General features: G+C 40.4%; 3 protein-coding genes and 4 long non-coding RNA genes across 10 annotated transcripts; 1 reads left to right on the top strand and 6 right to left on the bottom strand.

Moving 5' to 3' along the window:
- Window positions 1-14,554: 14,554 nt before the first annotated feature.
- On the bottom strand, window positions 14,555-18,469 carry LOC145421839 (uncharacterized). Its single transcript, XR_013903197.1, has 3 exons — window positions 18,390-18,469; window positions 17,737-17,838; window positions 14,555-14,640 (listed from the first exon to the last, which is right to left on the bottom strand). It is a non-coding gene; the product is annotated as an uncharacterized LOC145421839 (long non-coding RNA).
- Window positions 18,470-19,392: 923 nt separating this feature from the next.
- Window positions 19,393-22,619, bottom strand: LOC145421811 (tripartite motif-containing protein 16-like). The gene has a single exon (XM_080292655.1). It carries the CDS (start codon window positions 22,180-22,182, stop codon window positions 20,509-20,511), a length of 1,674 nt encoding a protein of 557 aa, XP_080148781.1. The 5' UTR covers window positions 22,183-22,619; the 3' UTR covers window positions 19,393-20,508.
- Window positions 22,620-23,954: 1,335 nt separating this feature from the next.
- LOC145421834 (uncharacterized) lies at window positions 23,955-34,182 on the bottom strand. 2 transcript variants are annotated; one of them, XR_013903192.1, is made up of 5 exons: window positions 32,602-34,182; window positions 32,405-32,516; window positions 29,609-32,324; window positions 29,326-29,501; window positions 23,955-27,250 (listed from the first exon to the last, which is right to left on the bottom strand). It is a non-coding gene; the product is annotated as an uncharacterized LOC145421834 (long non-coding RNA). The 2 variants fall into 2 exon arrangements; XR_013903191.1 differs by having other exon boundaries at window positions 32,405-34,181.
- Window positions 34,183-43,600: 9,418 nt separating this feature from the next.
- Window positions 43,601-50,057, bottom strand: LOC113010320 (uncharacterized). Of its 3 annotated transcripts, none has more exons than XM_080292683.1 (5): window positions 49,846-50,057; window positions 48,546-48,815; window positions 47,706-47,851; window positions 46,162-46,440; window positions 43,601-45,675 (listed from the first exon to the last, which is right to left on the bottom strand). In XM_080292683.1, the coding sequence occupies exons 4-5, from the start codon at window positions 46,406-46,408 to the stop codon at window positions 45,131-45,133; spliced, it is 792 nt and encodes a 263-aa protein (XP_080148809.1). In that variant the 5' UTR covers window positions 46,409-46,440; window positions 47,706-47,851; window positions 48,546-48,815; window positions 49,846-50,057; the 3' UTR covers window positions 43,601-45,130. The 3 variants fall into 3 exon arrangements, with proteins under 3 accessions (XP_080148809.1, XP_026005140.1, XP_080148810.1); XM_026149355.2 differs by having other exon boundaries at window positions 48,554-48,815; XM_080292684.1 differs by lacking the exons at window positions 47,706-47,851; window positions 48,546-48,815.
- Window positions 50,058-50,482: 425 nt separating this feature from the next.
- LOC145421810 (tripartite motif-containing protein 16-like) lies at window positions 50,483-53,571 on the bottom strand. Its single transcript, XM_080292653.1, has one exon. The coding sequence runs from the start codon at window positions 53,270-53,272 to the stop codon at window positions 51,599-51,601; it is 1,674 nt and encodes a 557-aa protein (XP_080148779.1). The 5' UTR covers window positions 53,273-53,571; the 3' UTR covers window positions 50,483-51,598.
- An 8,427-nt stretch (window positions 53,572-61,998) lies between these two features.
- On the top strand, window positions 61,999-62,427 carry LOC145421838 (uncharacterized). Its single transcript, XR_013903196.1, has 3 exons — window positions 61,999-62,125; window positions 62,209-62,268; window positions 62,351-62,427. It is a non-coding gene; the product is annotated as an uncharacterized LOC145421838 (long non-coding RNA).
- A 649-nt stretch (window positions 62,428-63,076) lies between these two features.
- LOC145421844 (uncharacterized) lies at window positions 63,077-65,848 on the bottom strand. The gene is made up of 2 exons (XR_013903202.1): window positions 63,304-65,848; window positions 63,077-63,218 (listed from the first exon to the last, which is right to left on the bottom strand). It is a non-coding gene; the product is annotated as an uncharacterized LOC145421844 (long non-coding RNA).
- Between the last annotated feature and the right edge of the window lie 6,241 nt (window positions 65,849-72,089).

Raw genomic sequence — 72,089 nt, 5'->3', positions numbered from 1 at the left:
TTGGGGGGGGCCAGGTAGGGGCACAGATTTGGAGAAGGGTGGCAGATTTAATTGGCAGATAATGTTTTAAAAAAAAAATTCTACCAACCCTTAACTATAATTCAATAATCCTATAAACCTAATAACCAAATGCACTTTTAACTCTTATTAGAATGAGATTTTAACCACTACGGTGCAAAGTTTTTAGATACTGCGTTGATAAAGTACAAGAGATACAATCAGTGCTTTGTCAGTGCTTACTCAGCATTCAAGGACAGCAATATTTGCATAGTATTTTTACTGACATGTAGTGCACATATGTTTTGGGCAAAAACATTTTTGAAAATTAAAATACGAACATTTGTAACAAACAATTGACAAATTAGCCAATGCAAAACTTTATCTGCCTGTTAAAAAAAGAAGATAATCTTCTCACAAACTGGTGTTTGATTTTGAAACAGGAAAAAAGTGGGGAAACAACTGAAAAGACTAACATTTGAATGAAACCTGAAAGCAAGTAAATACTTTCTATGCTGCCTTATGGTAAACTTTGGTAATATTGATAAAGAACAACACTGGCTGATGATAAAATACAGTCAGCTGGCATGGTGACACTGCCAGTATTAACCTGCAGGGCTGGACTGGGACAAAAAAATTGGGCATTTTCACTACAGACCGACCCACCAGGTAGTAAAGCCATAAAGCCTTTGAATGAAAACAAATGCTGTTGTGACAGTGATGTACAGTCTTGTTGGTATATGTATGATTTCTATACATTTTACGTCAGATAAAAACTTTGGTTGTAAGATTTAGATAATTATTTAATAAAAACTAGGTATTTTAAATGAGAATAAGAAAGAAAAGTATTTCTTTGTGCCCCACCTTTCCCTGTTAATGCCCTACCTGGCCCCCTGGCAAAACTTTGCTAGACCCGTCCCTGCACAGTTACCAGCTGTCAGCTACATAAAAAAGGATCCTGGTGTTATTTGTCTCTCAGAAACAGTTGATAACTTCAACTCATTCATGTCACCTAAAAGGTAAACCTGTTTCTCCATCACCTGTTCAGCTCTGATGGTTCAGTAAGGACATCTCCTGGTTTCATCTTCATGTTTCCCTCTCACCACATATCTAAACAGACATCATGACCAGCAGCTTTACAGCTGTGGCTCCAGCAAACATCAGCTGATACTAGAAATTAATATTAAATAAATTCTAACAACAGCTGATCAAGCTTAAACGTGCTGCTGTTGTTTAGCGCAACATCTGCTGGTTTCCTCTTTCTGGCGCAAAGTGGGCGATAAACAAACAAGAGAGACGATCAGCTGATCATTGATCAGTTTCATGATTGAAGTAGCAACAGGAGAGGGAGGGGGAGAGAATGAGAGAAGAGGCAGCTGTGCAGCGTAAAGACAGAATAACTCCAGCTTTGTGTCTTTTTCCATTCTAGCTAAAGTCCGGGACAAACTGCATCTCTTCTCAGCTCAATACGAAACGTGTAATATTTGCTCTGAATGAGGGACCATTCCATTTTTTTAAGGAGCCGTTGGCAACTCTACTAACTAACCTTATGAATAAAATAAAGTTCACTATCAGTAACATCATAGCAACCGAACAGCTGTATAAAAACTCCGTCAAACTGGCTAGAACGCAGTATGAGTTATTGCAACTGACAGTAAAAAGTCAGCACAACGAAAATAAACTCCACCTAAACTTGGTTTATATCTGACCCAGACAGACTGCAGGTCATAACTTCTTACCTGAAGTTCAGTTCACCTGACACTCGGACTGGCGGCTGCTTCGGGTCTCTCCTCCTGCCTCCCCTTCCCTCATCCACCTGTTGCCTCTGTGGAAGCCCCGTCATAGCCACCACCAAACAACGGAGTTATTTCTACACATCGACCTGCATCTGGCCAATCCACCACCTCTCATTGTTCATGCCGTTACAAAAAAAAATAAAAAATAAGTCACTGGGGATATGCCCGGTATGCCCGATGGCCAGTCCAGCTATGTTAACCTGCAACCAAATCTGCAGCTCCATACAGCAATGTTACGACTTAGATTATATCTTATAACTCATAACTCTTATGTTAGCTGCCCTCAGTAGCATACTGTCTGAAATATTCCACAGCTGCAATAATTCTTTAAGTGTTATTTTTTCCTTGGTATTCTAATTTCACCGAAGTTTACTAAACTCAACAAACTTGATATTACTTACCGGGACATTTATTCTGTCCTCATTTTCTTTCACCGAAAAATTGTTTCCTGCAGTGCCATCTTTCGCGCTTGGCTCTCCTACCTTTGCTAACGTGATGCGCATAGCGCAGAAGCGATGCTGCATTCACTTACACTCGGATATCTGAGCGTCACCGTGAAAACATAATCGGACATTTGATATTTGATTGAATTTTATTGTTTTGCCTTTGGGGTGGCACCTGGGGTGGCCAGTCTGGTTTGGGGGGTGGCCTGTGCCCCCCCAGGCCACCCCGCTGGACACGCCATTGCCTCTTCCCCTTTTCTTTCTTTCTTTCTTTCTTTCTTTTCCCCCAGTCATGTCTGTCCTATCTGTAACAGCTGAAAATAAATTAAAATAAATAAATAATAACAAAGGTTGATCAAATAGACCAATATGGCAAGGCCGTGATGGTCCATTTGGTAAATTAAGTTAGTTGGGCATCTTTTTTGGCCTTCAGACAATAATTCTGATGGCTAAAAAACAAGAAAGAAAGAAAGAGAAAAAAGTAATAAAAATGTCTCTAAAACATCTTTTAAGATGAATCTTTTTATGATTGAGTAAAAAAAAAAATGCTAAAATTAGAGTGCAGTGTTGAGTAAAATGGGTATGAATTTCCGGTACCAGCCTACTAGACCCAGAAAACCTCTCACCTTCCTTTTTGTTGTCGGAACTGGGAAGGACTGAATTGCTTCAATCTTTCCAACCTGCGGCTTTATCTTCCCAGAGCCAACTACAAAGCCCAAGTACTCCACTTCTCTCTTGGCTATGGAGCACTTCTTGGGATTGATAGTCAGTCCAGCCATTCTGATGGAGTGTAGCACCTTCTGTAGGTGAATGACATGCTCTTCCCAGGACTGGCTGTACACCACCACGTCATCCAGATATGCTGCAGAGAATGCTGACACATCTCTCAGTACATGGTCCATTAATCGCTGGAATGTCGCTGGTGCACCTTGAAGCCCAAATGGCATGACTTTAAATTGGTACATACCAAAAGGAGTTTTGAAGGCTGTCAGCTCTCTCGCTTCTGGTGCCAAAGCCACTTGCCAGTATCCTTTACACAAATCAAGTGTTGTAATGTACGTTGCTGATCCAACTCTCTCCAGCAGGTCATCCACCCTGGGCATTGGGTAGGGATCAAACTTGGATACTGCATTCAAATATCTGAAATCAATACAGAATCTCAGGGTGTCATCTTTCTTTGGTACCAAAACAATCGGGCTGCACCACTCACTACTTGACACCTCAATGATTCCCAGGTCCAACATCAGTTTTATTTCTTTCTGCAGCACTGGCACCAACCGTTCAGGAATTCTGTAACTCTTTTGTCGAACGGGTGCATCCTCCTTCACCCGTATCTTATGCTGAACCAGTGATGTGAAGCCTGGTGTTTCTCGAAAGAGCTGTGGGTCCACGAGTGGTTTTATATCAGCCTGCTCAGTAGGAGACAAATGAGAGAGGTCAACTGAAGCACAAACTTGAATGTTAGTTGGAAAGAACTTCTCAGTCACCTCCTCATCCTTAACTGAACGCACCAGTAACTGATAGACCGGCTCTTGTCGGCTGTGGAATTCCTTCAACAAGTTCACGTGAAATGTCTGATATTTTTTAACTCTTTCTGGCATATTCAGCTCATAAGTGACTTTACTCACTTGTCTGACGATCTCGTATGGTCCATGCCATTTTGTCAGCAACTTGTTATCGCTGGTGGGAAGCAATAACAGTACTTTCTGACCTGGAAGGAAGACCCTATCCCTGGCCTTCTGATCATACCAAGTCTTGTGATGTTTTTGTGCAGCTTTCATGTTGTCTTGCATCAATGATGCCATTTTCTCCAACCTCTCTCTCATGGTGATGACGTAGGCTGCGATGTTTTCGCCCTCTGCTTTGGATTCCTCCCAGCAGTCCTTAAGCAGATCCAGGGGGCCTCTCACTTGGTGACCGTATAAAAGTTCAAAAGGCGAGAAGCCAGTGGAAACCTGCGGGACCTCCCGGTAGGCGAACAGAAGGTATGGCAGCCATTGATCCCAGTCAGCACCTGTGTCAGAGACAAACTTTCGCAGCATACTTTTGAGAGTCTGGTTGTATCTCTCCACTAGCCCGTCCGTTTGGGGGTGATACGGGGTGGTCTTAAGTCCCTTTATCCCTAACAGCTTATAAACCTGCTGCAACAACTTGGATAGAAAGTTCGTTCCACAGTCCGTCAGAATTTCTCTTGGTATGCCTACCCTAGAGAAAAGCTGCAGAAGACAATTAGCAATGTGACGAGCTTTAATTGATCTGAGTGGGAAGGCCTCAGGAAACCGTGTTGCATAGTCACATATGACTAATATGTAGCGATGACCTGTGGAGCTCCTCTCTAAAGGGCCCACAATATCCATGCCTAGCCTCTCAAATGGTGTTTCAATAATTGGCAGTGGTTGCAACTGGGCTCGCGCTACTCCTTTGCCTGAGGTCAACTGACATTTTTCACAGGAACGGCAAAACTCAGAAACTTGGACATACATCCCTGGCCAAACAAAACGGCTGCTGATCCTATTCAGTGTTTTGTGAAAAGCCATATGACCTGCCCATGGAATTGAATGACCCAAATCCGTAACTTTGTCTCTGAACTGTTGTGGGAGTGCCACAGCTTCGCACTTCCCCTGGTACAAGATGCCTCCTTTAATCAAGTAAACAGTGTCTGCAAGACAGCTTACCTGACCTTGACTAGCCCCCTCTACCTCTGTTACCTTCTCAAACCAGGGTTTTAGAGTAGGGTCGCTTCTTTGGAGTGCACCTAAATCTGAGGGAACATCAAACTCAAGTTGGTTATTTGGCTTAGGGAACAATGCTGTACCTTTTTCCCCTGAGCCTTTGAACTTTTCTCTTCTTTTCTGAGCCCTAGACTTCCTAATCTTCCCTGGCTCCGTTTCGAGAGACTCCTCAAAAAAGGGCAGTTCTTGCATCCTTTCCTTTGCACTTTGTGCTCTTGTGACTACATGACAGGGTTTAAATGGTTCAACTGTCATATCTAGAGGAAGTGAGCTTCCAGATTCATCACCTTAGCCTTGAATGTCTTTCTCAGCACTCACTTGAGGGTCATAATCTGACTGGTGTATTAGATCAAAAAGAGTGGGGATGTCATTACCAAGTATCACTGAATATGGCAAACTGGGAACAACAGCTACCACTAACAAGTAGGTTTGACCTCCTACTGTCAGGTAAACCTCAGCAGTGGGGTACCTGTGTTCGTCTCCATGCACACAACTTATTGTAGCCCCAACCCCACTTAGCTTTTCTCCTGAAATTATGCTAGAGTGTACAAGAGTCTGAAAGCACCCAGAGTCAAGCAAAGCTTCCTCTTTACGCCCATTAATTAAAACAGGGACAGTACAAGCTTCCTTTCCTACTGGCTCTGTGGCTGGTCTTGGAACTGCACATAAAAGAGATGGTTTTGACTTAAGTGCAGGGCAAAATTGTTGTGTATGGCCAAAGTTATGACAGTGATAACATTTAATATCCTGAACTGAAGACTTAAAGGATTTCTTCACATTGTGAGGTCTATGGGAAGGGAGCTGCCTAGAACTAGAAAGATTTCTAGCCTGAACTTGACCAGAACCCTGTTCACCCCCAATGGACTTACTTGGTTGGGCGTAGTGGGTCTCCCGGCTGAAGTAGGTGCTCTTGCTTCCTTTTCTGGCTGAAGTGAAAACCTCTGCGAGGCTAGCTGCTTCCTTTGCAGTCTTCGGGTCATGCTCACGTATCCAAATCTCCAGCTCTGGATTAACCATTCTCAAAAACTGCTCCAGAATTATCTGCTCAGATATTTCTTCTACAGTTGATTTTTCAGGTTTAATCCATCTTGAAAACAGGTCTTTCAATCTTACATAAAGTTCACGTGGCGTCTCACCTGGCTCAACTTTCAGAGATCTGAAGCGGCGTCTGTAGGTGTCAGCAGTGATCTCATATTTTGCCAGAATTGCCTCTTTCACCTTATCATAATTCTCAGAGTCTGTTAAAGCCATAAGAATGTAGGCTGTGCGGGCTCTACCTGTCAACAGGGGAACCAGACGAATAGCCCACTCATCTCTGGGCCATCGACACACGTTTGCCATTCTTTCAAACGTAGTCAGAAAATGTTCAATGTCATCTTCTGGTGACAGAGGGAAAAGTTTTGGTTCAATTAAAGACCTGGACCCACTGGCCACTGGAATGTCTTCACCATTGAATCCAAGTTCTTGTTCTTCAGATGTTGTAGGGGGCGCTGGCGCCTCTGGTGGGTCAGGCTTATCAGTTACAGCGTTAACTTGTAGCTGGATTTGCTGAAATTGATGCTGCATGCCTTTCCACCTTTGCTCCTGACGTGACAAATCCTTCTCCTACTTTTGGTCTCTGGCTGCTTGAGACCGCATAAGAGATTTCACCAACCCTGTTAACTCCTCCAATTTGTCCTCAGGGCTTGTTGCTGCCATGGCCTCTAGCTCAGATGAAGCTCCAACTCCTTCATCAGGCTGCTCCTCTTGGCCTGGCTTTCTTCCACCTCTTGTCATCATCTTCTCACTGTGGCATGAGTGACACACTTCTGACACCACTTGTAACAGGGCAGCCCTTAGCGGCTGGAAACACAGTGAGACAGACCAAGGCAAGTGTAGTGGAACAAAGTATTTATTTGCTCTATGGCTCTCCTTACAACAATTAACTTGTCGAGCTTCTTCACAGCACAAAAAATCCATCCTCTAATGACAACTGGCAGCCTTAAATATGTTCAGCTGTCACAGACTTAACCATTATTCCACTCTCAGGTAAATTCTTAAATCCCAACCTTCCACCACAGTATACAATATATCAATAAGAATAAATAAATACATAAATACATCTTCACATTTACATATTAATAAATATTTCACACTTTAATGTTACACCAAACCCAATATTATAAAAACCCAGAAACCCAAGCACAAAAAGATTCACCACACTCTCTTTACCAATGGTCTCTCCCGGAACCTTTAAATGGTGTCTGGACCCCAGGGGAAACATTTGCCCAAACACCTTGAAGAGGACACAGGCAAGAAAGGTGAGTAATCATTAACTTACAAACACTTATTTGCACCACTTTTATCCCTAGATTTCACACACACATTTGCCTTAGTTTTCCTTATTGGTAAACCTTAATCACAATCTCAATCACCATTCTTCTCTCCTGACAGACAACCACCACATTCCTTGACGAGGAGCAGCTGTGCAGGATCTGAAATAAGGCTACCAACTGATTTTAAAATTCCCAATAAATAGACAATAAATATTTAAACTGCTTGTGTGCAAATCCATGCTTAAAGTGCAATGCTCATAAAGTGCTTGATAAGGTGCTTTTAATAAAGTGAAAGGTGTGCTCTAAAGTGCTATACATATAATATAAATAAATGCAGTAAGGGAGTCCTCTTCCTTACAGTGTGCATGAGGGTGGGAATGCATGTTTAGGTCTGTGTGCGCCTATTCGTCTGTGTCTATATGTCAGCTCGGGTCTTACACTCCACCCCCTTGGAACATCTCAGGCCCTCCAAGGTATGGAGGCTTATTTCCCCTCACCACACTCCCTGCTGGTGGCTGATGCCCTCAGACATCGGTGCGTTCTTGGTGTCCAGGGCTGGGCGCTCAGGTCTGTACCAGCTCACTCCCCGGTACGGCTGCTTGGTGGGGCCTGGTGCCCGTGGCTCGGTCGGGCCCCTTGCGGGGGCTCGATTCACTCTGGCACAGCTGACTGCCGGCAGAGCCCGCGTGTACGTCACTGCCGCCCCCTCTGGCTTCTGCTCTGTGGCTGTTGGGTGACCCCTCATCTGGGGTTCTCCTCAGCTCTTCCCAGGAAGGTGGCACGGTTGCCCCTCCGGTGGTCCTCTTTGGGCGCTCGCACTCTGGGGGCCTCTGGATGTCTGGGGCCTGGATCTCCTCCATGCCTGCTTCATGCCCTGGGGGACGGGGCTATGGCTCGCACACCTTCTAGCAGATCGTTACATGGAGAAGCCTTTTGAATAGACGAGCGCTCATCCACACAGGTGTTCACACACACAAGCTACACCTTTCTTGGCTGCTACCTCAAACCACATTGTGCGATGTCAATCTTGCGTGCTGCACAATCACATTCAGTATTTAATATTTACTGTTATTTACACTTAGCTAGATTATTGCAATGGTGTTGTGTTATTATGTTGCTCTCTTTTTTGCTTGTTTTCTCTTATTTTCTTCTCTCAACAGGTGACCTGGGAGATATTTTTTAAGTGCCCTTTCTCACTGTCCCTCTTCCCCTTTTCTTACTTACTTCCTTCCTTCCTATCCCCCAGTCATGTCTGTCCTATCTGTAACAACTGAAAATAAATTAAAATGAATAAATAATAACAAAGGTTGATCAAATGGACCAATATGGCAAGGCCGTGATGGTCCATTTGGTAAATTAAGTTAGTTGGTCATCTTTTTTGGCCTTCAGACAATAATTCTGATGGCTAAAAAACGAAACGGGACAACAACAAGAAAAGAAAGAAAGAAAGAAAAAAGTAATAAAAATGTATCTAAAACATCTTTTAAGATGAATCTTTTTATGACTGAGTAAAAAAAAATGCTAAAATTCGAGTGCAGTGTTGAGTAAAATGGTTTTATTAAAATTTAATTGACCCTTTGAAATTATTTGTTGGAAGTCTTAAATCCCACTGAACAGGGGAAGAGAAAGAGACAGAGACACAAAGATAGCAACACAGAGGTAAATAAACATGGAGACAAGACACTGAGAATAAGACAGAAGGGGAAATGCCCAAAGTCTCATATCTCTGACAAGTTAAGTCACTTTTATTCATAAAAAAACCCAGAACTTAAATATAATTATAAACCACACATAAACATAATCATAGAACAATTAAAACACATCAAATGGAGAGTGAAGCAAATATTATTAATAACAACAAATGCACATATTAATAATATAAACCAAAATCCTTCAATAAAAAGGCTACAAACAGAAACAACAATTTGAAACAGCAATAAGAAAACAGTGAAAGTGACTACAGATATAGACCTTCCTAGGGAGGCCTGAAGTGCAAACATACCCTCTACACTCCCTTCATAAAACAGGGGACCATGATTACCACCATAGTTGGCCGGTCTGAAGGCACTGACCTCAACTTCCATACAATGTTTGAGCAGGACAACCAGGACAGACCCACAACATACAGAGCCTTAAGTGACCGCAGGCAAATCTCATCCACCCCACCACCACAGTGATGGGCAAGTCTCCCTGCCCACTGTACAAAATGTGCTTCACAGACGTTGTTTCATGTTGTAAAGATTGTGCCTTAAAGAAATAGCCACAAGAAGTTTTAAAGAAATCTTTATTTCACTTTTAAGACACATAACCAACACCAACATACGAATCAACAGGATGAGCACATGCTGAAATTCAGTCTTCATGAAAATCAAGATTAAATCACAAAATGTTTGGTCTCATGTGTGTTTCTTTCCAGCTTTGACTCTGTGGAGTAAAACCTCTCCACTAAACAAAAAAATAAAACATCTCAGCAACTTTTTTGTCACCTCCACAGCTCAACACGATACAAATATCACATCAAATGAATGTAAATACGTGTTTCATCTTCATTACAGGTTTTAATGGAATATGCAACAAACAGAATTAGGGCTGTGACATATCATATGATCTGCAATAATACTGGTATAAATGTTTACAAAAAAGTGTGTTTAGAGGAACATCATGTGTTTGCATTCACCCCAATGAGTCAACCCCAGTCATGTCTCACAGCCAGAGCCATATGTCGGGCTCCAGTCACAGTTTGGTAGCTGAATGTTCGCAAAATATGCAAGAAAACTTTTCCCACTGAAAGTGAAAAAAGCAAACCTGTTACAACACTTTAAGCAAAAACACACTTGAGTACAACCGGGCTGTGAAGGCACGTGAGCAGGAGATACTAGCAGCAGTGATGTGCGACCCAAAGGTAAACAAATGATTCAACCATGCATCACTGGAGCACTCGCGAGTTACATTTCATATAACAGCAAGAGCAGTCAGTGGATGGAAATTACTGATGTGCTACACGGTGGAAAAGCAGGAGGTTAAAAAGCTCGACCCAAGATGAAACAAACCAGGTAGAATTTCTTTTCCTTATATGCAGAGGTGGAAAGAGTACTAAAATATTTTACTCAAGTAAAAGTACTATTACTTTGCTGAAATTTTACTCAAGTACAAGTAAAATTACCTGTCTAAAAATGTACTCAAGTAAAAGTAAAAAGTAGCTCATTTAAAATGTACTCAGAGTAAAAGTTACATAGTTACTTTTCTGTCAGCAGGAGGACAGCCGCTTCTGAGTAGTGCAAAAAAGGACAGTGGGATATAAATCTCAAAGTAGTTCTTTTTTAGTGAAAAGAAAAACTTTACAAATTAAAGTGCAGTGGCAGTTAAACTGCAAGTCTATACATGAAAATGGATAATGGTCACCAAACCAATCAACCAAACCAAACCGTCAGGTATCACAGTGTTTTCAATACAAAACCATATCATTCTTTCACATGAGAATGTGTTCTAAACTGTCAAATAAGAGAACAAGTACTGAACTGAACGGCAGCTGCTTTAAAAATGTTTTTGAATTTTTTAAACTTGGCCCTGCCCTACTGTACCTCTAGATTAAAGTTCCTTTGTATCCATCCTAGAGTGTTACTCTCTGAACTTCCTGTTAATTTTGAGGAGCAGTTGATTTTCAGAGTTAGTAGAGTTCATCCTTGCTCACTTTGCAGTGAACAGTAGTCCAGCACAGCTAAAGAGACGCTCGAAGGCAGCTGAGGCAGGCAGGCCAGTGTTAAGTTTGAGAGAAAGTTTTTTGATGTCCCTAATAAGACATCAATGCATTACATAGCTACCGCTGGTAAATTATACCAATATACCTCGTGGGTTTTTTTTATTGGACAGTAACAGGCTAGTTAACGGGAGGTTGCAAGTGCTAATTAACAAGTAACAGAAGTCAGCTGTCTTTGACTAATCTAAGGTAAGTGAGCGCTCTGTTATTCTTTTGCCTGCAGTGTGAACATATGTGGGTTAAGTAAGAAAGTAGCCGCTTCTGTCTTTAATTTAACTATTTTTTTTAAATAAATTCTTATTATTAACAAACAGGAAAAACGTAGGTAAACACATTTTCTTTTGGCAATTTACCAACCCAGTAAAAAAAATGTAAGTTGCGTGGACAACAACGTGCCCGATTACAGCAAGTTGCTAGTACCAACCAACGTTATCTGTGTTCTTCACAGATGTCTTAACTTAATGTGATTAATTTGAACACAGCCTTTTTGCTACCATAACGGTACGAGTTGTATTTAACTTACCTCCACATGCTTGCGCAGGTTTGATGTGGAATTTTTAAAAGCTGCTAACTCGGTCTCTCTGGGCAAACACAGCTTACACTGCATAATAAAGCTGTTGCCTTTCTTGCACTTGAAGCCGAAATGGTCCCTTAAATACGGCCAGGGGTTCACATCCGTTTCTTCGAGTTCAGGGTCAGCAGAATTCGACGGGGCTTCTTTTTTCACTGGATCCATAACACCGATGTCAGACTCCATCTTTAACGTGACCTTAGCGCCAATTTGTTCTACTACCCATCATTCCCTGCAGTATTTCCGAAGTGCAATGGTTTTTTTAATTTACTCAGTAACGGGTGTGATTGAAAACGTAGCGAACTACAATACTTTTTAAAAAATATACTTAAGTAAAAGTAAAATTACAGACTTGAAAAATGACTTTAAAAAGTACAAATACACAAAAAAACTACTCAATTACAGTAACGCAAGTAAATGTAATTCGTTACTTTCCACCTCTGCTTATATGACAGAATTGTGCAGGCTCCGCATTACAAGGTTATTTTGGATATTAAGCTAGAGTGTAAGCACTTGTAATACACTTTTCTTAAAACTTCCAGGAAAAACACCCCTGAGGATACTTATGTGCTCATATTTCATGTATGCCGTGTCACTAACATTGCACTATAATGTTGTTCATAGAGTATTTAAAGGTAGAATGGGAGGCAGAGCCTTCAGCTTTTAAGATTAGACTTAAAACTTTCCTTGTTGCAGATGGGGGTCCCTCCCTGAGCCTGGTTCTGCTGGAGGTTTCTTCCTGTTAAAAAGGAGTTTTTCCTTCCCACTGTCGCCAAAACGCTTGCTAATAGGGGGTCATATGACTGTTTGGGTTTTCTCTGTTTTCATTGTATTATTGTTGGGTCTTTACCTTACAATATCAAGCACCTTGAGGTGGCCACATTTTCACACTTTGAATTAGCTAAGCTGTCATCAGTGACAGCAGCTCACTGGAAGAGAAAGATGGAAAATCCATCATTTACTTACACATATAAATGCTGCTGCCTGCCGAGCTGATAAAATGTACATTATTTTTTTTAAATGTAAGTTTCTTGAAATATTATTTTGAGGCTATATCTCCCACCCCTACATACAATAAACAATACAGAGTTTTTTAAGGAAGGAGGTCATCTGATCTGCTCTGATCTGGCTTCTCAGTGGACTGCTTCATCTGACAGTTCTCCCACTTTTAACTAGTGTGAATCCTCATGTGTCTTTGTAACTGTATCCTCTGAATGAAGCTTTTCACCTGTGTGGATTCTCATGTGAGTTTTCAAGTTTATCATCAGGCTGAATCTTTTTCCGCAGGTGCTGCAAGAATGTGGCTTCTCACCTGTGTGAACCCTCATATGTCTCGTTAGTTTGGATCTGTACTCAAAGGTTTTTCCACAAATCTCACATTTCACAAACTTTTTACTTGTGTCAGTTTTACGCTGACTCTCTGACACAGGAAAGTTGTCTTGCTGATCTCTGCTCTCTGGTTCAGGAGAGCTGGAAGAAAGGAGATGTTCACTGTCCAGCTCTGGCTCACTTTCCTCATAAGTAGGAGCCACCATGAAGATAATAATGCCTTCAGTCTCCTGCTTCACTACAAGCTGATCTACGTCCTGACTGGTGCAAGGTTCCTCCTGTTCCTCTTTGATCTGTGGGGGATCTGTGTCCTCCTGGTCCAGATTGAAGTTCCTCTCCTGCTTCCAGACCTGCTGGCCAGCCAGATCTTCCTCCTCCTTACACTTCATGTTGATGTGGGACTTGAGGAACAAAGTAAAAAGAAAAAGATTAGACAGGTAAAGGTGCAGCCTCAGTCAGCAGGGCTGTACACTGTGAGCATGTTGCTCACATATGTGAGAGAGGTTTGTACAAATGTTTCAGAAGCACCATGTGACTCCCTCTCTTTGTTGGAAAGTCTTATTAATTCACTTTATAACTATTACTTTGAAGATAAATTTCTACCATCACAAAAATATTATGACCTCTTTAAAAACAAACAACGGCAACTACATGACTTAAATTCCATGTTTAGATGAAGGTAATGGTCAATGCCTTTTGACAGGGGAAAAACCTCCACACAGAAGAATCTTACTTGGCTGAATCATAAATTATTCACCATGATTAAAACTGCAGATGAGCAATAATCTGCATTTTATTTTAGCCAAAGAGGAATGTTTCTGTTTGTCTGTGATCTGACTTTTTCTGCTGGCTCCAAATTTCATTTTATCCTGTGTAAGTTTGTTTCTCTTCCTGTTAACTAGCAAAGTCAAAATCACCTTGATTCATTTAACTTTAATTCAATTATAAATGTAATCATTTTATTGAACAATTAATTTCATTTCAATGAAAAACAATTACTTAAAAGAAAGAGATTAAGTTGGAGAGAGACATGTGGCCATCTTTTAGTGAGTTAGACCCTGATTAAGGGCTATTTTTAAAAGTAAAGCCCATCTCTCAAAGTCCCTGCCGGCCTGCCTCCACCTCGGGAAGTCTGTGGGTGCAGACGGAGGTGAGGAGCACCACAGGCGGCAGAGAACTGTCTGTAGCCCCGGAGTGAGGCGTCGTGAACCGAAGCAGACAGCGAACTGTGGCACAGTGCAGAAAACCGAAGGTTTCCCTCCCTGTTTGGTTTTGATGTGTCTCATGAAAGTCTATTGTTAAAAGTTGACCTTTAAAAAAAACGGACGCACTTGTTTGATTAGCTGCTCTCTGATTTTAGCCTGTTAGCTTACAGACTGAGCTCAGATTGTTCCTGTGTTAGTTCATTGAGAACATCACAGTTTTACATACCTGCTACGCAGGGACGTGCAGAGAGGTTTAAATGGGCGGGTGCTCAAAGTTAAAAAAGGGGCAGATAGAACAGGCTGAATAACGACAACTCACATTCATGATGAATCTAATATGGAATTGCATCGTTCTATATGACTGTCATCAGGTGTGGACAATGCAAAGCAAATGTGGCCTTTGTTTTACCTGATGGCGTACAATGTTGCTGTTGAGGGATTACTGCTGTTCCTGCTGCTGATAGTGCTGGAGGGCAGGGCTGTGTTGTTTTGAGACTGTACATATTAAAAAAGCCATAGGTAGCTGATTAAACAAGTGCTTTGAGATAAAAAATAAAATGTAAAAAGATTGGTGACAGCGCTTGGAACCATAAGGCAACAGATTTTAAAAACTGGGAAATAAACTGAAACCAGGATATTAGTAGTACAAAAGACAGGGGTCATGGTAGTGTGAGAATGTATTAAAAAAAATCTATACATACAGTGTTGGTGTCCTGTTAGCACCTTTTAAACATCACAGCATCAACTTTACATGGGAGGGATTAGATTGTAGAACTGTAAAATCTTCTTTCTTTCTTTCTTTCTTTCAAATATTAAAATACAACAGTAAAAAAATAAACCAATAGGAGGATGAATCAAACATTGTGTTAATCAGAAAACAAAAACAACACAGGGTATGTTTTGGAAAGAGCAGGAAGGAATAAGATGCTCTTCATGTCCTGTCCCAAATTATAACAATAACTTTCTGTTTGCCATGTCCCGAAAAATGTCAATGACCTCACTGTGGCTGACTGGAACATCCTTTTCAACTGCCAATAAAAGAAGGTCTGACAACCTCTCCTCTGAGCAAAGGTTACGAATTTTGTTTTTAACTAGTTTTAGTTTTGAGAAAGAACGCTCAACAGTTGCTGTGGACACTGGGAGTGTTCCATATGTCTTCAGCAGCTCAGTCATGTTGGGGAAGATCAGGTGTGCATTGTTTTCTTTGACCACTGAAAGAATGGATGCCACACTGACTGGTGGGGGGCACGAGTATGAAGCATGAAAGACCTTAAGTTCTGTCTGTAATTTGTCTTCCTCCTCAATGTCATAGAACTGGCAGAGTTTCTTCACAGCTTGGTGTGCCTCTGTTGAGATTATTTTCCAGTTCTCTGGGACTGTCAGGGTATGTAAGGCATTCAAGATTTCCCATGTGGAATTATCTCCTCCTTTAAAGCGTCTCAGAAGCTCCTGTGTCATTGTGTCAACAAAAACATAGAACACTTTAACACGGTAGTATTCTTGGGGAGTTGTGAAAGCATGGTCATCAGCAGTAGCTGTTGTGGCAGCAAACTTAAACTTTGCTGGCAATTTCCTCCTCCGAGCTTGTCCAGGGACCTCAGATGGGGGGTCCAGGCCCACTGATGCAGCCTTCTCTCTAGCCTGTTCATAAATTTTCTCAAACTCTTCCTCTGTTCTGATGTGGTCCAGGCTCTGCAAAACACCATCAACAATCTTGTATGCTGCAGCCAGGTCAATATCTGTCTTCTGCAATGCATCAGATGCAGTAGCAGTCACTTGGAAGATGGGACAGGTGATCTCCAGACACAGGATGAATTCAAAATTGATGCTTTTGAGAAGGATCTTTGCATCACCTGCTGAAGAGTCTGGAGGATCTTGCTGTAGTATTTCCTCCAGAAACTGCATGACAGCTGGGAGGATCTTCCTCATTGTCTTGAGGGCAGCTTCTCTGCAGGCCCACCTAGTGTCTGACAGCTTCTGCAGCTCCAGTGGGCACTGCTCGGGGTACAACTTCTCCTGCATTTTAATAAATGCAGAGTGTCGTTTAGATGAATTTGCCACAAAAGTGTAAAGCTTTTCGATTAGGTTGAAAAAGCTGACAAAACACATGTTTGACTTTGCGCTCTCTACTAAAACCAGATTAAGGCAGTGTGCCTGACAGTGGACATATAAGGCCTTTGGATTTTTTTTTGTATTCTTGACTGAAGTCCTTTAAAGCGCCCGCTCATGTTTGCAGCCCCATCATAACCTTGAACCCGGATGTTGTCAATCTTCAGATTATTTTCTTTCAGTAGAGCGATTAGTAGCTTTTCAAGAGCATCTCCAGTTGTTGACTCCACATTACACACCTGAAGGAAGCGCTCCTTGATTTCCATGTTGTGCACATATCTGACAACAAAGGAAACCTGCTCTGTGTGCGACACATCTGTGGTTTCATCCATCATGACACAAAAGGTTTCACATTCTTGAATTTCTGCTTGGATGACACGTCTTACTGATGTGGCCAAAGCTTTAATTATGTCGTTCTGACTTCTGTTTGAGAGGAGCAAGACGAGAGGTCTTTTTCCAGGTCCCTGTCGCTCTTTTATGGCATCAATGTGTAATTTAATTACACTGTCATACTTGCTGAACAACTCAACTAACTCCAAGAAATTTCCTCGATTTTGGCTTGACAAGGTCTCATCATCTCCCCTGAAAGGCATACCCTGTCTTGCCAAGTAAAGAGTGATGTCTATGAAACGAGACAAAATTTCTCTGTTTCTCTCTCTTTCTTTATCTTTTGCAGCTTGTGACACTTGGTCAGCTACTTCAAAAGCTGCCTCCAAGGTTTTTTTTTAAATGAGTTCCACCTCACCATACCACACATGTGAGACTCTGATGCACTGTGCTCTTTAATCCTTTCTAAAGCCCTTCTCCACCGACTGAACCCTTCCGTTTTCCAGATTTTGCGACTTGTGTACTTTTCATCATTTAAGAAAAGACGGCAGCTGAAACAAAACATGGCATCAGCACTTGGAGAATACTCTAGCCATGGATTTTTCTCATACCACTTCTTTTGAAATGATCGTCCCTCTTCATTCTTTGGATATGATGACAGTACTGGTTGGCAGGGTCCAATATTATCACACATTTGAATAAAGGCCTCATCATACTGTATGTGGAATTGTAGGACATGGGCAGGATCAGTTGGGTGTGCAAGTCCAAGTAGGTTTGAGAATGTCCTCTCTATGGCTTCACTAGCTTCACTCTCCTCCTCTCTGGCCTCTGACTCACTCTCTGACTTTCTCACTCCAGGCTCTTTCTCCTGGCTTGTCCTTTCCTCTACATTATCTCTAGGCTCTGCCTGTGACTCAGTCTTTGCCTCACTTCCTCCTTCCATCTCCTCATCTGAACTATCACCCTCCACTTGCTGTTTATCTGAGAACAACAATCTATTATTTAATTATCTACACTTAACAACTTTTGCACCTAGTCCGTGATAAAGTAATGATAGAAAATGTTATAGAACCAAAACATTGCAACTGCTTTAATTACTGTTTTTATCCTTGAATACCTCTACAATGCAACAACTGGTACATGTGTTATTGTTACCTGTGCTCTTTTTAATCCAGCTGGTGAGGGATCCACTGCCTTTAGCAGCCTCACACAGCTCCTTTTGTAGCTGTTTCTTCCTCCTCTCCTTACGAGGCATTTCTGGAATATTTGTTATATTATTAGTAATAATTTTTAGAAATCTATACACATAAAACACACACATGCTGTGCTTATTAAATGTTCAAACTGTAGAGATACAATAATTTTACTACTCTAAAATCAGCATTTTATCTCATTTGAAATATAAACCTAATATCATCTGTTACTTAATATATTTTCTTCAAAAACAAGTGTGTGTGTGTGTGTGTGGGGGGGGGGGGGGGGGGGTGAATATCATACAATATAATAATCCATAATTATGTGGATATCCATATTACATCGTTTTTAGTGAAATAAAAACCCTCCAGAAAAGAAGGGAAAAGTCCTGTAACTTACTTTAAAACAAAACATGTTCCCTAAGACTGTGGACAGAGCTACAGACCCCCTTGTAACACCCTTACCCAGTTAGCTAGCAGTTAATGACCACCACTACTTATGCAGTTAATAAAAGGACATGTAATGTTTGTCGCGCTGTTGCACAAACAGCACGCTCATTTATTTCAATTTATTTGTTGCTATAGACTATAATGTGAGCTGTACACCCTACTTACTGTTTTGTTGCAGTCAGCACCTTCCAATTAATTTGCCTCCTCCAGCTCCGCACCACCTAGCTTGCAGAAAATGCGCGTGCACGTTGCGAGCTCGTACCTGGCTCTTAACGAGCGCGCTCTGTTCTCAAGGGCGACCATTGGTTAATGGTAGTCATGTGACTGATGCAAGCCAGATCCTTTTATTTAGCAAAATTGAGATTAATAGTTACATTTTATTGTTGAGGGGCAAAGGCAGGACTCCATACGCAGATACACATTTAAAAAAAAAAAAAAAAAAAACACAAGAAAGGGGCACTTGAGGCATCCTGGAGGAAAGGGGCGGGTGCTCAAGCACCCTCCGCCCCCTCCCCCCTCTGCACGTCCCTGCTGCTGCGTGACTTCATCTCGGGTCTCCGGCTGATATACAGCAGTCTGAGCCAGTGGCGGATCTCATCATCCTGGACGACTGTTTTTAATGTTTTTAACCACGGAGATTTCTTCTGCATCATCAGTCTCTCATTGTTAAACTCTCCCAGAAACTGAAGACAGTTGTGCCATTTCCGCGCTTCTTCTTCTTCTATTGAGTAGACGGCAGACTACACATGTCCAAGGGTAATACTGTCCTCCTCAGGCCATTGGCATCAAGTCAAAGCCTTAAAGTCTGGTACTTTGCGCATGGTCATTTTTTACGAACAGCAGAATCACAAGACAAAGCGTGCCAATGTTTATACTTTTCACTGTGACTGCCAAATAGATGAAAAAGTAGATGTTAAAAAACAACTTATAGTTTTGTCATTGGGCTGGTAGAAAGCTATGAGTTTCTGTCCCTTTGTCTGACCTTAGAGACTTATTTTAAAAGGAAACATTACAATCCTTTAAAGCAAGTATTTTCACCTCTGTTCCCCCCTCTGTACTTAGCTTTTTTGTTGTCATGTCAGTAATTGTCCAGTTGATGGCTCCCTTGGATCACAAGCCTGTCTCATGAGTCCAAGTGAATATATTCTTAATAAACAGCTTTGAAGAATTTGTGACCAACTTTGTTTAATTCGGAACATCATCATCATGAGTCAAACTCACTCTTGGATCTACAAAATATTTAACAAAAACAAACATCACTGAATCATAAGGTATTTGCTCCAACTCTTAGTCCAGAAACACATGAGTGAACTAGATCAGCTGCTCCTCCAGTTCAGCTGTGGATTTATATCATTATTTATATTTGTAAAGTGGATATGCAGTTTTTCAGTACTAATATAAGCATTTTATATCATTGCTTTATTGACAGATGTTTGGTGTTCAAGGTCAGGCATCAGTTTGAAAAAAACAAACAAACACACTGAGTTGAACTTGAACTTCCTACTGACAAAAACTAAAATTGGTGCAAAAATAACCAGAAACATATAAGAAGCATCCTGGAGGTGCTGCAGACAAGATAGGACCAATAACATGTCAACAGGAAATCCTTTTTACTAATTTGTTTATTTCTTTTTAGATTTTTACTCTCCATTTTAAGCCATGATGTTTGCTGATACTGTGTTCCTACTGTTTGTTCTCATTAATAGTTCTGTTTTTAACATTCTGTGCTGAAGCTGGAGGAAATGTTTCTACAGTGTCAGATGATACAGCTCCAAACTAAATAAGTGACTAACTAACGATGCTTTAATACACTTTACTATAAATTATGATATAGTGCACTTTCTTAAAATTTCTTATTGCTCTGTAATTAATTGTTTTCTTTATAAATGTACAAATGAGAATAAAATCTGTGTGATAAAGGAAGGTCTGTAGACTTCTCTGTTAAGATCAGTGAAGAGAAACAACAACATACAAATACCTAAGAAAAATATTCAGTAAACATTTAGAAGATAGAGAAGTTTATGTTGTCATGTGGAGAAATTTTTCAAATAAAAATATCCATAAGCATTGATAGTCTCCATGGCTGAACAGACACAGGAAAGAGCTCCACCTATAAAACGTAAAAACATCAAGACAACATGTTGAAGATGTCGAGGTACTGCCCATAATGTTTGACTGACATCTGATTTATGTGCAGCACATAAATACCACAATAATGATGGAGAGAAACTAAAAGGGAACTAAAATACAGATTTAAACTTACAACAATATGAAAGACTTCAGTCTATTTCACTTTAATCAACTCAGCAGTGGCTCCATACCAGTTAACCATCAGTCCAGCATAGAGCGGCTGAGTGAATGTGGTCTGGACTCTGTGGAGGAGAGTCATGGTTTCAGAGACGCTGTAGAAGGACAAAATACCTGCTCTGTGATCCAGGTACACTCCTACTCTGGAGGAACGAGGACCTGAGACAGGAGTTTCAATGTTGTTGTACCAAAATGTAAAACTGTTGTTGTCACAATATAATGACCAAGATTTGTCATTCCATCCAAATAAACATTCATAACCCCCTCCTTTTCTGCTGATATTCTTGTATGCGACTGCTACATAAACTCCTATCCCTCTCCACTCCACCTCCCAGTAACAACGTCCAGTCAGACTCTCTCTACTCAGGACCTGATACCTGTTAGTGAATCTGTCTGGATGATCAGAATAAGACTGTTGTTGATTCATAAATGTTGCTTTTCTGTTCCCCTCTGATAATAACAGCTGTGTGTTTGCTGTGTTTGGATCCAGTGTGATTTCACATGAATATTTTAAGAATCCAGCTCTGGTCTTTGGCTCTGGTTGTGATAGTAAAACATCCACTTCAGTGACTGTCAGTGAGATGTTTGTCCATTCCTCTCTCAGAATGTCCTGTAGTTTATCTCTGACCTCTGACACAGCTGCTGTCACATCCTCAAAGTAGCTCAGAGGACGGATATTGATGCTGGATGAGTCTGTAGACTCACTGAGTGCTGACAGTGAGGGGTAGTTGTGTAGAAACTGGATGTGATCCTCTGTGTGTGAGAGCTGCTTCAGCTCAGCATCTTTCCTCTTCAGCTCAGTGATCTCCTGCTCCAGCTTCTCCTGAAGCTCTTTGACTCGACTCACTTCAGTTTCCTGCTGGGATCTGATCTGCTGCTTCACATCAGAGCTTCTTTTCTGGATGAGATGGATCAGCTCAGTGAAGATCTTCTCACTGTGCTCCACTGTTTGATCAGCAGACTGATTGATGGCCTCCACCTCCTGTTGAAGCAGCTTCACATCTTTCTCTCTGTCCTGGATTCTCTGCTGGATGTTTTGTCGACTCACCTCCAGCTCTCTCTGCCTCTCAGTCCTTTCTGCTGCAGCTGAGACTGTGTCGTGGCCTTTATGTTCATCCACAGAGCAGAGATAACAGATACTCTGCTGATCAGTACGGCAGAACATCTTCATCACCTCATCATGACGAGAGCAGATGTTCTCCTGGAGCTTCTTGGAGGGCTCCACCAGCTTGTGTTTCTTGAATGTAGGTGAATCATAATGAGTCTGAAGGTGTTTCTCACAGTAAGATGCCAGACAGACTAAACAGGACTTGAAGGCTTTCATTTTTCTTCCAGTGCAGACATCACAGGCCACATCTTCAGGTCCAGCATAGCAGTGATCAGCAGGAGCAGCTTGGAGTCCAGTCTTCTTCAGCTGCTCCACTAAAACTGCTAACATGGTGTTTTTCACCAGGACAGGCCTCGCTGTGAAAGTCTGTCTGCACTGAGGGCAGCTGTAGATTTTCTTCTTTTCCTCTTCATCCCAGAAGCTTTCAATACAGTTCATGCAGTAGCTGTGTCCACAGGGAATAGCCACCGGATTCTTCAGTAGATCCAAACAGATCGAACAAGAGAAGGTTTCTCGATCCAGCTGAACACTTTTCTGCGCCATTTCACCCAACAGTGTCAGTGACTGTGTGAGTTTCACTTCCTCAGAACTGAAACTGCTCTGATCTAAACAACATAGGTTTCTGTAGCGAATGGGATCTGTCAGCTCTTATACGTCACCACATGTTGGTTGCACCCATCTTCAAACTGCAGATCAGAAGGGGAGGGAACAAGGGAACATGTGGACAGAGAGGAGGTGCTGAGTTAGAGAGCAGGAAGAGGGAGGGTTATCAGACACTAATTCAATCCTGGAACATGTGAGCCTGTGAGTTTTTCATTTAAAAATAGCACTGCTCAGCCTTTAAAGTTGTTAAATAACCTTAACATTTAAAAGACAATCTTTTTATGTAAATTTGTTTAAATTATCATTTTAGTCATTACAGGATATCAAATACTGCAGCTGAACTAAGAAATTGTTGTAGAAAAAAGCAATAAAAGGTCGTTCCCCCTCTGTCCCCTCCTGGTCACCTGTGCCTCAATTTTATGAGATGAGATGGATCAGCTGAGTGAAGATCTTCTCACTGTGCTCACTGTTTTATCAGCAGACTGATTTTATTCCACAACCTAGACATCCACATTACTCACACTCTCATAACACATACATATAGGGCCTTGGGATCGGGCATGTTATACGGTGTCCAGAGGACAGTCTTTGTATTCAACCTCACCTCTGGCGCTGGTGCCTATGGAGCGCCAGGACTGCCATAATGAATTAATTAAATATACCATTAAATAATGAATTAAATGTGGCAATAATTAATTAAAATTGGAATTAATTAATTAAATAAATAGTTATGACACATGTAATTAATTAATTATTGACACGTTTAATTAATTATTTATGTATTTCACATTTTAATTAATTATTCCATCCATCCATTCGCTTCCGCTTATCCTTTTCAGGGTCGCGGGGGGCGCTGGAGCCTATCCCAGCTGTCATAGGGCGAGAGGCGGGGTACACCCTGGACAGGTCGCCAGTCTGTCGCAGGGCCAACACACATTTAATTAATTAATTATTGACACATTTAATTAATTATTTAATGATATATTTATTTATTTCATTTTGGCAGTCCTGGCGCCTGGCTCTCATCTTGAAATAATTTTATCTGTCAGCCTCACCCATCAAACTCAGGGGGCGGGGTTAACGCTGATCAAGTCAAAACCATTGCTTAGGCCTGGTGGCCATTGTTTCTAGCACACAACAACCGGCATGTGGAAGCTAACAGAACTGAACTTTGAAAAACCCTGTTTGTGTGTCACCAAATACCGTTTTAATATTTTTTTAGCCGAGAATGTAGTGGTTTAATCTTCATGTGTCTGGTCAGTTTGTCAAGATACAGCCTCTTTGCAAAAGTGCTTCGATGATTTCGGAGACGTCTGCCCAGTCTCACGGCAAAGCGTGGGATAGACCCGCTCGCCTCGCAAGCAATCCCACCGACAAAGCGCAGGCCCCGGTACACAGCTGTAGTAACCCCCGCTGACTTCTTTTACTGAGGTTATATTTATCGGTGTTTTATTTCCTGATGTTCTTATGTGTCCTACGTGTTTCAGTCGCCAATTCTGAATTATAACTAACATTAAAAACATGTTTAAGGAGGAGAGAGAGCAAATAAATCTGTTTAACATCTGATCTTTGGGTTTTTGTTCAGTAATCAGCGTGACCTGTGTATAAACGCATAAAAGAGATAACGTTGGTGTTTCTGTCATGTAGTAACTGCTGGCTTTAACTGTACAAAGGTTGTTCGACACTATGAAACACATACAGACTTCATGATGTTCGGCTAATATTTTTATTGTGAATATTAATCATGAGGGTAAACGGCCCTGTACACCACGGAGCGAGGTCAGCATATCCACGATATGCAGAGTTTCCCAGCTGACTAACTGCCAACTATTCCAGAGACGTGAAAATATACAGCATAAAGAAAAGTGTAAGAGACCCAGCAGCAGATTAGAATAACAGTTATACATTTAATAAATCACCAAATGAATCCAAGAAACGAGCAAACCTGTTCCGACAATTTGAGTTTGTGTTCCCTCAGCTGCAGACTCGCTGCTGTTTAAATGTTTGAAAAGGAAGATTAGATATAAACAAACGTCAAACGTAGACTCATTCTGCCTTCACATTTGATATGAGGCCACACAGTAAAAAACTGTCAATTTTACACTTAGAGAGTTGATTTTAACTCTGTTTCAGATAACATTTGGTCCCACTCAAAATTAGGGTAAAATTTACTCTATGGCCAGTGTTAACTTTTTAGTGTTAATTCTACTCAGTTTAGTGTCAAAATTAACAACAAAATGTGTAAAAATATTTAACACTGAGGGTTATTCACACTGTTTAGAGTAATATGATTTCACTTTATAGAGTTATTTTTAGTCCAAGTTCACTCTAATGTGTAATAATATTTCATTTTCATTATTTTTTCATATTTATCATATGATGCTATATTTCTAAATGGCTGTGATCTATCCTATATTATGAAAATAACTACAAACATACAGGTTACAGTAACAGCATTTATTAGCATAACAAACTCTTACAAATGACAGTAAGTAATGACAGTTGTCATTCACTCCATACGACAATTGTATGTCAAAAGGCCTGGGATAATGCAGGCTGTCAACATGAAAGACAACTAAATCTTGCTTTGTCCTGGTCAACTCATAAGCATGGAAATGTTCTTGAAAGGCTACTGTACATAATGGCAAAATGAGAAGTACCAGTTTCTCATGTATTATCAGAACTGACTCAATCTGGTAAAACACAGGCATTTCAGACACTACTTTGCCACAAATAACCAAATGCGGGCGGTAAACAATACCATTCTGTTTAGCCCAGTTCACTTTCATAACTTGAACTCTATTGGGCAGTTGCATTGCTATTGCAATTCCAGAACCTCCTTTTACCATATCTAAAGACACCATTTTTCCTGGACCAATGTCTAACCGACTAAAGGTTGTTGAAGATTGCCAAATGTATGCCATATAATTCTGGTGTTTTTTTGGCCAGCGTTTTGGTGATATTTTTGAATGATTTGAGCAGTTTCTTGAAAAAATTGTGCTTACCTTCATAGCGCATGCACCAACTATGAAGTACAGGCCCTATTTTTTGGATGCAGCGAGGATAATGGATAAGAAAATGGTGCTTTGGTAAAAGTTTTTTCTGGGGATACAACATCTTGAACAGTTTGTGGTGTTCCACAATCAAATGTTTTAAATATACACACATACCTTGAGATAACATAGGAGAAAATACAATGTTAACTATCTGTAGTAATAAAAGTAGTAGGCCCCGATGTTGGTCAGTAGAGGTTACCAAATCTCCAAACATGAGGGGAACATTCCTCAGTAAGCACCATGTCTGAATAGCATTCAGTCCCAGATCATTAGACTCTCCACCTAAATTCACAGCTACTGGCCTATTGTTTTTCTCCATGAATCCATAATCAAAACTTTGTATTCTCAAATTCACTTCTCCCAATGTAAGATGTTGTTCTTTTAAATACAAAAACAATAACTTCAGTTTGTACTGGGCCACTCCTTCCAAAACATCATGCATCACATCAACTGAGAAGTTCTCAGTTGTGTGAAAATATGTCAGTGAATTCAATAAGCATGAACTCTTTACACCAAAAACATAAGGAAGCAATGGATTATTAGACATTTCCTGACAGTGAGCAGTGTGGTTGTCTTTGGTGCGCAACACTATTTTGGGGGAATCTTCAGAGAATTCTGTTTGAAAGTCATCTTTATCAGCTAAACAAAACCTGCAACAGTACCTTGCACTGAAAGACTCCACCAGACCAAACAAGCTATGTAAGCCTAAATTATCACCAGTGACCTGTACCACACTACCACGAACATAACCACCGAATAGTGGAATCTCAATACCATCGCTCTCTAACACTTTAATGTCTCGAACAATAGGAACAAGAATTTCACTAAAACCATAACGTTTCAGATCTTGTGCATGAAATAAGGCACAAAGGTGTATGTTGGCCAAAAAAGAATTCCATTTGGGAGAGAAGTTTCTTAAGGTAAAATATACTGCACCCAACTTGTGAATACCTCGCTTGGAACCAAGAGGATTTGCAACCTCAAAGTCATCATAGAACATTTGGATCTGAACTGTGTGCTTTTCTGTTGAAAAAAAGAGGGCGTGTCTTCAATAGAGATCCATCACAAATATCTCTGCGTCTTGAATCACAAGTGTCTGATTTTTTCAACATTTCTCCAACATGCTGACTCTTAAATATTGATTCCAATGTTGATAAAACTGGAACATACATGAATTTATCTTGAACAACTGCCTGATCATATGTTCCAGTCTTTTTATTTCGCCTTGTGTCAAATCTTGAGCCAATTACACATTCAACTGGTTCTACAGTTTCCCACTTGTCTGATAAATATTTTGACCTCTTGTACTCAGAATTAAGAACTGAGAAAGGATTCTCTAACTCATCAAAACATGCTTCAACTTTCTTGCACATTTCTGTTTCTCTTTCATTACTAAATACATGCTTAATGACTGTTTCTTTAGCATGTTGTTGGATATCTTGAACAATCTCTTCCATGGAATTCACTACAGAATTCACTACACTTTGGCCTACACCTGCTGCCTTTAGATCAGAAATAACAGCTGCACAACTATTTACAAGGTCTGCTGAAGATAATTCCGACTCAGCCTCTAAATCAGGGGTGTCAAACTCAAATACACAGTGGGCCAAAATTCAAAACTGGAACAAAGTCGCGGGCTAACATTAATATTTATTGAAAAAAAAAAATCTTCCTCTAGATATAAGAATGAATCTTTTTTTATGGACTCAAACAAGTTTTGCTGAAAACCTGAATATGGAACAAGCAAAGCTTAATACTAAACAATATATATATATTAACTGTATAATACCAGTAGGCCAGCTCTAATAGTAATTTGGTATGGCTTCGCGGGCCAAATGTAATCAGGCTGCGGGCCAAATCTGGCCCGCGGGCCAGAGTTTGACACCTATGCTCTAAATGTTCAGGCACCACATCAACATTAGCAGTAGTACTTGTGTCCGTAACACTTTGAACTGGTGAAAAATCTAGTTCTGCAGAATCAAATGAACTGCTTACGTGGCATTTGTTCAGGTGCTTTCTAAAGCCAGAAAAACTACTAAAAGAACGTGAGCATCCCACTTGGCCACATTTGAGATATAGTGTCCTCCCAGTACAGAGACCATGAATTACCTTAAGGTGTTTTACAAGGCTGTTTGGTCTACCATGATCACTTTTGCAAAGAAAGCACTTCATTATTTTGATCTCAATGGATACTAACGCACCATTCTTGCTCGCAACTCTGGGAGTTTCCTTTGTTTCCCCAACATCAATGTTGTAAATGGTTGTTTGCAGAAAAGTGAAAAAGTTGGTCAGGGATGAACTGTATGACGTATCAAAGACATAATGGGCCTTAAAGAGTTCATCAAGGGCTCCTACTGAACCTGTCGCTTTACATGGAAGTGCATGCTTGTCAATCACAATGAAGAAGGTGTGGATGCTGCTTCTTGTGGGTCCCTGAGCAAGAAGGTAGGGCTGACTGCTTCAGGTGATGTTGTCTAGATGCTGCTGTACACTGGTTCCAGCCTACAACAACACATTAAACAGCAGTATTTAGTGACTATCCCATTAGATTAGATCACCTTACTGTACATTACAATGGCGGTGATGGAATATATATTTTAAATAACATACCTTTAGGAATTTGATGAGGTTATCGACAGCTTGAGATGCAGACATCTTTCCTGGTCTCTTTCACCCTTGTGCAGATGGCGGTAGCAGATGTAGCAGCAGCAAGATAGCAGACATGTCACTGTCCCAGCCTACAGACGAATAAACAAAGAATTACTCCAAAAATACATTCGATAGACAGAATTGCCTATATAACCAACAATGGCAAATAAAAACAGTCAGTCATACCATTCTCAACTTCAGTAGCTGACTCAGCATTGCACATCAACTCCAAGAGCTCCGAGGTGGGTACAAGTCCATGACTTTCCTTTACAATCTTTGATTTGAGATCGATGGGCCACCTCTCCAAGAATTTGTTGGCAGTGACCTCATCAAACAGGAGTCTGAAATCTTGTTCTATCTATAATGCAAAAATAGAAGATAAGAGGTGTAATGAGTGAAATTGCAAGCTGCATGGAATATTTCAGTGATTCAACAAATGAAGATGTCTTACCAGTCCTGGTGTGTCCAGAAACCGCGGGAAGACTATGAAGACATCTGCTGCATTCTTATCATCGCTGACCATTGAATGCCGATAAATGAAGGTAGCTTTCATCTTTTCACGGATAGTGTCTTCATCAGCAGAGTGTCTCAAAAGAGCAATAGCTGCTTTTACATCCTCATCTGATAACACTGTCTCAGTGGTGAGTGGTCTGGATCGACCACGGCCTGGCCCGCCAACTTAAGAAAAAACAATTTGATTGACTCCTGCCTACAAATTAGATCAGAATCATTTAAATCACAAGTGAACTTACTTTTAGGAGATTTGGAAAGTGAGACACTTCTTTCCTCTGCAGCTTTTCTTTGAATTGTCTTCAACCGCCACGCAAGGTATCCTGAACCGCTCTCTGGATCATAGTAATGTTCTTATGTAATTAAATACAAGCAGAATGTTATCAACATTTCTGAGGGCAACTATGTGTTTAATGTTGCAAAGTCCCCTTTACTTACATATCCATGTTGTGAATATGGGTCTTCCAGATATGGAAACAGAGCAACAATCCCCTGCGCATACATCACTCTTACACTTTTAGGGGGAGATGTCCTAATGTATAAATTCAGTGATGACCGTCACTCAATTGGCATTGAACATCACAATTAAAAATAATACAATACTAAAAATGTTTCTTTATAGACTACATTTATGATTCTTACCCATGTGCTTCTGTCATCTCAGCAGCAAGTATGTTTATCATCTGTCTTCTAGTTGCATCTGTCAGAGATTTGGTTTTTGCATACTCTTGTATGATGTGTTCACCACCAGGCTTTGTTGTTAGGATTTTTTCAATCAACTTAAATAGACATAAAATATGAAGTCAGAAATTTTTTAAACCTTGAGAAAAACTGGAAAACGATTACATAAAAACACTTCACATCAAACATGCAAATTAGACTAACAATGTTCACTACCCACAGCTTTTGCCTCATAGTTTATATGGCATGGCCTTTTAGGTTGTCTTCCTTCAGTGGTTGCTGCTTCTTCAGGAGGTTCACACATTGTGAAGTTTAGAATGATTGTATCATCCGATGGAGAAGATGATGATGACAGAGATACACCTGTGCATTAAGGAACATGACCAAAGCAGAAGCATTAAATTTAACTGTTAATGCTTCAATCTCAACCTTTAAATTTCATATAAACATATACGTATGTGAGTGATTACCAAGTTCTTCATTGCTCAGCATGACTCGGAAGGTTACAGGTGACCCCTTCACTATTTCTTCAAACACCTCTGCGTCTACTTCTGTGTCAGACTGGTCAAACACCTTCATATCTAGCTGTCTGCCTTCTGGTATGTTAAATTTTAGGCACGCTGAAGTAAGGTAAGAGAAAAGAAATGTTACAGAAATTGTTAAAAAAAAAAAAAAAGGCCATGCATTTTCTTATCAAATGGTAGAGTAAGGCTATGTCTTCACAAAATATTGATGAGATGAAGCTTAAGAATATAGGTAATTCTCATTCATTGTTGAAGTAGAAACAATTATCAACTTAGGTAGTTGACTTAGAATATAATTAAGCTTGTTTATTGACCAGGTAAACGTTGTTATCTTGTTTTATCCTGATATTCTAACCTTCTTTCATGAAAGCATCAAATGTCAGGGCCCTATTTCAGGAAGCCGGTTTAGAAAACTCAGAGTGAAAAACGATACTCAGGGTTGAGTAACCCCGAACTGTCCAACTCGGAATATTCGGTTTCAGAAAGGCTGATAACAATTAGTTCAATCAACGCGGAGTTGCTTTAACCCCAAGTCAAGCGCGCGCACGAGGATACATAAAGCCCTGATTAGTGGAGCACAGATTAAGCGAGTCACCATGGAGACGGAGGGAAAGAAGGCGCGGTCAATGTATTTTACAGCGCTTGAGGCCGAAATTCTGATGGCAGCATATGCCGATAACATGCAAATTTTGCGGAAAAAAAGTAACACAGCCTCAGCTGCAAAACAAAGGGAGCATGCATGGCAAAACATAGCCGACAGAGTCAATGCGTGAGTGTTACTTTAAACATTGATCTAGGGATTTCCACCCATTTAACACGTTCTTTTATTTTATTTTTTATTTTATACATTTTATTTTGTGACGTGATGTGAGCGCAGGTGCAACCCAACAGGCCCCAAACGTTCCTGGCAGCAAGTAAAAATGAAATATAAAAATATAGTCCAAACAGGTGAGGTGTAATTGTATTATGAGCCATAGTGCTTGGTCTGTTTGTCCCATGTAAATCAATTGCAGTTAGAGGCTACATTAATTTTCCTTCTGTAAGCACTTATTGAAATTATCTGAGCACATTACAAGTACATATTTGCTTACTCTGTATGCTCAAATGTGACCCGTTATAGCCAACAGAAAAAAAGCAGAGGCCTGAAAAACAGGTGGGGGTCCTCCACCACCACCACTCACAGAGGCTGAGCAGTTGGCCCTCAGCCAAAACAGTGGGCGCCCTGTGGCTGAAGGCATCTCTGCGGGGACATCCTCTGAGTCAATAACCCCGCAAGACACAAGTGCCTACATAAGAGGTAAATTCAAAATAATACATGATGTGCATACATCCTTTCTTCACAGTCACCTTTGCAGTGCTACTCATTCATTTGATAAACTCTTTACCATAATGAATTATTTTGTAGTGAAGTTATTTTCCTACTGATTTTGCCTTCCCTCAGTCTTGGTTGTCTTTGAGAGCATAATGACAATGAAGTGTAAGGTGATTGGTATGTTTGTTAATTGCCATTTGGTCCCTTGTAAGTTATAAGTGACCTGTATAAACCTCATATTCTATCAGTTGATGGTGATGGTGTACTGCATCTGGTGCAGCCTCCTGTTGAGCCAGACCAACATGCAGTTATGAGTACTCTTAATACTCCACAGATTATATGAGTTTACAGTAGAACAGCAATGTTGTTAATTTCTTTACTACAGGAAAATAATGAAGAAACATTGACAGCTGTTACAGAGGAGGAAGCAACAGAGACACTTTATGAGGTTTACATCTTACAATGGAAAATATAACAATTGAATAAAATGTGGTACTATAATAAAACCATGGACTTTCTATGTCTCTAACAGAGTGATGATGGAAATGAAGAGGAAGAGGGTCCAGCCACGTCTCCAACAAACCTTTCCTCAGTAAGATGTTCAGCACTGATTTACAACCAACCTAAGTAGGCATGTACTATGAATGTCAATGCTATTTTCTGTGTTTCAATAGCTCCCTGTAAAGCAGCTGTACAAGACCCATTTGATCAAGAAAATAAAAAAATGTGACTTGGAAATGGAACACTTCAAGCAGCAGATCCAAAAGACCAAGATTGAGATTTTACTGCTAGAACATCAGTTAAGGGTGGGTGAAGTGGTCAGAGATGGACGAATTATTTCAGTGTTATATACTTATACATAATAATATACTTATTAATACTTTGTGTACAGGAAATACAGGCGACCAATAAAGCCAGTTGAACAAAAAATCTGTTTATTCTTCTTTCAACATGTTGAGATGATGGGTCAAAGGAAATGATTGTGACATATGGTGTCTCTGACTGCTCTTCCATCTTGTATGTCCGTGGGAGGGTCAGGATGTTCATGGTTTGGATCACTGCTGATGTTTGGTTCAGAAGGACAGTGTTCTCCTCTAATTGTGGCAATGTTGTGAAGAATCACACATGCCACAATAATGTCACATGCCCTTTCTGGGGTGACCCTGAGTCTTTGCAGGCACTGGAACCGGGCCTTAAGCATTCCGATAGTCATTTCAACTCTGGCTCTTGTCCTGCAATGAGCCAGATTATATCGCTGCTGTGGGCCCGGTTCAGGGTCAGGGTAAGGGGTAAGCAAATAGGGTAAACATGGATACCCCCTATCACCAAGCAAGTAGCCAGTGAACTCTCCTAAGACAGAAGGGTACACTTCAGTTCAAATGTCCCTGTAGCAATTGGTCTTTATATATTTTAAAGTATTTTCAACTCACCATGTCCAAATTTTGTGCTCAGTGTACATTCACAAAAAATTCGTGAGTCATGAACAGAGCCTGGCCACTTGGCTTCCACATTTGTGATAATGTTGGCAGCATCACATATGATCTTCACAGTGCAGAGAACACAAATTAGCATCCATTACTATAATGAAATAATTTGTTAGTTTGAAATGCTACAGGGAACTATGTACCTGTACATTAATGCTGTGGAAAGACTTCCTGTTCACATAGTCTCCTTCATTTACTGAAGGAGCAATGATTGGAATGTGAGTGCCATCTATACAGCCAATCACGCCTGGGAACCCTGAAAATAAATGTAAAATTTAAGTAGTAGTTCAAGTATCACCACATCATGAATTGAGTTTTGTTCATCCTGATACCTGCAATTTTGTGGAATCCCTCTTTGATAAATCTTGTGGGTCTATGACCGGGGAACACCACAGACGAGTACAGGAGACGTTTCAGTGCAACTGTAACATTCCTGACTGCCCGACAGACGGTAGCCTTGGAAACGTGCTCAGCATCACCAATATTATACAGAAAGCTCCCGTTTGCAAAAAAACGAAGTGCAATACAAATAATATGTACAGAACTGAGAGGATGTCCGCGATGTGTCACATGAGCAATATTAGGCCTGAGGATGTTATTCAAATGAATTATAGATTGTGCTGAAAAACGGTAACGTTCACACAGAAAATCATCAGGAAATGATCAAATGTCCAAACGCGCTCTAATCACTCTCTCCCGGCGGAGAGCTCTGCGGAGAATTTGGGCTTCAACATCTACTGGCTCTTCGAGGTAGGGGCACGCCATGTCCGACACTTCCTACTGTCAGGTTTCCGACAAAGAGGCGGAGACAGTCAGGGTTAGTTGTGGTAAACCTGCTAGGGGGCAGGTTAGCTTCACGGAGTGTGTCGTCATAGTGACTCACTCAGGATTCATCTGAACTCGCTTTGTGAAACCGAAAACCCAGAGTTTTCGTTAACTCAGGGTATACTTACTCAGAGTTTGCACTAAACTGGCTTTCTGAAATAGGGCCCAGGTCAGACAGCCTAACATACTTCTGCTCCCCACCAAACAAAACACGCAGCAACATATTCTGTTCACAAAACAAAAGAGAAAAAAATAATAAAGGAAAGAGTTTAAAACTGTGGATGTACTTTAGAGCTTTAGTTTTTATACAAAATAGAAGCAGTTAAAAGTCAATATTACTTAACAGCTACAGCATGAAGAAATAAGTAACAGATTAACTGCTAATAAAGATCCTTTATCAACCAGTGTTACTGCAAATGGACCAAGTGTGACTAACATCTAATATTGTTTAATAACTTTAGTCTACTTATCAAGTATTGGTCGCTCTTACTGCAATTCGCTTTATTTCTGTGAACAATTACTGTATATTAACATATCATTAACATTGCTGTCAATTAATTTATATAAAAGAATCTGAATTAATTCTAAATTAGTGTAAGCCTTTGGCATTTGCTTAAAAGAATATAAATCAGTAGAGTAAACTTTATTGTAATGTTACCCACTTTTTCTGATAGTTCCTTCGAAGCTAATTAGCGATTATTAGCTTACTAATAAACGGTAATTTAGTTGCTAAAACTATCCCATTAGACATGTGACAATAATATTATCTAAGCTGCACTTAGAAGAAATACATAGTTAACATGTTTTAGGTTAATCTTAACTCAGTGAGAATATAACGAACATTTGAACTTTTAGCAATGGTTAGCATGTAGCTACTCGACAATATCATTAAACCTATGGGTAAATGCTGCTAACTCGACATCAGTGTAACTATAAAGAGCTATTTAGTTTAAAAATACTTACTAAACAATGTTACCAGTATGGGAATGTTAACTTAACTTACCTGACTGTGGTAGCTCTCAGACCGCACACGCCTGCGGACTGGTACTAATCAACACTGTGTGGAGTTATGTCTTCACTCCGTGTCTACAGAACTTTACACTGACTTTTAACTCTGACGTTAGAGCTGGTTTACTCCTCACAGAGTTGTATATACTCTCTCTAGGTTAAAATAGGTTTACACTGAAATATTGACACTCCATTTTTTACTGTGCAGCACGTATAGTGGCTGTGTCCTGTTTTAAGATCATACATGTAAAATTGTTGTCTGACCTCCGTCTGCATGCAGGTAAACTGAGGGTCTGTTGAGCTGATCGCTGGTTTCGTGAGAAAAATGTCAGCTCGTTCTTTATGTTACAGAAGCACAGAGACACAAGACCAGGCGGAAAGAGACGATCGTTCGGTGAAAATGAGAATCTGCGAATGCAACATGTGGAACACGGAGAGTGGAATATGTAAACAAACCGGTTAACGTAACCCCCTCGGTGCACTCTGCATGCTAACTGTTAGCAGAGCTAGTGAAATCTCTGAAAACATCTGAGCACTTTTGCAAACATGTTCTATGTTGACAACCTGACCAGACATGTGAAGATTACGGCGCGACATTCGCAGCTAAAACACTGTTAAAAGTGTAGTTGGTGACAGAAAAACGGGATATTTTAAAACTACACCACCACCATTGCTGCCTGTGATTTCAAATGCATTCTGGGATACCTGGCTGCCCCAAGTCTACACAAGCAATCGATTATCTAGGATCGACCTGTTTTGACTTACTTTGCACGGCAACCAATCAAATGTTAGAGAAGCTGCATGGGCAGCATTAACCCCGCCCCCTGAGTTTGATGGGTGAGGCTGACAGATAAAATTATTTCAAGATGAGAGCCAGACGCCAGGACTGCCAAAATGAAATAAATAAATATAGCATTAAATAATTTATTAAATGTGTCAATAATTAATTAAATGTGTCAATAATTAATTAAAATGTGAAATACATAAATAATTAATTAAATGTGTCAATAACTAATTAATTACATGTGTCATAACTATTTATTTAATTAATTAATTCCAATTTTAATTAATTATTGCCACATTTAATTAATTATTTAATGATGTATTTAATTAATTCATTATGGCAGTCCTGGCGTTCCATAGTGCCCACCACCCAGTTTTAAATGCATGTAGACATTGAGGGTTCTCAGGAGGGGCCGTGCTGTACAGTACATGTACAGTGTCCATTTTTTATTTATTTATTTATTTATTAACCTTTATTTAACCAGGAAGATCCCATTGAGATTAAAAACCTCTTTTTCAAGGGAGACCTGGCCAAGATAGGCAGCAGCAGATGTCTCACAGTTACAGAAATTACTCAAACACAGGCAGCAACAACACACATGCAACAATAAGTGAAAGAATACAAATAAAATAAAAAATAAAATTCAATAAAATTCAAATAAAATAAAAAGTCAGTTAAAATGACAATCAATCTAATTGAAACAGTTGCATGTTATGGACTTGGCCTCAAGGATTCGTAGTTTAGATTTAAAATCACTTAATGAAATGAATTCAGTCATTTTCCATTCCTTCTGCAGTTTGTTCCAGGCCAAGGGTGCTAAATGGACAAAAGCTCTTTTACCAAGTTCAGTTCGGGCAAATGGAACAGAAAGCAACAAGTAACCATGCGGACGAAGAGAATACCGACCAGCATGTTTCATTACAAGCAGGGAACATATATAAGAAGGCAGCAACCCAAGTATCGCCTTATATATAAAACTGTATAAATGAGAGTTCCTCCGACTTACCAAAGCAGGCCATCCTACCTGAGAGTATAACTCACAGTGGTGAGTCTGAAATTTACGGTTAGTGATGAACCTCAGAGAAGCACGATACACAGAATCAACCATTCGAAGACATTGAGCAGAAGCATTCATATATAGAATATCACCATAATCCAGCACAGGCAAGAATGTTGCAGCAACAAGCCGCTTCTTTGTATTAAAAGAGAAACACAACTTATTTTGAAAATAAAATCTCAGTTTTAACTTCAGGTTTTTCACAAGATTCTCTACATGTGGTTTGAAGGTAAGCGAGTCATCAATTAAGATTCCCAGATATTTATAGGTGTGAACCAACTCTATTTTATTACCTTCAAGAGTGGTTACTGATGGGATTGTTTGGGCTCGTCTCCTTGATTTAGAAAACAACATGAGCTTTGTTTTGTCTGCGTTGAGAACAAGTTTAAGCTGATGTAATGAGTGCTGGACAGCAGAAAAGGCTTTCTGCAAGGAGTCGATGGCTTGGACAAGAGTTGAACCACAGCTGTAAATAACTGTATCATCAGCATAGAAGTGCAAGTTTGCATCTGGCACATGTAGACTAAGATTGTTTACGTAAATGATAAATAGAAGGGGACCTAATACAGAACCCTGTGGCACTCCGTTGTGCACTGTAACAAAGTCAGAACATAGACCGTCAGATTTAATGCACTGAGTCCTGTTACTGAGGTAGTTTGAGAACCATGCCACTGCTCTCTAAGAGAGTCCTGACTGGAAGAGTCTAAGTTTTAAAATACAATGATCAACAGTGTCAAATGCTTTTGACAAATCAATAAAAAGGGATGCACAGTGTTGTTTTTTATCAAGTGCAATAGTAATATCATTTACCACCATAGTACTGTGATTCTTCCTAAAGCCTGATTGATATTCAGATAAAATGGCATTGATGTGCAAAAACTCCTTTAACTGCTCACACACAAGAGCTTCAGGAACTTTAGCCAGCACAGATAGATTAGATATTGGTCTGTAATTAGTTAACACTGCTGGGTCGCCCCCTTTTAATAGAGGAACAACAAAAGCTGATTTCCATACTGAGGGAATTTTATTCGTATCCAGTGTGAGGTTGAAAAGTGTTGTGAGAGGCTCTGCTACAAAATCAGCTGCCAGTTTCAAGAAGTAAGGATCTAGTAAGTCTGGCCCTGGAGATTTTCTAGGATCTAACAGTTTAAGAGCTTTACAGACCTCCTGCACAGAGAAAGGAACAAAGTTAAATGGCTGACCAGTGTACACCGGAAGGTTTGTGCCAGATTTTACAGAGACTGGGTTCAGAGAGTCAAACAAAGAGCCAGAAGATATAAAGTGCTTGTTAAAACAATTCATAATCTCCTTCCTATCATAAACAGGAACAGAATCCTTAAAAACATAGGTGGGTAGAGCGTGGGAGCTTTTACTCACTGAAAGAGACTTAATGATTTTCCAGAACTTCTGTGGATTATTTAGGTTCTCAGTGGTGACAGACAGATAATATTCTGTTTTAGCTTTCTTAATAGAGGAAGTACATCTGTTTCTTAGTTGTCTGAAAAGAAGCCAATCACTGGGGTAGCCTGTTTTCCTCGCTTTGGCCCAAGCCAGATTACGCTCATGAATGATATCTGCCAGCTCTTGGGAGAACCAGGGGTTTTCACGACCTTTTATCCTATATCTTCTTAATGGAGCATGTTTATTCACAATTTGCATAAACCCATCCTTAAAGAATGCCCACGCTAATTCTACATCAGGGATCAATCCTATTTTGTTCCAGTCATAATTTGACAAATCATGATAAAATGCTTGCTCATTAAAATGTTTAAGAGTTCTTTTAAAAATAATACCATGTTGTGACTTGGCCACTTTAGTATTTCTAATAGCAGCAACAACACAGTGGTCACTTAAGTCGTTACAAAAGACACCCAAAGATGAAAATTTATGAGGAACATTTGTCAAAATCAAGTCAATCAAGGTAGACTTTTCGGGGCTTTTGAGATTCGGCCGAGTGGGTAAATTGACCAGCTGGGTAAGACTGATAGAATCACAGAAAGATTTAAAATCATCTGAAACAGTTTTGAGCCAATCCCAGTTAAAGTCACCAGCTAGAACAAGCTCCCCATAATTTAGTCTGGACAGCAAAAGGTTTAAAGAACGCAGAGCTTCTGTGGAGGCAGAAGGGGGTCGATAGCAACAAGCAACTGTTATGCAAAGACCCTTTGCAACATTCACATTCAGAGCCAAAAATTCCAATTGTTTGCAAATTGATTCTGATAGAACTATTGTAGCATCAAATTTTGACTTAACATAAGCAGCAACACCACCACCTTTCTTAAACCTATCGGTGCGATAGATATTGTAGCCAGCCATGCTAACATGTTCATCAGATATATATTTAGACAACCAAGTTTCAGAAATGAGGACAATATCTGCATCTGTTGATTGAACCCAGATCTTGATCATATCCATCTTGGGTAACAAACTGCGCACATTAAGATGAACTATCTTCAGCCCAGGTGAGGATTTAAATTCAGATGGTGTCTGGCTACATTGCAGCTCAGGGCCTGGGTTAGGTTGCACATTACCAGATAAGAGCAGTAGTAAGACGATCAGAAGTCTCTGCTTTGTACTTATTGATTTTGACGTGTGAAATGTTGACACAAAGCAGGATTTTTCGTAACTAATTTTGTAATTGTACAAAGCAAGAAGGTTTTGAAGATGAGGTAAATCTTTCTGTAGTTCAAAATGATTAATGTCCTGTTCCAAATACATTGGAAATTGTACAGGATGTATAGCAGCAGTGACGCATGTAGATCTGGGAACCATGTCTCGCAGAATGGGGTCACTGTTAAATGTTCTCATCTTAGAAAAATTGAGAGTCCAAAAGTCCCCCACGGCCAATAAGCAAAGTAAAGTTATTAAAAAAGCCATTATCCAAAACACAATGATTGTTGATGCTGAATTAAATAGGCTGCACAAACCTAGGATGGCAAGTAAGGCTCCAGCCAAAAGTTCGGGTCCTGGTGGCTTGCTAGCAGAGGGCTTCTGCTAGCACATTCACCAATGTGGTGTAGAAGGCTTCAATCAACAGCACAGCGCCCGATGTATTGCAGATAAGCTTTTCGAGCAGCACAGGCCTTGGTGTGGTGCTGATGTCTTGCACTAGCAACACAGATGCAGTTTGTTCAGCCGGCAGCAAAGGCCCTGGTGTGCTGCAGACGGCCCCAGCCAGCAGCACAGGCCCTGGGGTGTTGCCTATGGGTCCAGACGGCAGAACAGGCCCTGGTGTGCTGCAGATGGCCCCAGCCAGCAGTACAGGCCCTGGGGTGGTGCAGATGGGTCCAGCCGGCAGTACAGGCCCTGGTGAGGCTCAGTTGGTTTATGCTAGCAGCACAGGCCCTGATGTGGTGCCTATGGGTCCAGCCGGCAGTGCAGGCCCTGGTGAGGCTCAGTTGGTTTATGCTAGCAGAACAGGCCCTGGTGTGGTGCCTATGGGTCCAGCTAGGCCCTGGTGCGGTGCAGATGGCCTCAGCCAGCAGCACAGGTCCTGGGATGGTGCCGATGGATCCAGCTGGCAGCACAGGCCCCGGTGCAGTGAGATGGCCTCAGAAAACAGCACAGGCCCTGGTTGAGGCTCAGTTGGTTTATGCTAGCAGCACAGGCCCTGGTGTGGTGCAGACAACCTCTGGTAGTAGCAGAGGTCCCCCCCAAAAAAGACCACTTTCCAAGAATTTACAGAATAGTTTAAAATACTCTTTGTGTCTGTATCCAGGTTGGATGAGCGCCGAGTATTTGTATATGTGTGCATAGGGTTGCCAACCGTCCCTTAAAATACGGAATCGTCCCGTATTTAGAAACAAAAGCACACGTCCCGTATTGAGCTAATAAGGGACGCACTTTGTCCCGTAATACAGTGAGAATCAAAAGTGGCCTATAACTTTTAATGGAATTAACGCTTTGTTTGAAAACATAATTCCCAGCCCCTCTCCTGCTTTGTGACCAATGAGCTGACAGCACACTTATGACAATTCGAGTATGACAATTCAGATTACTGCTCATCTCATTAGTCGAGGAAAGGTCGCTTGCGGAGAAAATACCGGAAGACAACAGATGACCACAACAAGAAGCATGGCGAACAGGCAAACAAACGCCGACATTGCGGTGCAAGTCTCGGACGACAGTACACCTAAAGCTGGGCAGACACTGTGCGATTTTTTCAGTCACGTTATTCAGCTCCTGCTCAAACTGCACGATTGACTCGCAGGGGTTAGAAGTTGGTAGGTCACGATGCAGGTCTCACACTATACCGCCCGATGCTCTGATGCGACCTGAGAGCTCACACTGTGCGTCCATAACATGAAGGTTATAACAGACAATCTGTCGCTCTCTCAGTCTTTCACTCACACAGACACGCACACCACCATCAACTTTGCTAAATTGCTAATGAAAAACATGATCAGGCAGCTGTGAATGAGCAGCAGTGTAGATCCAACTATTTTCACGGTTGTTGTGGTCGTGATCATTTTGTGATGCCACATGGAAAAGGCTCGGATGAGCTTTCCAAAGTTCTACAAGTTGTGCCTCCATCGCTTGTGTCCAGATCGCACGCTGCACAGCCGTGCTGCTCCGTCTTTTTCACCGACGTTTACGTGTTTGCGCGTGAGCAGTGTGAGCGGCTCACGAGCGATTGATGATCGGGAGCTGGTCGTGAGGTGTTAATCACTTCTCGTTACCCCACGTATACTACACGATGCACGATGAAGGCCAAAATCGGTCCGATCACCAAAACCGTCGCACGACTCAAAAATCGGCTCAAAATGGGCCAAAAATCGCACAGTGTAAGCCCAGCATTAGAGCAGCAATGTTTGTTCCCCTCAGACAAAGGGAAGAATGGGAAAAGGAAAACACCTGGCTGGAAAAAGTTAATATGGGCATGTGCAATGAATATCAGCGCTATGTGGCCAGAAGTGTGATAATATAATTTATTTTGTGTAATAAACAACTGCAAGGATAGATAGTCATCTATTTGTTGTAATCAATACATAAAAGTAATACATAGATGAATAATGATGATGAGTTATGATGCGTAATCATGGGAACAAGCGGGTTTACAAACAGGAGCAGCTGATTAGCATTAGAAAAGCTGAAATAATACCTCAACTGAAGCCAATTGTACTAAATGCACTAAATGTGCACTGTTACAAGAATATTTTTGTTCTATTGTTTTCTATTATTTTAAGTTAAGCGGGACAGAGTTCTTTTAAAGAAAGATTTACTTTTATTCTCAAAAGTTAAGCATGACAGGCTTCTGTTTAAGAAAGAGACCTGTTTTACTGTGTTAATGTTGTCATTTTGAGCTAAAAATAAATGGCTAAATGATCATTTGTTTCCCATGTGTTCATATCACAAAGAATAGAATATGCATGTACTTAAATCAACTTCAAGTCAAATGGTTAAAAAAAATAATTTCACACACAAAAAAAGAGCTAGAAAATTCACCACACTGGGAAGGGTGAAGACAACTGGGTTGCCCGGCCCTGGCCACGAGGTGTCCCTTATTTATTTTTCAGGGAGTTGGCAACCCTATGTGTGCATGAGGGTGGGAATGCATGTTTAGGTCTGTGTGCGCCTATTCGTCTGTGTCTATATGTCAGCTCGGGTCTTACACTCCACCCCCTTGGAACATCTCAGGCCCTCCAAGGTATGGAGGCTTATTTCCCCTCACCACACTCCCTGCTGGTGGCTGATGCCCTCAGACATCGGTGCGTTCTTGGTGTCCAGGGCTGGACGCTCAGGTCTGTACCAGCTCACTCCCCGGTACGGCTGCTCTGTGGGGCCTGGTGCCTGTGGCTCGGTCGGGCCCCTTGCGGGGGCTCGATTCACTCTGGCACAGCTGACTGCCGGCAGAGCCCGCGTGTACGTCACTGCAGCCCCCTCTGGCTTCTGCTCTGTGGCTGTTGGGTGACCCCTCATCTGGGGTTCTCCTCAGCTCTTCCCAGGAAGGTGGCACGGTTGCCCCTCCGGTGGTCCTCTTTGGGTGCTCGCACTCTGGGGGCCTCTGGATGTCTGGGGCCTGGATCTCCTCCATGCCTGCTTCATGCCCTGGGGGACGAGGCTGTGGCTCCCCACACCAGCAGATCGTTACATGGAGAAGCCTTTTGAATAGACGAGCACTCATCCACACAGGTGTTCACACACACAAGCTACACCTTTCTTGGCTGCTACCTCAAACCACATTATGCGATGTCAATCTTGCGTGCTGCACAATCACATTCAGTATTTAATATTTACTGTTATTTACACTTAGCTAGATTATTGCAATGGTGTTGTGTTATTATGTTGCTCTCTTTTTTGCTTGTTGTCTCTTATTTTCTTCTCTCAACAGGTGACCTGGGAGATATTTTTTAAGTGCCCTTTCTCACTGTCCCTCTTCCCCTTTTCTTCCTTCCTTCCTTCCTTCCTTCCTTCCTTCCTTCCTATCCCCCAGTCATGTCTGTCCTATCTGTAACAACTGAAAATAAATTAAAATAAATAAATAATAACAAAGGTTGATCAAATGGACCAATATGGCAAGGCCGTGATGGTCCATTTGGTAAATTAAGTTAGTTGGGCATCTTTTTTGGCCTTCAGACAATAATTCTGATGGCTAAAAAACGAAACGGGACAACAACAAGAAAAGAAAGAAAGAAAGAAAAAAGTAATAAAAATGTATCTAAAACATATTTTAAGATGAATCTTTTTATGACTGAGTAAAAAAAAATGCTAAAATTCGAGTGCAGTGTTGAGTAAAATGGTTTTATTAAAATTTAATTGACCCTTTGAAATTATTTGTTGGAAGTCTTAAATCCCACTGAACAGGGGAAGAGAAAGAGACAGAGACACAAAGATAGCAACACAGAGGTAAATAAACATGGAGATAAGACACTGAGAATAAGACAGAAGGGGAAATGCCCAAAGTCTCATATCTCTGACAAGTTAAGTCACTTTTATTCATAAAAAAACCCAGAACTTAAATATAATTATAAACCACACATAAACATAATCATAGAACAATTAAAAGTAAAACATACCAAAAACACATCAAATGGAGAGTGAAGCAAATATTATTAATAACAACAAATGCACATATTAATAATATAAACCAAAATCCTTCAATAAAAAGGCTACAAACAGAAACAATTTGAAACAGCAATAAGAAAACAGTGAAAGTGACTACAGATATAGACCTTCCTAGGGAGGCCTGAAGTGCAAACATACCCTCTACACTCCCTTCATAAAACAGGGGACCATGATTACCACCATAGTTGGCCGGTCTGAAGGCACTGACCTCAACTTCCATACAATGTTTGAGCAGGACAACCAGGACAGACCCACAACATACAGAGCCTTAAGTGACCGCAGGCAAATCTCATCCACCCCACCACCACAGTGATGGGCAAGTCTCCCTGCCCACTGTACAAAATGTGCTTCACAGACGTTGTTTCATGTTGTAAAGATTGTGCCTTAAAAAAATAGCCACAAGAAGTTTTAAAGAAATCTTTATTTCACTTTTAAGACACATAACCAACACCAACATACGAATCAACAGGATGAGCACATGCTGAAATTCAGTCTTCATGAAAATCAAGATTAAATCACAAAATGTTTGGTCTCATGTGTGTTTCTTTCCAGCTTTGACTCTGTGGAGTAAAACCTCTCCACTAAACAAAAAAAGAAAACATCTCAGCAACTTTTTTGTCACCTCCACAGCTCAACACGATACAAATATCACATCAAATGAATGTAAATACGTGTTTCATCTTCATTACAGGTTTTAATGGAATATGCAACAAACAGAATTAGGGCTGTGACATATCATATGATCTGCAATAATACTGGTATAAATGTTTACAAAAAAGTGTGTTTAGAGGAACATCATGTGTTTGCATTCACCCCAATGAGTCAACCCCAGTCATGTCTCACAGCCAGAGCCATATGTCGGGCTCCAGTCACAGTTTGGTAGCTGAATGTTCGCAAAATATGCAAGAAAACTTTTCCCACTGAAAGTGAAAAAAGCAAACCTGTTACAACACTTTAAGCAAAAACACACTTGAGTACAACCGGGCTGTGAAGGCACGTGAGCAGGAGATACTAGCAGCAGTGATGTGCGACCCAAAGGTAAACAAATGATTCAACCATGCATCACTGGAGCACTCGCGAGTTACATTTCATATAACAGCAAGAGCAGTCAGTGGATGGAAATTACTGATGTGCTACACGGTGGAAAAGCAGGAGGTTAAAAAGCTCGACCCAAGATGAAACAAACCAGGTAGAATTTCTTTTCCTTATATGACAGAATTGTGCAGGCTCCGCATTACAAGGTTATTTTGGATATTAAGCTAGAGTGTAAGCACTTGTAATACACTTTTCTTAAAACTTCCAGGAAAAACACCCCTGAGGATACTTATGTGCTCATATTTCATGTATGCCGTGTCACTAACATTGCACTATAATGTTGTTCATAGAGTATTTAAAGGTAGAATGGGAGGCAGAGCCTTCAGCTTTTAAGATTAGACTTAAAACTTTCCTTGTTGCAGATGGGGGTCCCTCCCTGAGCCTGGTTCTGCTGGAGGTTTCTTCCTGTTAAAAAGGAGTTTTTCCTTCCCACTGTCGCCAAAACGCTTGCTAATAGGGGGTCATATGACTGTTTGGGTTTTCTCTGTTTTCATTGTATTATTGTTGGGTCTTTACCTTACAATATCAAGCACCTTGAGGTGGCCACATTTTCACACTTTGAATTAGCTAAGCTGTCATCAGTGACAGCAGCTCACTGGAAGAGAAAGATGGAAAATCCATCATTTACTTACACATATAAATGCTGCTGCCTGCCGAGCTGATAAAATGTACATTATTTTTTTTAAATGTAAGTTTCTTGAAATATTATTTTGAGGCTATATCTCCCACCCCTACATACAATAAACAATACAGAGTTTTTTAAGGAAGGAGGTCATCTGATCTGCTCTGATCTGGCTTCTCAGTGGACTGCTTCATCTGACAGTTCTCCCACTTTTAACTAGTGTGAATCCTCATGTGTCTTTGTAACTGTATCCTCTGAATGAAGCTTTTCACCTGTGTGGATTCTCATGTGAGTTTTCAAGTTTATCATCAGGCTGAATCTTTTTCCGCAGGTGCTGCAAGAATGTGGCTTCTCACCTGTGTGAACCCTCATATGTCTCGTTAGTTTGGATCTGTACTCAAAGGTTTTTCCACAAATCTCACATTTCACAAACTTTTTACTTGTGTCAGTTTTACGCTGACTCTCTGACACAGGAAAGTTGTCTTGCTGATCTCTGCTCTCTGGTTCAGGAGAGCTGGAAGAAAGGAGATGTTCACTGTCCAGCTCTGGCTCACTTTCCTCATAAGTAGGAGCCACCATGAAGATAATAATGCCTTCAGTCTCCTGCTTCACTACAAGCTGATCTACGTCCTGACTGGTGCAAGGTTCCTCCTCTTCCTCTTTTATGTGTGGAAGCTCCGGATCCTCCTGGTCGAGGCTGAAGTTTCTCTCCTGGTCCCCAAAAACCAGTTCCTCCTCACATTCATGCTGTTGTGGGAAAGCTGAGGTGACAAATGGACAAAATTACTTGTCTTAGATAAATATAGAAGTATAACAAGAATGACTACTCGGCAGTGGTGTCTACAGCTGTCCATTTCCAACTCTACAACAGAGTTTAATCAAAATATCATCAGAAATATCATCATATCATTTACCCAGACCTGGAAACTGTTAAAATAAGATTTCATGCACTCACTTCTAACACGTTAGTAAATTTCTATGCACCAATCACAGTTTGTCCACCAATTACTGTTGGAAAGATGTTTATGTAAATGATAAGACAAACATCAGACAGAAGGGGAAATTTAAAAGTAGGATTAAAATATGGGGATAAAAAGCAGCGAAGCTCTCAGAAAACCTCGACTAACAATCAGCTGAGTTTATTTAAACACTGGCCTTGAAGAACTCTGATGTGTTTCCAAAATATCTTTATTGAATGAATTAAAGTCATATTAATTTTTAGGTAAGACCATTACGGTTTTACATACCCCTGCTGTGTAAGTTCATTTCAGGTTTCCAGATGTTATCCAGCTGTCTGAGCTGCTCTTCTTCAGTCCAGATGAGGCCTTCATCCTCCTGTTTGAGTACAATCTTTTCTACGTCATCGCTGATGCAGAGTTCCTCCTCTTCCTCTTTGATCTGTGGAGGATCTGGGCCCTCCTGGTCCAGACTGGAGTTCCTCTCCTGGTTGGAGACCTGCTGGTCATACAGGCCCTCCTCTTCCTCACACTTCATGTTAGGGGGAGATCTTGAGGAACAAAGGGTCACTGAGGAAAAAGGTTAATAATGTGATGACAGGAAAACACATCTGAGCAAATATAGTCCACTCTGAGCATGTCCTCATATGGGAGTGAAATTTAAACTGTACAAATGTGAAAAATGAAAGTGTAAGTTACTCTCGAGCTCTGATACTCTTATTAGGAAAGTTCAGAGTACAAATCATTCAGGTAGCTGCTGCCAGCTTCACGCTGCAAGTAAATGTTTGTCATTGTTGTAGATTAAACTGAAAATCTCACAGTGCCATAGCAGATAAGTACCAGTCAGGTTTCACAGCCAGTCATTGCACAGAATCAACCCAACTAAAGTCATCAGTGATCTGAAGATTATTAGGGACTCAGAGTTTCAGTCTTAGTTCTATTTGATCTCATTGCTGCCTTTGATACTGTTGATCATGACATTTTAAATCAAAGGTTTCATCATTTAGTTGGTTTAACTGGACAGTTTTCAATTGGCTCTCGACCTTTGACCCAGTTAAACCTCTCAGGTCATCAGGTTCAGATCTGTTAACTGTTCCCAAAATCAGATGTAAGTGTGCTAAGAGTGTGTTCAGTTACTGTGCTCCTGTTCTTTGGAGCATGCAGCCATAGTTTGCCTGCTGTGGCTGCATTCAAAACTAACAACTATGTTTCCATGCTTTGTGAATAACACTGACATCTGTGAGATTTGAGCTGATTTAGTTCGAGTTAAGACTGTTTATTAGAACATTACAAAGTTATTTTAAAAACTTCATCATTTTCTTGAACCCAAATATAATTCAGTTGAAAAATATACATTTTAAAATGAGGTGAGGATGGTGGGGGAGGCACGATGGTCTTGTAGGGTTAGACCCTGATTAAGGGGTATTTTTGAAAGTAAAGCCCATCTCTCAAAGTCCCTGCCGGCCTGCCTCCACCTCGGGAAGCCTGTGGGTGCAGACGGAGGTGAGGAGCACCACAGGCGGCAGAGGACTGTCTGTAGCCCCGGAGTGAGGGTCAGAGAGCCGAAGCAGACAGCGAACTGTGGCACAGTGCAGAAAACAGAAGCTTTCCCTCCCTGCCTCCTTTATCTTAATCTCCTAAATAAATCTTCTATAAAGGCACTTTCTCTCGGTCTCAAGGTTTGTTTAATGCTAAAAGTTTACCGTAAAAAAGAGACGCACTTGTGTGATTAGCCGCTCCCTGATTTCAGTATGTTAGCCTACAAGCTGAGCTCTGATCAGGTCCTACATGAGTTGTATTCTTGTGTTAGTCCACTGAGACCATCGCAGTTTTACCTGTTATGCGTAACTTTATCTCGGGTTTCCGGCTGATATCCAGCAGTCTCTGCTGAAGGTTGATCTCATACTGGACGATCAGACGTTCTGTTAACCTCAGAGCAGATTTCTTCTGCAGCAGTCAGCCGGTCTCTCCACTATTGCTTCTAAACGAACAATAAAAAAAATGTAATTATAGAAAAACACTTCTGAGAAGATAAAGTTTTAGTTAAAGTCTGTAATGAGGGCATGTTGCTCACATTTGCAGGTGAAATTAAAAGTGTGTAAAAATGAAGTTATTTGTGCACTCTGATGCAAATGAGAACTTGAGTTCTGACATTTTTCAGCAACATTAGGAGTAAAAAAAACCTTTCAAACAAAAAAGAACTCACTTATTACTGACTGACTGATGATCTATTTTGGAGTTGATCTCGAAACTGATCTACATCTTGATATTTTTCAAAATAATCTTCACTATTGGGGGTGGCTGTAGCTCAGGCGGTAGAGCAGATCATCTACTGATCGGTTCGATTCCCGGCTTCACCTAGTCTGCATTTCAAATATCCTTGGGCAAGATACTAACTCCAAGTTGCCTCAAGTTGCTCTTTGATCTGTGGAATGTGTGTCTGAATGTTGGTAGAAAGCACTAAGAAAAATGTGCTTGTGCGAATGGGAGTGAGTGGGTGAATGCACAAGTTTTGTAAAGCGCTTTGAGTGCTCAAGATTGAGTAGAAAAGCGCTATATAAGAACCAGTCCATTTAAAACTCCCTGTCATGTTTTCACGAATACACATTAAATAGATCTGACTGATACAAACTGTAGGTTTAATATTAATGTTAACACTTCAGAAAAGCGATTACAGTTTTACCGCTGGTCTGTAAATCTTTCTCAGGTTTCCAGATGTTATGCAGCTGTCTGAGCCGCTCTTCCCCGCTCCAGACGACGATGCCTTCATCCTCGTGTTTCACTACAAGCTGTTCTCCCTCTTGACTGATGCAGAGTTCCTCCTGTTCCTCTTTGATCTGTGGGGGATCTGTGTCCTCCTGGTCCAGATTGAAGTTCCTCTCCTGCTTCCAGACCTGCTGGCCAGCCAGATCTTCCTCCTCCTTACACTTCATGTTGATGTGGGACTTGAGGAACAAAGTAAAAAGAAAAAGATTAGACAGGTAAAGGTGCAGCCTCAGTCAGCAGGGCTGTACACTGTGAGCATGTTGCTCACATATGTGAGAGAGGTTTGTACAAATGTTTCAGAAGCACCATGTGACTCCCTCTCTTTGTTGGAAAGTCTTATTAATTCACTTTATAACTATTACTTTGAAGATAAATTTCTACCATCACAAAAATATTATGACCTCTTTAAAAACAAACAACGGCAACTACATGACTTAAATTCCATGTTTAGATGAAGGTAATGGTCAATGCCTTTTGACAGGGGAAAAACCTCCACACAGAAGAATCTTACTTGGCTGAATCATAAATTATTCACCATGATTAAAACTGCAGATGAGCAATAATCTGCATTTTATTTTAGCCAAAGAGGAATGTTTCTGTTTGTCTGTGATCTGACTTTTTCTGCTGGGTCCAAATTTCATTTTATCCTGTGTAAGTTTGTTTCTCTTCCTGTTAACTAGCAAAGTCAAAATCACCTTGATTCATTTAACTTTAATTCAATTATAAATGTAATCATTTTATTGAACAATTAATTTCATTTCAATGAAAAACAATTACTTAAAAGAAAGAGATTAAGTTGGAGAGAGACATGTGGCCATCTTTTAGTGAGTTAGACCCTGATTAAGGGGTATTTTTAAAAGTAAAGCCCATCTCTCAAAGTCCCTGCCGGCCTGCCTCCACCTCGGGAAGTCTGTGGGTGCAGACGGAGGTGAGGAGCACCACAGGCGGCAGAGAACTGTCTGTAGCCCCGGAGTGAGGCGTCGTGAACCGAAGCAGACAGCGAACTGTGGCACAGTGCAGAAAACCGAAGCTTTCCCTCCCTGTTTGGTTTTGATGTGTCTCATGAAAGTCTATTGTTAAAAGTTGACCTTTAAAAAAAACGGACGCACTTGTTTGATTAGCTGCTCTCTGATTTTAGCCTGTTAGCTTACAGACTGAGCTCAGATCGTTCCTGTGTTAGTTCATTGAGAACATCACAGTTTTACATACCTGCTGCGTGACTTCATCTCGGGTCTCCGGCTGATATACAGCAGTCTGAGCCAGTGGCGGATCTCATCATCCTGGACGACTGTTTTTAATGTTTTTAACCACGGAGATTTCTTCTGCATCATCAGTCTCTCATTGTTAAACTCTCCCAGAAACTGAAGACAGTTGTGCCATTTCCGCGCTTCTTCTTCTTCTATTGAGTAGACGGCAGACTACACATGTCCAAGGGTAATACTGTCCTCCTCAGGCCATTGGCATCAAGTCAAAGCCTTAAAGTCTGGTACTTTGCGCATGGTCATTTTTTACGAACAGCAGAATCACAAGACAAAGCGTGCCAATGTTTATACTTTTCACTGTGACTGCCAAATAGATGAAAAAGTAGATGTTAAAAAACAACTTATAGTTTTGTCATTGGGCTGGTAGAAAGCTATGAGTTTCTGTCCCTTTGTCTGACCTTAGAGACTTATTTTAAAAGGAAACATTACAATCCTTTAAAGCAAGTATTTTCACCTCTGTTCCCCCCTCTGTACTTAGCTTTTTTGTTGTCATGTCAGTAATTGTCCAGTTGATGGCTCCCTTGGATCACAAGCCTGTCTCATGAGTCCAAGTGAATATATTCTTAATAAACAGCTTTGAAGAATTTGTGACCAACTTTGTTTAATTCGGAACATCATCATCATGAGTCAAACTCACTCTTGGATCTACAAAATATTTAACAAAAACAAACATCACTGAATCATAAGGTATTTGCTCCAACTCTTAGTCCAGAAACACATGAGTGAACTAGATCAGCTGCTCCTCCAGTTCAGCTGTGGATTTATATCATTATTTATATTTGTAAAGTGGATATGCAGTTTTTCAGTACTAATATAAGCATTTTATATCATTGCTTTATTGACAGATGTTTGGTGTTCAAGGTCAGGCATCAGTTTGAAAAAAACAAACACACACACTGAGTTGAACTTGAACTTCCTACTGACAAAAACTAAAATTGGTGCAAAAATAACCAGAAACATATAAGAAGCATCCTGGAGGTGCTGCAGACAAGATAGGACCAATAACATGTCAACAGGAAATCCTTTTTACTAATTTGTTTATTTCTTTTTAGATTTTTACTCTCCATTTTAAGCCATGATGTTTGCTGATACTGTGTTCCTACTGTTTGTTCTCATTAATAGTTCTGTTTTTAACATTCTGTGCTGAAGCTGAAGGAAATGTTTCTACAGTGTCAGATGATACAGCTCCAAACTAAATAAGTGACTAACTAACGATGCTTTAATACACTTTACTATAAATTATGATATAGTGCACTTTCTTAAAATTTCTTATTGCTCTGTAATTAATTGTTTTCTTTATAAATGTACAAATGAGAATAAAATCTGTGTGATAAAGGAAGGTCTGTAGACTTCTCTGTTAAGATCAGTGAAGAGAAACAACAACATACAAATACCTAAGAAAAATATTCAGTAAACATTTAGAAGATAGAGAAGTTTATGTTGTCATGTGGAGAAATTTTTCAAATAAAAATATCCATAAGCATTGATAGTCTCCATGGCTGAACAGACACAGGAAAGAGCTCCACCTATAAAACGTAAAAACATCAAGACAACATGTTGAAGATGTCGAGGTACTGCCCATAATGTTTGACTGACATCTGATTTATGTGCAGCACATAAATACCACAATAATGATGGAGAGAAACTAAAAGGGAACTAAAATACAGATTTAAACTTACAACAATATGAAAGACTTCAGTCTATTTCACTTTAATCAACTCAGCAGTGGTTCCATAACAGTAAAGCCTCAGTCCAGCATAGAGCGGCTGAGTGAATGTGGTCTGGACTCTGTGGAGGAGAGTCATGGTTTCAGAGACGCTGTAGAAGGACAAAATACCTGCTCTGTGATCCAGGTACACTCCTACTCTGGAGGAACGAGGACCTGAGACAGGAGTTTCAATGTTGTTGTACCGAAATGTAAAACTGTTGTTGTTACAATCTAATGACCAAGATTTGTCATTACGTCCAAATCCACATTCACCTCCTTTTCTGCTGATATTCTTGTATGCGACTGCTACATAAACTTCTCTCCCTCTCCACTCCACCTCCCAGTAACAACGTCCAGTCAGACTCTCTCTACTCAGGACCTGATACCATCCAGTGAATCTGTCTGGATGATCAGAATAAGACTGTTGTTGTTTCATAAATGTTGCTTTTCTGTTCCCCTCTGATAATAACAGCCATGTGTTTGCTGTGTTTGGATCCAGTGTGATTTCACATGAATATTTTAAGAATCCAGCTCTGGTCTTTGGCTCTGGTGGATCTGACAGTAAAACATCCACTTCAGTGACTGTCAGTGAGATGTTTGTCCATTCCTCTCTCAGAATGTCCTGTAGTTTATCTCTGACCTCTGACACAGCTGCTGTCACATCCTCAAAGTAGCTCAGAGGACGGATATTGATGCTGGATGAGTCTGTAGACTCACTGAGTGCTGACAGTGAGGGGTAGTTGTGTAGAAACTGGATGTGATCCTCTGTGTGTGAGAGCTGCTTCAGCTCAGCATCTTTCCTCTTCAGCTCAGTGATCTCCTGCTCCAGCTTCTCCTGAAGCTCTTTGACTCGACTCACTTCAGTTTCCTGCTGGGATCTGATCTGCTGCTTCACATCAGAGCTTCTTTTCTGGATGAGATGGATCAGCTCAGTGAAGATCTTCTCACTGTGCTCCACTGTTTGATCAGCAGACTGATTGATGGCCTCCACCTCCTGTTGAAGCAGCTTCACATCTTTCTCTCTGTCCTGGATTCTCTGCTGGATGTTTTGTCGACTCACCTCCAGCTCTCTCTGCCTCTCAGTCCTTTCTGCTGCAGCTGAGACTGTGTCGTGGCCTTTATGTTCATCCACAGAGCAGAGATAACAGATACTCTGCTGATCAGTACGGCAGAACATCTTCATCACCTCATCATGACGAGAGCAGATGTTCTCCTGGAGCTTCTTGGAGGGCTCCACTAGCTTGTGTTTCTTTAATGAAACTGCAACAATATTATGAGTCTGAAGGTGTTTCTCACAGTAAGATGCCAGACAGAATAAACAGGACTTGAAGGCTTTCATTTTTCTTCCAGTGCAGACATCACAGGCCACATCTTCAGGTCCAGCATAGCAGTGATCAGCAGGAGCAGCTTGGAGTCCAGTCTTCTTCAGCTGCTCCACTAAAACTGCTAACATGGTGTTTTTCACCAGGACAGGCCTCACTGTGAAAGTCTGTCTGCACTGAGGGCAGCTGTAGATTTTCTTCTTTTCCTCTTCATCCCAGAAGCTTTCAATACAGTTCATGCAGTAGCTGTGTCCACAGGGAATAGCCACCGGATTCTTCAGTAGATCCAAACAGATCGAACAAGAGAAGGTTTCTCGGTCCAGCTGAACACTTTTCTGCGCCATTTCACCCAACAGTGTCAGTGACTGTGTGAGTTTCACTTCCTCAGAACTGAAACTGCTCTGATCTAAACAACATAGGTTTCTGTAGCGAATGGGATCTGTCAGCTCTTATACGTCACCACATGTTGGTTGCACCCATCTTCAAACTGCAGATCAGAAGGGGAGGGAACAAGGGAACATGTGGACAGAGAGGAGGTGCTGAGTTAGAGAGCAGGAAGAGGGAGGGTTATCAGACACTAATTCAATCCTGGAACATGTGAGCCTGTGAGTTTTTCATTTAAAAATAGCACTGCTCAGCCTTTAAAGTTGTTAAATAAACTTAACATTTAAAAGACAATCTTTTTATGTAAATTAGTTTAAATTATTATTTTAGTCATTACAGGATATCAAATACTGCAGCTGAACTAAGAAATTGTTGTAGAAAAAAGCAATAAAAGGTCGTTCCCCCTCTGTCCCCTCCTGGTCACCTGTGCCTCAATTTTATGAGATGAGATGGATCAGCTCAGTGAAGATCTTCTCACTGTGCTCACTGTTTTATCAGCAGACTGATTTTATTCCACAACCTAGACATCCACATTACTCACACTCTCATAACACATACATATAGGGCCTTGGGATCGGCCATGTTATACGGTGTCCAGAGGACAGTCTTTGTATTCAACCTCACCTCTGGCGCTGGTGCCTATGGAGCGCCAGGACTGCCATAATGAATTAATTAAATACACCATTAAATAATGAATTAAATGTGGCAATAATTAATTAAAATTGGAATTAATTAATTAAATAAATAGTTATGACACATGTAATTAATTAATTATTGACACGTTTAATTAATTATTTATGTATTTCACATTTTAATTAATTATTCCATCATCCATTCGCTTCCGCTTATCCTTTTCAGGGTCGCGGGGGGCGCTGGAGCCTATCCCAGCTGTCATAGGGCGAGAGGCGGGGTACACCCTGGACAGGTCGCCAGTCTGTCGCAGGGCCAACACACATTTAATTAATTAATTATTGACACATTTAATTAATTATTTAATGATATATTTATTTATTTCATTTTGGCAGTCCTGGCGCCTGGCTCTCATCTTGAAATAATTTTATCTGTCAGCCTCACCCATCAAACTCAGGGGGCGGGGTTAACGCTGATCAAGTCAAAACCATTGCTTAGGCCTGGTGGCCATTGTTTCTAGCACACAACAACCGGCATGTGGAAGCTAACAGAACTGAACTTTGAAAAACCCTGTTTGTGTGTCACCAAATACCGTTTTAATATTTTTTTAGCCGAGAATGTAGTGGTTTAATCTTCATGTGTCTGGTCGGTTTGTCAAGATACAGCCTCTTTGCAAAAGTGCTTCGATGATTTCGGAGACATCTGCCCAGTCTCACGGCAAAGCGTGGGATAGACCCGCTCGCCTCGCAAGCAATCCCACCGACAAAGCGCAGGCCCCGGTACACAGCTGTAGTAACCCCCGCTGACTTCTTTTACTGAGGTTATATTTATCGGTGTTTTATTTCCTGATGTTCTTATGTGTCCTACGTGTTTCAGTCGCCAATTCTGAATTATAACTAACATTAAAAACATGTTTAAGGAGGAGAGAGAGCAAATAAATCTGTTTAACATCTGATCTTTGGGTTTTTGTTCAGTAATCAGCGTGACCTGTGTATAAACGCATAAAAGAGATAACGTTGGTGTTTCTGTCATGTAGTAACTGCTGGCTTTAACTGTACAAAGGTTGTTCGACACTATGAAACACATACAGACTTCATGATGTTCGGCTAATATTTTTATTGTGAATATTAATCATGAGGGTAAACGGCCCTGTACACCACGGAGCGAGGTCAGCATATCCACGATATGCAGAGTTTCCCAGCTGACTAACTGCCAACTATTCCAGAGACGTGAAAATATACAGCATAAAGAAAAGTGTAAGAGACCCAGCAGCAGATTAGAATAACAGTTATACATTTAATAAATCACCAAATGAATCCAAGAAACGAGCAAACCTGTTCCGACAATTTGAGTTTGTGTTCCCTCAGCTGCAGACTCGCTGCTGTTTAAATGTTTGAAAAGGAAGATTAGATATAAACAAACGTCAAACGTAGACTCAGTCTGCCTTCACATTTGATATGAGGCCACACAGTAAAAAACTGTCAATTTTACACTTAGAGAGTTGATTTTAACTCTGTTTCAGATAACATTTGGTCCCACTCAAAATTAGGGTAAAATTTACTCTATGGCCAGTGTTAACTTTTTAGTGTTAATTCTACTCAGTTTAGTGTCAAAATTAACAACAAAATGTGTAAAAATATTTAACACTGAGGGTTATTCACACTGTTTAGAGTAATATGATTTCACTTTATAGAGTTATTTTTAGTCCAAGTTCACTCTAATGTGTAATAATATTTCATTTTCATTATTTTTTCATATTTATCATATGATGCTATATTTCTAAATGGCTGTGATCTATCCTATATTATGAAAATAACTACAAACATACAGGTTACAGTAACAGCATTTATTAGCATAACAAACTCTTACAAATGACAGTAAGTAATGACAGTTGTCATTCACTCCATACGACAATTGTATGTCAAAAGGCCTGGGATAATGCAGGCTGTCAACATGAAAGACAACTAAATCTTGCTTTGTCCTGGTCAACTCATAAGCATGGAAATGTTCTTGAAAGGCTACTGTACAAAATGGCAAAATGAGAAGTACCAGTTTCTCATGTATTATCAGAACTGACTCAATCTGGTAAAACACAGGCATTTCAGACACTACTTTGCCACAAATAACCAAATGCGGGCGGTAAACAATACCATTCTGTTTAGCCCAGTTCACTTTCATAACTTGAACTCTATTGGGCAGTTGCATTGCTATTGCAATTCCAGAACCTCCTTTTACCATATCTAAAGACACCATTTTTCCTGGACCAATGTCTAACCGACTAAAGGTTGTTGAAGATTGCCAAATGTATGCCATATAATTCTGGTGTTTTTTTGGCCAGCGTTTTGGTGATATTTTTGAATGATTTGAGCAGTTTCTTGAAAAAATTGTGCTTACCTTCATAGCGCATGCACCAACTATGAAGTACAGGCCCTATTTTTTGGATGCAGCGAGGATAATGGATAAGAAAATGGTGCTTTGGTAAAAGTTTTTTCTGGGGATACAACCAGAGGTGTGGACTCGAGTCACATGACTTGGACTCGAGTCAGACTCGAGTCATTAATTTTATGACTTTAGACTTGACTTGAAAAAATGTTCTAAGACTTGTGACTTGACTTGGACTTTTACACCAATGACCTGGGACTTGAATTGGACTTGAACCGGTTTACTTGAAAAGACTTGATATTTTACCCCAAATATAAAATTTAACATGCATATTATATAGAGATTGAAAATGTGACGTCATTCACGGGTAGAACCGCAAAGGATTCTGGGAACTCGTGGCAAGCGGTACTAGCGCACGCAGGCTTTCAATTAAAATCAGTTATACAGCGATAAAAAGAAACACAAAAATGTCAAGAAGCCGTTGTATTATTAACTGCAATAGCCGGTCGCATGACAGCCACGGGAAGCCGACGGGTAAAGAGATCGGTTGTTATCGGATTACGTCGTTGAAGAGAAATTGTTCAAGCCATGTTTCCGAAGTAACAAAGAGCCGACGGATGGCCTGGATTGCAGCCATTCAAAGATCAAATATAACATCCCAGAACTCTCCAGCTCACAGGTTAGTCTGCTCCAAGCATTTACACGAAGGTCAGTGTTTTTTAGTAGTTAATACGTCATTTTCATAACATAATTGGTGATATAGGTTACAAGCAACTCTGGCGCTGAACAGAAATTGTCGCGCTATGCTCCTTTATTTATTGTGCATAAATAGTGAATTGTCCTGACACAATATTGCGTTTCGCTTCTGTTATTATGGTACATGGGCAAAAACATATACTTTTATTCACAGGATAAAACAGGTTTTTTGTATCACTAATTGTCCAGTACGATTACAGCATACAGTATTATTGTCACTGCTACATTTCTGTGATGCTACCAGAAATTATTTCCACTACTAATTAATTACCGTTGAGCTCAAAGGTCCTATTAATAAACGGTTAAGGAATGTGTATTTATGACGACGATTTGTGAGACTGGTAAACTTATGATACGTACGATGGTCTTTACTTTCTACACGGTGCATTTCAAGGTCCTGCACCCATCCGTCGGTAAACTGTACCTGGGCTTGTTGCAGTGACCTGAAGTTACTAAACTTCATGAGTGTATGCACTCACTCCAAGAACCGTATGATTATAAATATGCATATAAATATGCTAAGATGAGATAGCTGACTTCATCTAACTAGCAAATGTTGTCCAGGCTACGTTGGTGATACAGTTTTTTTTAATGTGTATGATATTTTTGTCATGCGATTTTAAAGCTGGTCCTACAACCGCATCCAAGAATAACATGCAGCTTATCTCAGAACTATCGGTGAAAATTATTCTTGGAGCTAGGTTTAATTGAGCTGCATTTTAAAGAGGTGCAATTTCACAATTTGTGTATATTTTCTAAGTTCACTATTTTGTCATGTGTTGAGAAAAACACAGATTTTAAAATTACATGGTCTAATATTTACATTTAGCATAACTGCAACATTATTTTTTCGTTGTTTTTTTTTTTTAAAGACTCGAAAGGACTTGAAATTCAAAGTTTCAGACTTGTGACTTGACTCGGACTTTTACACCAGTGACTTGAGACTCGACTCTGACTTGCCTGACATTACTTGAGACTTGACTTGAGACTTGAGGATAAAGACTTGAGACTTACTTGAGACTTGCAAAACAATGACTTGGTCCAAACTCTGGATACAACATCTTGAACAGTTTGTGGTGTTCCACAATCAAATGTTTTAAATATACACACATACCTTGAGATAACATAGGAGAAAATACAATGTTAACTATCTGTAGTAATAAAAGTAGTAGGCCCCGATGTTGGTCAGTAGAGGTTACCAAATCTCCAAACATGAGGGGAACATTCCTCAGTAAGCACCATGTCTGAATAGCATTCAGTCCCAGATCATTAGACTCTCCACCTAAATTCACAGCTACTGGCCTATTGTTTTTCTCCATGAATCCATAATCAAAACTTTGTATTCTCAAATTCACTTCTCCCAATGTAAGATGTTGTTCTTTTAAATACAAAAACAATAACTTCAGTTTGTACTGGGCCACTCCTTCCAAAACATCATGCATCACATCAACTGAGAAGTTCTCAGTTGTGTGAAAATATGTCAGTGAATTCAATAAGCATGAACTCTTTACACCAAAAACATAAGGAAGCAATGGATTATTAGACATTTCCTGACAGTGAGCAGTGTGGTTGTCTTTGGTGCGCAACACTATTTTGGGGGAAATCTTCAGAGAATTCTGTTTGAAAGTCATCTTTATCAGCTAAACAAAACCTGCAACAGTACCTTGCACTGAAAGACTCCACCAGACCAAACAAGCTATGTAAGCCTAAATTATCACCAGTGACCTGTACCACACTACCACGAACATAACCACCGAATAGTGGAATCTCAATACCATCGCTCTCTAACACTTTAATGTCTCGAACAATAGGAACAAGAATTTCACTAAAACCATAACGTTTCAGATCTTGTGCATGAAATAAGGCACAAAGGTGTATGTTGGCCAAAAAAGAATTCCATTTGGGAGAGAAGTTTCTTAAGGTAAAATATACTGCACCCAACTTGTGAATACCTCGCTTGGAACCAAGAGGATTTGCAACCTCAAAGTCATCATAGAACATTTGGATCTGAACTGTGTGCTTTTCTGTTGGAAAAAAGAGGGCGTGTCTTCAATAGAGATCCATCACAAATATCTCTGCGTCTTGAATCACAAGTGTCTGATTTTTTCAACATTTCTCCAACATGCTGACTCTTAAATATTGATTCCAATGTTGATAAAACTGGAACATACATGAATTTATCTTGAACAACTGCCTGATCATATGTTCCAGTCTTTTTATTTCGCCTTGTGTCAAATCTTGAGCCAATTACACATTCAACTGGTTCTACAGTTTCCCACTTGTCTGATAAATATTTTGACCTCTTGTACTCAGAATTAAGAACTGAGAAAGGATTCTCTAACTCATCAAAACATGCTTCAACTTTCTTGCACATTTCTGTTTCTCTTTCATTACTAAATACATGCTTAATGACTGTTTCTTTAGCATGTTGTTGGATATCTTGAACAATCTCTTCCATGGAATTCACTACAGAATTCACTACACTTTGGCCTACACCTGCTGCCTTTAGATCAGAAATAACAGCTGCACAACTATTTACAAGGTCTGCTGAAGATAATTCCGACTCAGCCTCTAAATCAGGGGTGTCAAACTCAAATACACAGTGGGCCAAAATTCAAAACTGGAACAAAGTCGCGGGCTAACATTAATATTTATTGAAAAAAAAAATCTTCCTCTAGATATAAGAATGAATCTTTTTTTATGGACAAACAAGTTTTGCTGAAAACCTGAATATGGAACAAGCAAAGCTTAATACTAAACAATATATATATTAACTGTATAATACCAGTAGGCCAGCTCTAATAGTAATTTGGTATGGCTTCGCGGGCCAAATGTAATCAGGCTGCAGGCCAAATCTGGCCCGCGGGCCAGAGTTTGACACCTATGCTCTAAATGTTCAGGCACCACATCAACATTAGCAGTAGTACTTGTGTCCGTAACACTTTGAACTGCAAATTAGACTAACAATGTTCACTACCCACAGCTTTTGCCTCATAGTTTATATGGCATGGCCTTTTAGGTTGTCTTCCTTCAGTGGTTGCTGCTTCTTCAGGTGGTTCACACATTGTGAAGTTTAGAATGATTGTATCATCCGATGGAGAAGATGATGATGACAGAGATACACCTGTGCATTAAGGAACATGACCAAAGCAGAAGCATTAAATTTAACTGTTAATGCTTCAATCTCAACCTTTAAATTTCATATAAACATATACGTATGTGAGTGATTACCAAGTTCTTCATTGCTCAGCATGACTCGGAAGGTTACAGGTGACCCCTTCACTATTTCTTCAAACACCTCTGCGTCTACTTCTGTGTCAGACTGGTCAAACACCTTCATATCTAGCTGTCTGCCTTCTGGTATGTTAAATTTTAGGCACACTGAAGTAAGGTAAGAGAAAAGAAATGTTACAGAAATTGTTAAAAAAAAAAAAAAGGCCATGCATTTTCTTATCAAATGGTAGAGTAAGGCTATGTCTTCACAAAATATTGATGAGATGAAGCTTAAGAATATAGGTAATTCTCATTCATTGTTGAAGTAGAAACAATTATCAACTTAGGTAGTTGACTTAGAATATAATTAAGCTTGTTTATTGACCAGGTAAACGTTGTTATCTTGTTTTATCCTGATATTCTAACCTTCTTTCATGAAAGCATCAAATGTCAGGGCCCTATTTCAGGAAGCCGGTTTAGAAAACTCAGAGTGAAAAACGATACTCAGGGTTGAGTAACCCCGAACTGTCCAACTCGGAATATTCGGTTTCAGAAAGGCTGATAACAATCAGTTCAATCAACGCGGAGTTGCTTTAACCCCAAGTCAAGCGCGCGCACGAGGATACATAAAGCCCTGATTAGTGGAGCACAGATTAAGCGAGTCACCATGGAGACGGAGGGAAAGAAGGCGCGGTCAATGTATTTTACAGCGCTTGAGGCCGAAATTCTGATGGCAGCATATGCCGATAACATGCAAATTTTGCGGAAAAAAAGTAACACAGCCTCAGCTGCAAAACAAAGGGAGCATGCATGGCAAAACATAGCCGACAGAGTCAATGCGTGAGTGTTACTTTAAACATTGATCTAGGGATCTCCACCCATTTAACACGTTATTTATTTTATTTTTTATTTTATACATTTTATTTTGTGACATGATGTGAGCGCAGGTGCAACCCAACAGGCCCCAAACGTTCCTGGCAGCAAGTAAAAATGAAATATAAAAATATAGTCCAAACAGGTAAGGTGTAATTGTATTATGAGCCATAGTGCTTGGTCTGTTTGTCCCATGTAAATCAATTGCAGTTAGAGGCTACATTAATTTTCCTTCTGTAAGCACTTATTGAAATTATCTGAGCACATTACAAGTACATATTTGCTTACTCTGTATGCTCAAATGTGACCCGTTATAGCCAACAGAAAAAAAGCGGAGGCCCGAAAAACAGGTGGGGGTCCTCCACCACCACCACTCACAGAGGCTGAGCAGTTGGCCCTCAGCCAAAACAGTGGGCGCCCTGTGGCTGAAGGCATCTCTGCGGGGACATCCTCTGAGTCAGTAACCCCGCAAGACACAAGTGCCTACATAAGAGGTAAATTCAAAATAATACATGATGTGCATACATCCTTTCTTCACAGTCACCTTTGCAGTGCTACTCATTCATTTGATAAACTCTTTACCATAATGAATTATTTTGTAGTGAAGTTATTTTCCTACTGATTTTGCCTTCCCTCAGTCTTGGTTGTCTTTGAGAGCATAATGACAATGAAGTGTAAGGTGATTGGTATATGTTTGTTAATTGCCATTTGGTCCCTTGTAAGTTATAAGTGACCTGTATAAACCTCATATTCTATCAGTTGATGGTGATGGTGTACTGCATCTGGTGCAGCCTCCTGTTGAGCCAGACCAACATGCAGTTATGAGTACTCTTAATACTCCACAGATTATATGAGTTTACAGTAGAACAGCAATGTTGTTAATTTCTTTACTACAGGAAAATAATGAAGAAACATTGACAGCTGTTACAGAGGAGGAAGCAACAGAGACACTTTATGAGGTTTACATCTTACAATGGAAAATATAACAATTGAATAAATGTGGTACTATAATAAAACCATGGACTTTCTATGTCTCTAACAGAGTGATGATGGAAATGAAGAGGAAGAGGGTCCAGCCACGTCTCCAACAAACCTTTCCTCAGTAAGATGTTCAGCACTGATTTACAACCAACCTAAGTAGGCATGTACTATGAATGTCAATGCTATTTTCTGTGTTTCAATAGCTCCCTGTAAAGCAGCTGTACAAGACCCATTTGATCAAGAAAATAAAAAAATGTGACTTGGAAATGGAACACTTCAAGCAGCAGATCCAAAAGACCAAGATTGAGATTTTACTGCTAGAACATCAGTTAAGGGTGGGTGAAGTGGTCAGAGATGGACGAATTATTTCAGTGTTATATACTTATACATAATAATATACTTATTAATACTTTGTGTACAGGAAATACAGGCGACCAATAAAGCCAGTTGAACAAAAAATCTGTTTATTCTTCTTTCAACATGTTGAGATGATGGGTCAAAGGAAATGATTGTGACATATGGTGTCTCTGACTGCTCTTCCATCTTGTATGTCCGTGGGAGGGTCAGGATGTTCATGGTTTGGATCACTGCTGATGTTTGGTTCAGAAGGACAGTGTTCTCCTCTAATTGTGGCAATGTTGTGAAGAATCACACATGCCACAATAATGTCACATGCCCTTTCTGGGGTGACCCTGAGTCTTTGAAGGCACTGGAACCGGGCCTTAAGCATTCCGATAGTCATTTCAACTCTGGCTCTTGTCCTGCAATGAGCCAGATTATATCGCTGCTGTGGGCCCGGTTCAGGGTCAGGGTAAGGGGTAAGCAAATAGGGTAAACATGGATACCCCCTATCACCAAGCAAGTAGCCAGTGAACTCTCCTAAGACAGAAGGATACACTTCAGTTCAAATGTCCCTGTAGCAATTGGTCTTTATATATTTTAAAGTATTTTCAACTCACCATGTCCAAATTTTGTGCTCAGTGTACATTCATGGAATATTTGTGAGTCATGAACAGAGCCTGGCCACTTGGCTTCCACATTTGTCATAATGTTGGCAGCATCACATATGATCTTCACAGTGCAGAGAACACAAATTAGCATCCATTACTATAATGAAATAATTTGTTAGTTTGAAATGCTACAGGGAACTATGTACCTGTACATTAATGCTGTGGAAAGACTTCCTGTTCACATAGTCTCCTTCATTTACTGAAGGAGCAATGATTGGAATGTGAGTGCCATCTATACAGCCAATCACGCCTGGGAACCCTGAAAATAAATGTAAAATTTAAGTAGTAGTTCAAGTATCACCACATCATGAATTGAGTTTTGTTCATCCTGATACCTGCAATTTTGTGGAATCCCTCTTTGATAAATCTTGTGGGTCTATGACCGGGGAACACCACAGACGAGTGCAGGAGACGTTTCAGTGCAACTGTAACATTCCTGACTGCCCGACAGACGGTAGTCTTGGAAACGTGCTCAGCGTCACCAATATTATACAGAAAGCTCCCGTTTGCAAAAAAACGAAGTGCAATACAAATAATATGTACAGAACTGAGAGGATGTCTGCGATGTGTCACATGAGCAATATTAGGCCTGAGGATGTTATTCAAATGAATTATAGATTGTGCTGAAAAACGGTAACGTTCACACAGAAAATCATCAGGAAATGATCAAATGTCCAAACGCGCTCTAATCACTCTCTCCCGGCGGAGAGCTCTGCGGAGAATTTGGGCTTCAACATCTACTGGCTCTTCGAGGTAGGGGCACGCCATGTCCGACACTTCCTACTGTCAGGTTTCCGACAAAGAGGCGGAGACAGTCAGGGTTAGTTGTGGTAAACCTGCTAGGGGGCAGGTTAGCTTCACGGAGTGTGTCGTCATAGTGACTCACTCAGGATTCATCTGAACTCGCTTTGTGAAACCGAAAACCCAGAGTTTTCGTTAACTCAGGGTATACTTACTCAGAGTTTGCACTAAACCGGCTTTCTGAAATAGGGCCCAGGTCAGACAGCCTAACATACTTCTGCTCCCCACCAAACAAAACACGCAGCAACATATTCTGTTCACAAAACAAAAGAGAAAAAAATAATAAAGGAAAGAGTTTAAAACTGTGGATGTACTTTAGAGCTTTAGTTTTTATACAAAATAGAAGCAGTTAAAAGTCAATATTACTTAACAGCTACAGCATGAAGAAATAAGTAACAGATTAACTGCTAATAAAGATCCTTTATCAACCAGTGTTACTGCAAATGGACCAAGTGTGACTAACATCTAATATTGTTTAATAACTTTAGTCTACTTATCAAGTATTGGTCGCTCTTACTGCAATTCGCTTTATTTCTGTGAACAATTACTGTATATTAACATATCATTAACATTGCTGTCAATTAATTTATATAAAAGAATCTGAATTAATTCTAAATTAGTGTAAGCCTTTGGCATTTGCTTAAAAGAATATAAATCAGTAGAGTAAACTTTATTGTAATGTTACCCACTTTTTCTGATAGTTCCTTCGAAGCTAATTAGCGATTATTAGCTTACTAATAAACGGTAATTTAGTTGCTAAAACTATCCCATTAGACATGTGACAATAATATTATCTAAGCTGCACTTAGAAGAAATACATAGTTAACATGTTTTAGGTTAATCTTAACTCAGTGAGAATATAACGAACATTTGAACTTTTAGCAATGGTTAGCATGTAGCTACTCGACAATATCATTAAACCTATGGGTAAATGCTGCTAACTCGACATCAATGTAACTATAAAGAGCTATTTAGTTTAAAAATACTTACTAAACAATGTTACCAGTATGGGAATGTTAACTTAACTTACCTGACTGTGGTAGCTCTCAGACCGCACACGCCTGCGGACTGGTACTAATCAACACTGTGTGGAGTTATGTCTTCACTCCGTGTCTACAGAACTTTACACTGACTTTTAACTCTGACGTTAGAGCTGGTTTACTCCTCACAGAGTTGTATATACTCTCTCTAGGTTAAAATAGGTTTACACTGAAATATTGACACTCCATTTTTTACTGTGCAGCACGTATAGTGGCTGTGTCCTGTTTTAAGATCATACATGTAAAATTGTTGTCTGACCTCCGTCTGCATGCAGGTAAACTGAGGGTCTGTTGAGCTGATCGCTGGTTTCGTGAGAAAAATGTCAGCTCGTTCTTTATGTTACAGAAGCACAGAGACACAAGACCAGGCGGAAAGAGACGATCGTTCGGTGAAAATGAGAATCTGCGAATGCAACATGTGGAACACGGAGAGTGGAATATGTAAACAAACCGGTTAACGTAACCCCCTCGGTGCACTCTGCATGCTAACTGTTAGCAGAGCTAGTGAAATCTCTGAAAACATCTGAGCACTTTTGCAAACATGTTCTATGTTGACAACCTGACCAGACATGTGAAGATTACGGCGCGACATTCGCAGCTAAAACACTGTTAAAAGTGTAGTTGGTGACAGAAAAATGGGATATTTTAAAACTACACCACCACCATTGCTGCCTGTGATTTGAAATGCATTCTGGGATACCTGGCTGCCCCAAGTCTACACAAGCAATCGATTATCTAGGATCGACCTGTTTTGACTTACTTTGCACGGCAACCAATCAAATGTTAGAGAAGCTGCATGGGCAGCGTTAACCCCGCCCCCTGAGTTTGATGGGTGAGGCTGACAGATAAAATTATTTCAAGATGAGAGCCAGACGCCAGGACTGCCAAAATGAAATAAATAAATATAGCATTAAATAATTAATTAAATGTGTCAATAATTAATTAAATGTGTCAATAATTAATTAAAATGTGAAATACATAAATAATTAATTAAATGTGTCAATAACTAATTAATTACATGTGTCATAACTATTTATTTAATTAATTAATTCCAATTTTAATTAATTATTGCCACATTTAATTAATTATTTAATGATGTATTTAATTAATTCATTATGGCAGTCCTGGCGTTCCATAGGTGCCCACCACCCAGTTTTAAATGCATGTAGACATTGAGGGTTCTCAGGAGGGGCCGTGCTGTACAGTACATGTACAGTGTCCATTTTTTATTTATTTATTTATTTATTAACCTTTATTTAACCAGGAAGATCCCATTGAGATTAAAAACCTCTTTTTCAAGGGAGACCTGGCCAAGATAGGCAGCAGCAGATGTCTCACAGTTACAGAAATTACTCAAACACAGGCAGCAACAACACACATGCAACAATAAGTGAAAGAATACAAATAAAATAAAAAATAAAATTCAATAAAATTCAAATAAAATAAAAAGTCAGTTAAAATGACAATCAATCTAATTGAAACAGTTGCATGTTATGGACTTGGCCTCAAGGATTCGTAGTTTAGATTTAAAATCACTTAATGAAATGAATTCAGTCATTTTCCATTCCTTCTGCAGTTTGTTCCAGGCCAAGGGTGCTAAATGGACAAAAGCTCTTTTACCAAGTTCAGTTCGGGCAAATGGAACAGAAAGCAACAAGTAACCATGCGGACGAAGAGAATACCGACCAGCATGTTTCATTACAAGCAGGGAACATATATAAGAAGGCAGCAACCCAAGTATCGCCTTATATATAAAACTGTATAAATGAGAGTTCCTCCGACTTACCAAAGCAGGCCATCCTACCTGAGAGTATAACTCACAGTGGTGAGTCTGAAATTTACGGTTAGTGATGAACCTCAGAGAAGCACGATACACAGAATCAACCATTCGAAGACATTGAGCAGAAGCATTCATATATAGAATATCACCATAATCCAGCACAGGCAAGAATGTTGCAGCAACAAGCCGCTTCTTTGTATTAAAAGAGAAACACAACTTATTTTGAAAATAAAATCTCAGTTTTAACTTCAGGTTTTTCACAAGATTCTCTACATGTGGTTTGAAGGTAAGCGAGTCATCAATTAAGATTCCCAGATATTTATAGGTGTGAACCAACTCTATTTTATTACCTTCAAGAGTGGTTACTGATGGGATTGTTTGGGCTCGTCTCCTTGATTTAGAAAACAACATGAGCTTTGTTTTGTCTGCGTTGAGAACAAGTTTAAGCTGATGTAATGAGTGCTGGACAGCAGAAAAGGCTTTCTGCAAGGAGTCGATGGCTTGGACAAGAGTTGAACCACAGCTGTAAATAACTGTATCATCAGCATAGAAGTGCAAGTTTGCATCTGGCACATGTAGACTAAGATTGTTTACGTAAATGATAAATAGAAGGGGACCTAATACAGAACCCTGTGGCACTCCGTTGTGCACTATAACAAAGTCAGAACATAGACCGTCAGATTTAATGCACTGAGTCCTGTTACTGAGGTAGTTTGAGAACCATGCCACTGCTCTCTCAGAGAGTCCTGACTGGAAGAGTCTAAGTTTTAAAATACAATGATCAACAGTGTCAAATGCTTTTGACAAATCAATAAAAAGGGATGCACAGTGTTGTTTTTTATCAAGTGCAATAGTAATATCATTTACCACTCTAATTGCAGCTGTGATAGTACTGTGATTCTTCCTAAAGCCTGATTGATATTCAGATAAAATGGCATTGATGTGCAAAAACTCCTTTAACTGCTCACACACAAGAGCTTCAAGAACTTTAGCCAGCACAGATAGATTAGATATTGGTCTGTAATTAGTTAACACTGCTGGGTTGCCCCCTTTTAATAGAGGAACAACAAAAGCTGATTTCCATACTGAGGGAATTTTATTCGTATCCAGTGTGAGGTTGAAAAGTGTTGTGAGAGGCTCTGCTACAAAATCAGCTGCCAGTTTCAAGAAGTAAGGATCTAGTAAGTCTGGCCCTGGAGATTTTCTAGGATCTAACAGTTTAAGAGCTTTACAGACCTCCTGCACAGAGAAAGGAACAAAGTTAAATGGCTGACCAGTGTACACCGGAAGGTTTGTGCCAGATTTTACAGAGACTGGGTTCAGAGAGTCAAACAAAGAGCCAGAAGATATAAAGTGCTTGTTAAAACAATTCATAATCTCCTTCCTATCATAAACAGGAACAGAATCCTTAAAAACATAGGTGGGTAGAGCGTGGGAGCTTTTACTCACTGAAAGAGACTTAATGATTTTCCAGAACTTCTGTGGATTATTTAGGTTCTCAGTGGTGACAGACAGATAATATTCTGTTTTAGCTTTCTTAATAGAGGAAGTACATCTGTTTCTTAGTTGTCTGAAAAGAAGCCAATCACTGGGGTAGCCTGTTTTCCTCGCTTTGGCCCAAGCCAGATTACGCTCATGAATGATATCTGCCAGCTCTTGGGAGAACCAGGGGTTTTCACAACCTTTTATCCTATATCTTCTTAATGGAGCATGTTTATTCACAATTTGCATAAACCCATCCTTAAAGAATGCCCACGCTAATTCTACATCAAGGATCAATCCTATTTTCTTCCAGTCATAATTTGACAAATCATGATAAAATGCTTGCTCATTAAAATGTTTAAGAGTTCTTTTAAAAATAATACCATGTTGTGACTTGGCCACTTTAGTATTTCTAATAGCAGCAACAACACAGTGGTCACTTAAGTCGTTACAAAAGACACCCAAAGATGAAAATTTATGAGGAACATTTGTCAAAATCAAGTCAATCAAGGTAGACTTTTCGGGGCTTTTGAGATTCGGCCGAGTGGGTAAATTGACCAGCTGGGTAAGACTGATAGAATCACAGAAAGATTTAAAATCATCTGAAACAGTTTTGAGCCAATCCCAGTTAAAGTCACCAGCTAGAACAAGCTCCCCATAATTTAGTCTGGACAGCAAAAGGTTTAAAGAACGCAGAGCTTCTGTGGAGGCAGAAGGGGGTCGATAGCAACAAGCAACTGTTATGCAAAGACCCTTTGCAACATTCACATTCAGAGCCAAAAATTCCAATTGTTTGCAAATTGATTCTGATAGAACTATTGTAGCATCAAATTTTGACTTAACATAAGCAGCAACACCACCACCTTTCTTAAACCTATCGGTGCGATAGATATTGTAGCCAGCCATGCTAACATGTTCATCAGATATATATTTAGACAACCAAGTTTCAGAAATGAGGACAATATCTGCATCTGTTGATTGAACCCAGATCTTGATCATATCCATCTTGGGTAACAAACTGCGCACATTAAGATGAACTATCTTCAGCCCAGGTGAGGATTTAAATTCAGATGGTGTCTGGCTACATTGCAGCTCAGGGCCTGGGTTAGGTTGCACATTACCAGATAAGAGCAGTAGTAAGACGATCAGAAGTCTCTGCTTTGTACTTATTGATTTTGACGTGTGAAATGTTGACACAAAGCAGGATTTTTCGTAACTAATTTTGTAATTGTACAAAGCAAGAAGGTTTTGAAGATGAGGTAAATCTTTCTGTAGTTCAAAATGATTAATGTCCTGTTCCAAATACATTGGAAATTGTACAGGATGTATAGCAGCAGTGACGCATGTAGATCTGGGAACCATGTCTCGCAGAATGGGGTCACTGTTAAATGTTCTCATCTTAGAAAAATTGAGAGTCCAAAAGTCCCCCACGGCCAATAAGCAAAGTAAAGTTATTAAAAAAGCCATTATCCAAAACACAATGATTGTTGATGCTGAATTAAATAGGCTGCACAAACCTAGGATGGCAAGTAAGGCTCCAGCCAAAAGTTCGGGTCCTGGTGGCTTGCTAGCAGAGGGCTTCTGCTAGCACATTCACCAATGTGGTGTAGAAGGCTTCAATCAACAGCACAGCGCCCGATGTATTGCAGATAAGCTTTTCGAGCAGCACAGGCCTTGGTGTGGTGCTGATGTCTTGCACTAGCAACACAGATGCAGTTTGTTCAGCCGGCAGCAAAGGCCCTGGTGTGCTGCAGACGGCCCCAGCCAGCAGCACAGGCCCTGGGGTGTTGCCTATGGGTCCAGACGGCAGAACAGGCCCTGGTGTGCTGCAGATGGCCCCAGCCAGCAGTACAGGCCCTGGGGTGGTGCAGATGGGTCCAGCCGGCAGTACAGGCCCTGGTGAGGCTCAGTTGGTTTATGCTAGCAGCACAGGCCCTGATGTGGTGCCTATGGGTCCAGCCGGCAGTACAGGCCCTGGTGAGGCTCAGTTGGTTTATGCTAGCAGCACAGGCCCTGGTGTGGTGCAGACAACCTCTGGTAGTAGCAGAGGTCCCCCCCAAAAAAGACCACTTTCCAAGAATTTACAGAATAGTTTAAAATACTCTTTGTGTCTGTATCCAGGTTGGATGAGCGCCGAGTATTTGTATATGTGTGCATGAGGGTGGGAATGCATGTTTAGGTCTGTGTGCGCCTATTCGTCTGTGTCTATATGTCAGCTCGGGTCTTACACTCCACCCCCTTGGAACATCTCAGGCCCTCCAAGGTATGGAGGCTTATTTCCCCTCACCACACTCCCTGCTGGTGGCTGATGCCCTCAGACATCGGTGCGTTCTTGGTGTCCAGGGCTGGGCGCTCAGGTCTGTACCAGCTCACTCCCCGGTACGGCTGCTTGGTGGGGCCTGGTGCCTGTGGCTCGGTCGGGCCCCTTGCGGGGGCTCGATTCACTCTGGCACAGCTGACTGCCGGCAGAGCCCGCGTGTACGTCACTGCCGCCCCCTCTGGCTTCTGCTCTGTGGCTGTTGGGTGACCCCTCATCTGGGGTTCTCCTCAGCTCTTCCCAGGAAGGTGGCACGGTTGCCCCTCCGGTGGTCCTCTTTGGGCGCTCGCACTCTGGGGGCCTCTGGATGTCTGGGGCCTGGATCTCCTCCATGCCTGCTTCATGCCCTGGGGGACGGGGCTATGGCTCCCCACACCTTCTAGCAGATCGTTACATGGAGAAGCCTTTTGAATAGACGAGCACTCATCCACACAGGTGTTCACACACACAAGCTACACCTTTCTTGGCTGCTACCTCAAACCACATTATGCGATGTCAATCTTGCGTGCTGCACAATCACATTCAGTATTTAATATTTACTGTTATTTACACTTAGCTAGATTATTGCAATGGTGTTGTGTTATTATGTTGCTCTCTTTTTTGCTTGTTTTCTCTTATTTTCTTCTCTCAACAGGTGACCTGGGAGATATTTTTTAAGTGCCCTTTCTCACTGTCCCTCTTCCCCTTTTCTTCCTTCCTTCCTTCCTTCCTTCCTTCCTTCCTATCCCCCAGTCATGTCTGTCCTATCTGTAACAACTGAAAATAAATTAAAATAAATAAATAATAACAAAGGTTGATCAAATGGACCAATATGGCAAGGCCGTGATGGTCCATTTGGTAAATTAAGTTAGTTGGGCATCTTTTTTGGCCTTCAGACAATAATTCTGATGGCTAAAAAAAGTAATAAAAATGTATCTAAAACATATTTTAAGATGAATCTTTTTATGACTGAGTAAAAAAAAATGCTAAAATTCGAGTGCAGTGTTGAGTAAAATGGTTTTATTAAAATTTAATTGACCCTTTGAAATTATTTGTTGGAAGTCTTAAATCCCACTGAACAGGGGAAGAGAAAGAGACAGAGACACAAAGATAGCAACACAGAGGTAAATAAACATGGAGACAAGACACTGAGAATAAGACAGAAGGGGAAATGCCCAAAGTCTCATATCTCTGACAAGTTAAGTCACTTTTATTCATAAAAAAACCCAGAACTTAAATATAATTATAAACCCCACATAAACATAATCATAGAACAATTAAAAGTAAAACATACCAAAAACACATCAAATGGAGAGTGAAGCAAATATTATTAATAACAACAAATGCACATATTAATAATATAAACCAAAATCCTTCAATAAAAAGGCTACAAACAGAAACAACAATTTGAAACAGCAATAAGAAAACAGTGAAAGTGACTACAGATATAGACCTTCCTAGGGAGGCCTGAAGTGCAAACATACCCTCTACACTCCCTTCATAAAACAGGGGACCATGATTACCACCATAGTT

This window comes from Astatotilapia calliptera, chromosome 18 (genome assembly GCF_964374335.1).
Source record: "Astatotilapia calliptera chromosome 18, fAstCal68.1, whole genome shotgun sequence".
Lineage (NCBI taxonomy): Eukaryota > Metazoa > Chordata > Actinopteri > Cichliformes > Cichlidae > Astatotilapia > Astatotilapia calliptera.
Note: the sequence above shows the minus strand (reverse complement) of the source record. Positions and strands in the feature narration are given on the sequence as shown.

Excerpts from the sequence above, each read along its gene's own strand:
- LOC145421811 (XM_080292655.1), bottom strand. The coding sequence starts at position 22,182 with ATGGCGCAGAAAAGTGTTCAGCTGGATCGAGAAACCTTCTCTTGTTCG.
- LOC145421810 (XM_080292653.1), bottom strand. The coding sequence starts at position 53,272 with ATGGCGCAGAAAAGTGTTCAGCTGGACCGAGAAACCTTCTCTTGTTCG.
- LOC113010320 (XM_080292683.1), bottom strand. The coding sequence starts at position 46,408 with ATGAAGTGTGAGGAAGAGGAGGGCCTGTATGACCAGCAGGTCTCCAAC. Across the intron at positions 45,676-46,161 it reads AATGAACTTACACAGCAGGG|CTTTCCCACAACAGCATGAA; the intron begins GTATGTAAAACC and ends TTGTCACCTCAG.